The sequence below is a fragment of the Physella acuta genome, unplaced genomic scaffold (assembly GCF_028476545.2).
Source record: "Physella acuta isolate Inbredline_101_S28 unplaced genomic scaffold, ASM2847654v3 ptg000899l, whole genome shotgun sequence".
Classification (NCBI taxonomy): domain Eukaryota; kingdom Metazoa; phylum Mollusca; class Gastropoda; family Physidae; genus Physella; species Physella acuta.
Window position 1 is genome coordinate 22,732 of NW_026732416.1, and position 72,089 is coordinate 94,820.

General features: G+C 35.5%; 2 protein-coding genes across 3 annotated transcripts in view; one reads left to right on the forward strand and one right to left on the reverse strand.

Annotated features, from left to right (window-relative positions):
• Nucleotides 1-6,587: 6,587 nt before the first annotated feature.
• Nucleotides 6,588-55,957, forward strand: LOC131953008 (uncharacterized). The gene is made up of 27 exons (XM_059315981.1): nt 6,588-6,862; nt 25,549-25,718; nt 27,180-27,285; nt 28,623-28,698; nt 30,349-30,444; nt 33,730-33,878; nt 34,029-34,100; nt 34,510-34,573; nt 39,649-39,719; nt 39,894-39,970; nt 40,504-40,641; nt 40,912-41,038; nt 42,828-42,904; nt 43,235-43,385; nt 46,283-46,357; nt 46,558-46,614; nt 46,992-47,063; nt 47,461-47,529; nt 48,630-48,686; nt 48,885-48,986; nt 51,040-51,123; nt 51,888-51,971; nt 52,735-52,818; nt 53,583-53,666; nt 54,456-54,539; nt 55,331-55,414; nt 55,922-55,957. Exons 1-27 carry the CDS (start codon nt 6,830-6,832, stop codon nt 55,955-55,957), a joined length of 2,379 nt encoding a protein of 792 aa, XP_059171964.1. The 5' UTR covers nt 6,588-6,829.
• Nucleotides 55,958-67,719: 11,762 nt separating this feature from the next.
• LOC131953006 (uncharacterized) overlaps nt 67,720-72,089 on the reverse strand; it is a 17,611-nt gene continuing 13,241 nt past the window's right edge. For both annotated transcript variants that reach the window (XM_059315979.1, XM_059315978.1), the window contains 2 exons: nt 70,287-70,415; nt 67,720-68,032 (listed from right to left, as the gene is read on the reverse strand). In XM_059315979.1, the coding sequence (XP_059171962.1) occupies nt 67,974-68,032; nt 70,287-70,415 (188 nt within the window). In that variant the 3' untranslated portion in view covers nt 67,720-67,973. The remainder of the gene's footprint in view (nt 68,033-70,286; nt 70,416-72,089) is intronic.

Sequence of the window (72,089 nt, forward strand, 5' to 3'; positions counted from 1 at the left end):
TCATACGCGGGTTCGTACTTCAGCGGTCAATGTCTTTTTCGCTCAAAGTCAATGATTTCGTTTTTGTGGAATATTCTTATTTCGTAAATTTTAAATAACTACGCTGAATATTTTCTTGTTTTAGTCATTTGGTATAAAAAAAACATACAGAGAGCCTGATAAACTGTTCAAGATTATTTTGTTATGTTATCATGACAAACAACACAGGGTTTTATTTTTACACCAAGTTTTCATGAGAATATCCTGGATGTAACAGCTCAATCCGATAATACCAACATATGTTGAATAAAGTCTTGATTCACACACTTTCGATATGGTGAGTAATTTCTTTCAGTAGTTTGTAGAAGAGTATCTACTGAACTGTACCAAAGTTATACAATAAATAGAGCAGTTAATGGCTCATTACTCCATGTTTATTTATTACGACAATATACCGGCGGTGGAACTGTTTAAAGTAAAGTTAAAGTTTGAAACTGGAGCAGGTGAAGTAGATTTTCAGCACTATGCAAAACCGCCTTTAATTTTCCTATCTTGAGTCAGGTACCCATCAGACGTTCTATGGATTCTAGACTGGGACTTGACCCTAAGACTCTTGACTAATCAGTCGTACGCTTTACCATCCGGCAAAGCTCTCCCAAAATTTAGACGGGCACATTTTTACCGATTTCGACAACACCCACTCGAGTACACTACTTGTTGTACTCGACTACACTATTGGTTGTACTCGAGTACACTACTCACGTACCCTTCTCATTTTTTGCATTCACAATTAACATAGATATTTTCCATGATGTTAACTGTGACTTAAAAGTAAAAAAATAAGTAATAATTAAAAAGCAAAGCTTTAGAAGTAAGTTTATTGTGTGGCAAGGTAGGGTTATCCCACAACCACTGAAAGGCAACGTTTATTTCTTGCTGTCTACGTCTACGCCATGAAATCACAAGCAATGTTGGCCACCAAGTTCGCGTCTATAAAATTCAGCAATGTGGATAAAAAAGATAATATAATAAAAACAGGGATTTAATAAAAACGTAGACTACATCAGTAAACTACATTTTCGAACCTGATGGTCAATGGGTTTAGTGAAATAGAGTTAACATATTTCAGTAACTTTCCCATAATACGTGCCGTGTAGCCTACTTATCAGAGGTGGGTGGACCTTACAACATTCAACTGACACACAATAGGGATTCGAACTCGAGACTTTCTGGCTAGCAGTCCTGTGCCTGGAAAAACGGACTACATTGTAAAACCTTTTTCTAACATGTTCTAACATGTGTAGTTCACCCGTTTTAAAGATCCCGGCATGTAGAAATATATTTATTCGAGGATGGTTTTCATTAGTTCTAAAAATTGTTTTATATCATACGGCCTCTTCAATGACATTCATACGTGTAGGTGATGCTAACGATGACCTGGTCATGACATGTTCACATTACCTGGTCCATGACGTTCACATTACCTGGTCGATGACATGTCCACATTACCTGGTCAATGACATTACCTGGTCCATGACATTACCTGGTCCATGACATGTTCACATTACCTGGTCAATGACATTACCTGGTCCATGACATTACCTGGTCCATGACGTTCACATTACCTGGTCCATGACATGTTCACATTACCTGGTCCATGACGTTCACATTACCTGGTCCATGACGTTCACATTACCTGGTCCATGACATGTTCACATTACCTGGTCCATGACATGTTCACATTACCTGGTCCATGACATGTTCACATTACCTGGTCCATGACATGTTCACATTACCTGGTCCATGACATGTTCACATTACCTGGTCCATGACGTTCACATTACCTGGTCCATGACGTTCACATTACCTGGTCCATGACATGTTCACATTACCTGGTCGATGACATGTTCACATTACCTGGTCCATGACATGTTCACATTACCTGGTCCATGACGTTCACATTACCTGGTCGATGACATGTTCACATTACCTGGTCGATGACATGTTCACATTACCTGGTCCATGACGTTCACATTACCTGGTCGATGACATGTCCACATTACCTGGTCAATGACATTACCTGGTCCATGACATTACCTTGTCCATGACATGTTCACATTACCTGGTCAATGACATTACCTGGTCCATGACATTACCTGGTCCATGACGTTCACATTACCTGGTCCATGACATGTCCACATTACCTGGTCCATGACATGTCCACATTACCTGGTCGATGACATGTTCACATTACCTGGTCCATGACGTTCACATTACCTGGTCCATGACATGTTCACATTACCTGGTCCATGACATGTTCACATTACCTGGTCCATGACATGTCCACATTACCTGGTCCATGACATGTCCACATTACCTGGTCCATGACATGTCCACATTACCTGGTCCATGACATGTCCACATTACCTGGTCCATGACATGTCCACATTACCTGGTCCATGACATGTCCACATTACCTGGTCCATGACATGTTCACATTACCTGGTCGATGACATGTTCACATTACCTGGTCCATGACATGTTCACATCACCTGGTCCATGACATTACCTGGTCCATGACATGTCCACATTACCTGGTCCATGACATGTCCACATTACCTGGTCCATGACATTACCTGGTCCATGACATGTCCACATTACCTGGTCCATGACATGCCCACATTACCTGGTCCATGACATGTTCACATTACCTGGTCCATGACATGTCCACATTACCTGGTCCATGACATTACCTGGTCCATGACAAGTCCACATTACCTGGTCCATGACATTACCTGGTCCATGACATGTTCACATTACCTGGTCCATGACATGTCCACATTACCTGGTCCATGACATGTCCACATTACCTGGTCCATGACATGCCCACATTACCTGGTCCATGACATGTTCACATTACCTGGTCCATGACATGTCCACATTACCTGGTCCATGACATTACCTGGTCTATGACATTACATGGTCCATGACATTACCTGGTCCATGACATGCCCACACTACCTGGTCCATGACATTACCTGGTCCATGACATTACATGGTCCATGACATTACCTGGTCCATGACATTACCTGGTCCATGACATTACCTGGTCCATGACATTACCTGGTCCATGACATGTACTCATTAACTTGTACATGACATTATCTGATCCATGACATAACTTGGTCCATGACATTACCTTGCCCATGACATGTCCACATTACCTTGCCCATGACATGTCCACATTACCTGGTCCATGACATGTCCACATTACCTGGTCCATGACTTGTTCACAATAACTGGTCCATGACATGCCCACATTACCTGGTCCATGACATGTCCACATTACCTGGTCCATGACATTACCTGGTCCATGACATGTTCACATTACCTGGTCCATGACATGTTCACATTACCTGGTCCATGACATGCTCACATCACCTGGTCCATGACATGTTAACATTACCTGGTCCATGACATTACCTGGTCCATGACATGTACTCATTACCTGGTCCATGACATTACCTGGTCCATGACATGTACTCATTACCTGGTCCATGACATTACCTTGTCCATGACATGTTCACATTACATGGTCCATGAGCTTTTTAAATTTTGTGTTATGTGTCACTAGACAAATTCAATCCGCCCAAGTAGCTCTATTTTTATAAGCTTGATAAGGGACGCAACTAAATCAAGCCAGAAATTGTACCTCAAGACTCCACCGCCCTATTTTTCCTGATCAAGCACATTTATTCCTTTGTGTCCTGATTTTTTATGAAACGTAAAAAAAAAGTTTCAGATCGTGTCTTGCTATTTCCATTTTAAAGCCATTAACTTTTCAGTGCCGGGGTTGGAGTGGTGCGATCACTTAAAACGTGTATGTTAACAATTGACCTGCTATGGAAATTTAAGCTAAATATAGAAACGTATGCCTATTTAAGCAGTGAAGTGAAGAGAATTAAATAAAGAAAAAAGTGCATAAAACAATATGTCATAAAATATTTTTGCTGTGAACGACATAGGGGGGGGGGGGGGCAGAGGCGTAGCGACCCTTCCCGGGGGACAAACTTTCGATTTGCACCCCCCCTCGAACTTTTCATTTGCACCCCCCCCCCCCCGTCAAACTTTCGATTTGCACCCCCCCCCCTCGAACTTTTCATTTGCACTCCCCCCCCCCGTCAAACTTTCGATTTGCACCCCCCCTCTAACTTTTCATTTGCACCCCCCCCGTCAAACTTTCAATTTGGCACCCCCCCTAAGCCCTAAGGTCGGCGCCCGGGGACATATGTGTCCCCCCCGACCCCCCCTCGCTACGCCTCTGGGTGGGGTGCATTATTGCTAAACTATAAATTTCGAGCTTGCACTCCAGGGTTGTTTAGTCTCGTTAGTTGGGATATCAATTCATCTAGAGTATAATACTGACGCTTGCCACAACAACCTAGGCCAGGGGTCAACGTCAGCAACCTGCGGCTCGCGAGCCGCACGGGTCTCTTTTGATGTCAAGATGCGGCTCGCCAATTCCATACGCAAATATTAATTGTATTATTTCATTTTCAAAACTCATTAAAAATTGTATTGTAAAGAAAAGCAACTTATACTTTAAACAGGATAAAAACACTCATCTGAGATCATTGAGAATAGGTGAAGTAGAGCGTATACAAAAAGCTGAGAGCCGCTTGGGCACCAGGCTAGCCTCACAGCCGTGGTATAGACAGCCACGTGAAGACTGTTTCATGCTTGCCACAGCCCAAGTGCCGACTTTACTTTTTTGAATATCTTTAAATGAAGAATGTTATTTTATTCAGAAAGCATTCCTCTACCAGTCAGTATGCATTAATTTTACCTGAGTGACGTAGTATTTTAGTTATTAGCTTCCTACGGTTGAGCCGGGTACTGTACAGTGAGTAACGAGTAGGGTGGAAGATAAGCCTGGTGAGTACCGAAGTACAGAATCGACCAATACACGGTAATCAAGCCGGTCTCCAAGCCAGTTGGTCGTAGCTTGCCGTGTTGAGGGCTGTCTGGCTATGGCAGACACCTCTTGAGCAAGTAGTGTCCATAAAGAAAGAAAAAAAAAGTTATTGGCTTCTAATGTGGATTAGGATAGTGATATAGATATATTGTTTGTTTACTAATAATATTTTATCATACCAGAGCTAACAAAAGCACTTTATGTGCGAACATTTATATTTTTATATGAATCAATATTAGTTCATGTTGGTGCGCGGACCTTTTGACTACGTGTGTTTTGACCATAGGGGCTTTGCCAATAGGGGCTTTGACCATAGGGGTTTTGACCATAGGGGCTTTGACCATAACGGGGCTTTGACCATAGGGGTTTTGACCATAGGGGCTTTGACCATAAAGGGGCTTTGACCATATGGGTTTTGACCATAGGGGGATTTGACCACAGGGCCGTTGACCATAGGGGGTTTGACCATAGGGGGTTTGACCACAGGTGTTTTCTCAGTAGAGGGTCTTTGATCACAGGCGGTTTGTCAACTGCTGTTTGATCACAAGCGCTGTGTCCGGCTTTGACCACAGGTGGTTTGTCCAATGCTGGCGTTTGATAACAAGCGCTTTGTCCATATATGGTAAGGATTAATTTCAAATGTTGTGTAATTATATTTTAAATTGCGGAAGGATGTAATAATATGTTAATTCATCTGTCATTTAGTTAACCATACAGGTATTATTTATTTGACTATACTGTTGGCATGTTTTTTTTATCCTTTATATAAGCTTTGTATTTTCAAGTACATCTACATTATTTATTTGTGAAACTTGTTATATGTCGCATTATTTGTGTTTCATTTATATTTAAAATAAATCTATATGGCCTAGCACTAGCCTTTATGTGGAGACTAAAATATCGTTCTTTACTTTTTTTTAGTAAAATTCTATTAATCGACTCTAAAAAATGTATGAAATCGTATTAATTGTATCATAAGTTTAAATAAAAAACAAGTTTATACTTTCTATTTTAATATCTATATATTATTGTTAACCTCTTCTGTGGCCAAAGCCCCGCTGTGGTTAAAGCCCCGCTGTGGTCAAACCCCCTATGGTCAAAGCCCCTATGGTCAAACCCCTATAGTCAAAGTACCTAGGACCGTTCATATTTAATGTTATTTATTTTAAATTTAAAAAATCTAATTTTTAAAAATAATCCTTATAAATAAATATTGAAAAAATATGTTAGTGGCTCTTTAAAAACTGGGAAATTTTGTACATTGTAATTTTTGGTTCTTCCGTCTCAAAAGGTTGCCGACCCTTTACCTAGGCTACACACTGTCATGTTTACATAAAAAAAACGGAGCATTATTTGCGGCTACACGGTTTGTTTAACAACGCGACAAGTATCAAATCCATATAATGAACCTCCTGCTTGCCAAAGACTTAACCAGTTTACATGGGAACAATATGTGGTGCTGTCCATGTTTCTGCGACACCATGCCGGGCTAATCAACGTTTGAGGTGTATCAAATACATTTAATGAACCTCCTGCTTGCCAAAGACTTAACCATCTTACATGGGAACAATATGTTGTGCTGATAAGTTGTGCTGTCCCTGTTTCTGCGACACCATGCCGGGCTAATCAACGTTCGGGATTAATTAAATCCATTATAGGAACCTCCTGCTTGCCAAAGACTTAACCAGTGAACATGGAAACATTTTGTGTTCTCCCATTTTTTGCGGCGCCACGCCGGGCTAATAAACTTTTTGACATGCATCAAACACATATAAAAAACTATTAACTTGCCAAAGACTTAGCAGTCTACATGGGAACATCATAAAACCCTATCAGACAAGGGGCGTTGATGACACAGTCGGAACAAGCAACATCATGGGCGACCATTTTTACCAGCAAGTAGACACGGTAAGCTTTTTTTTTTAAATTAATTCACATCTATTATTTCAAACTTTTTAACGAAACATTTACAAGTTACCGTAAGTATGTGTTAGTAATTGTTAGCAGAAAATTAAAATAAAAGTTACATAATTTTGTTACATGCGCAATATTTCATGATAACCAGCAATATTTGTTGTTATTTTTTTTCTGGTTAAGGTTAAAGCAGATTTAATGTTTCAAAGATTTACTTCGAATACCAATATTAGTAAAAGTGAAAAACGTAAACTATCGTCATTGAAAATTTTGAGTGATCTCCCCTAAACTTTCTTGAACATTCCTATATAATATTATTGGGGATGGCAACTCGGGATATAGACATGATTTTTAATCATTTTTTAATTGCTGTAACTTTTTAAAATAGAATAGAATCTCGTAGAAAAAAAATTGCGCACCACTTGAACGGCAAACAATATGTGTATAATAGTACGGAGTATTATTAGTACTATATAAACTCATACACGTTTTCCGAGAAAGCTGAAATAGCGTAAAGTAGAGGCGTCGCGAGGGGGGGGGGGGATGCGGACCGCACAGGGTGTCACCATTTAGGAGGTGACACTAAGACAAAATAGCAAAATGCATGTAAAAAATAAACGATCATTCAAGTTAAATAAAATATTAATAATTGTTAAAAATCTTTTAATTAAGAGCAAAATTGACAAATCCCAACAAGGTTGGGTGGGGGATGGAGTTACACGATAAGGTAAATCTGCTAACGATACAGAAAACAATACTACATCCAGGTATATTTACAACCGCCTATAGATAAACATCGTTAGTATTAACTGTGGACGGTTTAATCTTATCACCACGGGGAGTGGGGGGGGGGGGGGGGGCGGACACCAACTTAATCTTGCAAAATGTGCCTGAGGAAAAAGGTTTTCTTGAGAAGTTCAGCCCAAAATGCGTAGCTTTAAAAAAAGATTAAATGCATACAAAAATATTTTAAAATATATATACACATGCTTATACTCACACTTACATATTATGTATGCGGCTTATATATATATATATATATATATATATATATATATATATATATATATATATATATATATATATATATATATATATATATATATGTATATGCTCTTAATTAAAAGATTTTAAACTCTAATTAATCTTTATATGCCTATATATAGATTTTTTCGGGGGGAGGGGGGGGGGGGGGTTGATACTATTAGGTGCCGCACCGGGTGACACCCGACATAGCGACGCCATTGGTCAACGGAAATTACTCAAAATTCAAAAGAAGGCAGAGCATTGGACCTTTTACTAATGTATTCGTTTATTTTCGTAAATTTCGTTTATCTATCTGAAACAGTACTCAAGTTATAGGTTTTTGAAAAACCAAAAGTAGAATAAAATACATTTCGGAAATTAGCTGAAAATTGTATACAGAACTACACATGTGATATAATATCATTTATGAAATTTCATCAATTTAGCTTTAACTGTACTCAAGAAACACAGTTTACAGACACACACACACACACACACACAGACACTTAGAGAAGAGTGCAAAATTAAAGTTTTCCGACTCAGGGAGGTCTAAAACGTCGAAATTTTAAAAAATCTTTATTTAGATTTTTTTTGCACGATTACATTTTTTTTTTTTTTTTTTTTTTTTTTTTTTTTTTAATACTTTTATTTGCAATTAAAACAAGTACATCAACATCAAATTTTGTAACGCAATTTTGAACACCAAATGAAAACGAAAGGTTTTGCAAATGTACATTATGAATATTTACATGATGTCATGTATTTGATTATAAAAAAAAATTGCAAAGGATGACAGTAAAAGGGGTGAAGGTCAAATGAAAGTGTCAGAAGTCTGGGTGGGGAAAGGAAAGGAAATTTTTCAGAGAGGGTCAATGGGACAGTGAAGCATTTTCTATGTAGGGAAACAACTTAAGTTGACTAGATGAAAGAGTGTTGTAGTGGTCGCATTGAGTTTTCAAAAGGTTGCAGTGTGAAAGATGAGGGGAAAGAGACAAGATTTAGAACTTTAAATAAGTTCTGGATATTGATGTTGCGGTGGGTGGTGGGGTCGTTAGAACAGTTAAAAAGATTGTGGGGTTATCATGTCTGGGGGTAAAGTGGATAGAGGGGGAGAGAGGAGGGGGTAGATTTTTTTTATTTTTTATTAATTCAATTGTTTTAAACATTTAAATCAGTAATAATAATATATTTGATAGATTTTACATAGCATCAAAGACATGAACAATGAACATCAATTGCATATATAATAATCAAAGGGAAAAAATAAAATGGCATAAGAACTAGATTAAAATAAGGTGTGCAAACTAGGTTTCTCTTCACTGCTTAGTTTAGTGTGCTGCGGAGTCAAAAGTTCACACTGTAGCCACCCATGGACAAAAATAGAAACGACTGAGGGAGAAGGGTCTCTGTAATCACGTACTGATCTATCATTCCAAAACTTTCCATGACATAAAATTGACCTTTGGCAATGAGGGCACGTTACCTTGAAATGTCCGCCAGTCCGGTTGAGTGGGGGGGGGGGGAAGTGTGTGTGTGTGTGTTGGCTCTTGCTTTTTAAGGCTCCTTCCTATGCACTTTTTTCATTTTTATATATCAACTGGCTTTACAAGACCAAAATGTTTTTAGCACAATTATTGTTTTTATATTTAAAATAATCCTAGATCGAGGATGTGCTGTTAAAAGCTAAAAGACACTGATCTTCCTGCGATCTTCAAATATTTACGTTTTGTATTTTTTTTCACCGCGAAAACTAAAATATACAATCCACGGTTTGTATAGTCCATTATATTCACACGACATTATACGTCCTTCTATTTTATACCAGTAAAACGCTAGCACCCATACAAATAATACTACACTTAAGATACATTTCCAGCTCTTTACGCTTTTGTGTGTTATTTGTTTTACTATTTACAACAAGCAACCTAGTTAAGTCCAAATACCCTTATGGTGCCTCCGGTATCGGACGCATTATACTATAAAGTCCGGTTGGGGAGCCGGGCGTTTTCCCGAAAGGACACTTGCCCGAATGCGATAAACGACTTCGGGCAAGACTCACTTCGGGCAAGTGTCGTTCGGGAAAACGTCCGACTCCTCAACCGGACTTTATAGTATAATGTCGCATTCGAGCAAGCTTCCATTCGGGAAATCGGCCTTCGCGGGAATTTGTCGTAGACCCGTTCGGTTGCTATTAGGGTGCTAGAATCACTATAGCAGTCAACGAACAGGGATAATACAATTTTATCGATTTCGCATTAATCTGACTAGGGGATTTTGGAGATGTTATAACTGGGTTATTTACTCATCTTTTTTTTTTTTACATTTTTTGTTTTATTGTAATACTTAACTAAGCTGGAGGAAATCCCCTTCAATAATAAAATTCAGAACAAAGATGAATAAAACCCGCCCTGATAATTCAGGTAAGAATGTATATATTTATAGTTTAGAGGTCCCACCACTTATTATAGAAAGCGGGTTAAATTACATTTGCGGGGTTGTGGGCGGGGGTTAAAGCTGAGTAATTTATTGGCGGGTCGCTTTAGCTAACTTAGGTTGAATGGATATTACCATGTATTGAGATTATGCCATTTAAAGTTTCTAAGTACATTCAACGTTTGTGTTATCACACCCCCAAGTCGACCAAGCTTATCCACTAACCGGATATAACTATTCGGCTAGCGACAGGTCTAGGGTTAGGGTTAGGGTTAGTAAAATTTTTATTTTGTTTGTGTGTTTGGGTGGTTGTTGTGGGGTGGGGGAAACCACTGTTATGGGCAGGGTAAAATCTGTTTGGCTTGAGTACAAAATTTTACGGTCATATGCAGCAGATTGTTGTACCCGAGTATGTATTTGTTTGAACAAGATTACCTCCGGTCTAACTTTTCTAATCTCTTTTGTCCTATGGTGCATGTCTAATTAAGTAATCTATTTAAATACGTGTGTATATAGTTTATCCACCACACCACTAAAGTAGTTATAGATGTGTGTTTTTTGATTGATGCCATGCAATCTAGAGATATTGGGACACTTGCCCGAATGCGACAAACGCCCGAATGGACACTTGCCCGAATGCGACAAATGCCCGAATGGACACTTGCCCGAATGCGACAAATGCCCGAATGGACACTTGCCCGAATGGGACAAATGCCCGAATGGACACTTGCCCGTATGCCGTTTGCCCGAAGGCCGATTTGCCCGAATGCGACAAATGCCCGAATGGACACTTGCCCGAATGCGACAAATGCCCGAATGGACACTTGCCCGAATGGGACAAATGCCCGAATGGACACTTGCCCGAATGCGACAAAATAATAAAGAAAGCAAAACTCATTTTAAAATCCGGAGATGAATGAAAATTGTACTTTTGTCTAATTTCATATGGAAGAGAAAGTATTTTTCTACACTTTTTAAATATCAAATACAAATTAATTGAAAATGCCTGCGTGGTAATATATAATATTATTTTTTTCACTTTCTTTTTGCGTAGATGTGTTTTGTTTACCAACATTTTAAATTTAAATTGATTACGAATGATTATTTAGTAATATATAATGTTAACATTTTTCGGGCAAACGGCCTTCGGGCAAGTGGCATTCGGGCATTTGTCGCATTCGGGCAAGTGTCCATTCGAGCATTTGTCCCATTCGGGCAAGTGTCCATTCGGGCATTTGTCTCATCCGGGCAAGTGTCCATTCGGGCATTTGTCGCATTCGGGCAAGTGTCCATTCGGGCGTTTGTCGCATTCGGGCAAGTTTCCATTCGGGAAATCGGCCTTCGGGCAAACGGCAATCGGGCAAGTGTCTTTCGGGAAAACGTCCGGCTCCCCACTTTGTTGTGGGGGTCACACCACTGTGATGTAAGGGTCACACCCACTACGATTTAGGGATCACACAACTCTCTTGTGAGGGTCACATACACTGTGTAATGAGAATCTTACACGTTTCTTAAGAAGATCACATCTCTGTGTTGTGTGTGTCACACCACTGTGTTGTGTGGGTCACACCACTGTGTTGTGTGGGTCACACCACTGTGTTGTGTGGGTCACACCACTATGTTGTGTGGGTCACACCACTGTGTTGTGTGGGTCACACCACTGTGTTGTGTGGGTCACACCACTGTGTTGTGTGTGTCACACCACTATGTTGTGTGGGTCACACCACTGTGTTGTGTGGGTTGACGCCCCACCCTTCTAGACTGTGTGTCACACCACTGTGTTGTGACGCCCCACCCTTTAAGGCTGTGAGTCACACCATTGTATCCTGACTGTAGATCACGAAATTGACACCTCTCTGGGCCTGTCTGTCTTTAAATGGCGACCATTAAGTCAAGTTTTACTGCAGGTGTAGACGGGCAATGAAATCCTTCAAGGTGTCAGGTAAAGCCAACATGACTTTTTGATCCGGCTCCAGTCAACTTGATGGCTTTCTCTGTTCTTTACGAGGTAGACCACTGTCTATATACTGTAGACATAACTAAGACTATAATTAAAGAAAACCGCGACATAACGTCTAACCAATCTAAAGTTAATGAGTTCAAAACAATTTTTGGTAATTTGAAAAAAGTGACCTCAGTAATATTTTCATGTTTAATACTTCTCCAGAATGGAGTTAAAAGTAATTAGCAATAGTCTTACCACCTCCACTGCTAATACCAAGAATACAAGTGACTCCCACCACTTCTTCATTAACTGAATCCCACCTTTCCTTCATTAACTGAATCCCACTTTTCCTTCATTAACTGAATCCCACCTTTCCTTCATTAACTGAATCCCACTTTTCCTTCATTAACTGAATCCCACCTTTCCTTCATTAACTGAATCCCACTTTTCCTTCATTAACTGATTCCCACCGTTCCTACATTAACTGATTCCCACCGTTCCTACATTAACTGACTCCCACCGTTCCTTCATTAACTGACTCCCACCATTCCTACCACCGACTCGCACATATTTCTCAACCCTTACCTCGTACCTCATATTATATAGCTAGTTCGACAACTCGTATCTCAAATAATCTCGTATGTCAGGAAATTCGTGTGTTAAGGTAACAGTATATATATATATATATATATATATATATATATATATATATATATATATATATATATATATATATATGTGTGTGTGTGTGTGTGTGTGTGTGTGTGTATGTGCGTGACTATGGGTATGTATATGTTGGTGTGGGCGAGCGTGCGAGAGGGAATATTTTCGATTAACCAATTGTTTTCCATCAGGCTGACGTAATATCATAAATTTAGCTTTGGCACACGGTTGTCGCTAGCTCGAAGATTTTCTCGGCGAGACCTACCCAACCCCCTCCCCTCATCTATATTTGGAAACAAACTGCTGGCCGTTGTGGTGAGAGAAATGTTCTAAATCAAGTTGCGATCTTTCTGGTGTGTTTTTTTTTTTTAGAATTTATCGAGGCGGTTTCAGGGGCGGAACTACCATGCCGCCAGACCCCGCAGTGGGTTTGTGTGTGTGTGTGTGTGTGTGTGTGTGTGTGTGTGTGTGTGTGTGTGGAGGGGGGGGGGGGGGGTTAGGGAGCGCACAGTCTACCATAATTAATATTTTTAAAAAGTTTAAAATGTTATTTTTGTGCCTTTTTGACTTGATGTTTGGTTAGTAAAAAATTATATTGCAGCTGCAGTACGTCTATCTTTATTTTAGAGTCACTATAACACGCTCTTCCCCAAACATTAAAATCCACTACACAAACTGTAGTATAGAATATAGGAAAAACTTTTGGTTATTCAAGAAATGTGATAGTAATCATGTCTACTTTGAGTCATCTCGCTTGAGTTAGTTTTCTAATAATAGGGGAAACCATCCCAAAATTCTGACGATACTGACGTATAAACATCGACGCTTTGTTGTCCCTTTCAAGTTTCTTTCCGAGTCGACCCCCATCCCACCCTTTTTCATAGCCTCTCATAGAAAAATGTATCGTTCGTAAACATCCTAGCCGTGCATTCACCACTTCAGCACGTGTGTCGGACACTGCAGCACTGGTCAGCAGATTTTTATTTACTTGCAGAGTATTTGATGAATCTAATTCACAAGACAAAGAAGGTCAGACAGTAGCGTAGCGAGGGGGGGGGGGGGGGGGGCGGGGGGGAAACATATGTCCCCGGGCGCCGACCTTAGGGGGCGCCAAAATGGGTTGGAAAAGTAAATTGAAAGGTTGAGGGGGGTGCAAATCGAAAGTTTGAGAGGGGGGGTGCAAATGGAAATCTCGAGGGGGGGCGGGTGCAAATCGAAAGATTTAGGGGGGGGGGGGGGTGCAAATCGAAATCTTGAGGGGGGTGCAAATCGAAAAGTTTGTCCCCGGGCGCTGGGAAGGGTCGCTACGCCTCTGAGGTCAGATTATTTTATATATTATTTAGGAAAAGGTTTATATTTAGTAAATGAATTAATTGAACATTATTTATAGTCAACTACTATTTATAAATGACGATATTTATGGGTGAGGGTCTGGCTTGTTGTAAGTCATTTAAATAGCATATATACATATATATATATATATATATATATATATATATATATATATATATATATATATATATATATATATGAGCCCAAAACATTTTTTGCGGGGGTGGGGGGGGGCTTATTTCTAGTTCTGACATCGGCGTTTGTATTCGTGAGAGAAAGCTAGAGAGAGAGAGAGAGAGAGAGAGAGAGAGAGAGAGAGAGAGAAAGCAACTTCAGAGTAGGATAGAGAAGGGGGGGAGGCAGATCTGTTTAAACTGCTGGGATTGTATAATATCCACACACCTCACCCAACCAAGCACCCCACCAACCCCACCCTCACACAGTCTAAGCAGGCCGCCTGCAGTAGGCCAACTTGATTAACAGGTCAACGTGCTTTAGCTGCTGGTTACAATGACACCAGAAACTTTCTATTCCATATCCATGTACATACGATCAGGTATGTTAAGTTGTGGCCCCGTAATTAAGACAGTTACCACTTAGACAATTTTGAAACAGAACTGCGTAAATTAACTTAACAGATATTGGATACCTTATATCCGAACAGTCTTAAAATAGACAGCCAGTTAAATGAAGCTGGATAAAAATATATAATTTTTTTCTAAAGCTTCGAAGTGAATACAAAATATTTCAATCGCCAGTTTATTTCGTATTACGTTGTTTGTGTTCTATTATCTGGTCGTGTAAAACAACAGAAGTGACTTTTAAATGTATTGTTTACCTGGCCATTCATATTTAACTAAAGTTAACTTTAGAAATAAATTAATAACAAAATAGTATATATAACGGCTTGTTCTCGATTGCCAAAAATTTACATTTTTTTTTTTGTGAATGCAATTTTTGTGAAAGTAATTTTTATGTAAACTGGAATCACTTTTCCGACGTGTCTATCTGCACATTATCAATTTGTGTGCATCCTTTTTCAATAGAACGAATTAAAATTACTGAATGCTTTAAAGTGAAAGTAAAGTTCCCTTTCCAAAACTAACGGTCCATGGGCAAGTGAAGTAGAGTTCACCTGTTTCTGTGACCTCAGCCCTCGAAGTGATAGTGTCGTCAGCATTATGCCTTTACTTTACGACAGAGCTGGGTGGACTTATGGGTCTACTGACTTGAACCCGAATTCGAAATAGAGACCACTCCGTCCCTACTAAATGAACTTAAATTTAAATGATTTCCTTCCTACAATAGCATCACAAGTTGACTGCGGTCGGCGCAGGGTGACGCCATTTAGGGGGTGGCACCAAATTTAAAAAAATAAAGTTAGGAAAAACTATTTTGTCCCGTTAAGATAATTTTAAAATGTGGGGACCAGGGATGACACAATATGTAGAAAACAAATTTGTTAGAAGGATGGGGTGACACCATGTGACTACACCGGGTGGCACACGACCTAGTTTCGCCACGCCTTTGTCTACCTACTCCACCCCTCATGTTTCTTTATATATCATCTAGCTCCATAGGTTTTATATGAATATAAGTTTTTAAACAAATGTTTTTAATGGGCAAAATATTTTTTTAGCATATGAATTCACAATTCACACTTTACCTCTTGTAAATATGAAAACTATTATCTTAAATGTGACAATACTATATGTGTAAGCCATTGGCTCTACAGCTCTAAGCAGTGCTTCTCTTAGACTTTTTTCTCCATACACACACTTTGAATGTCCTCTCTCTACAACACGCTTCCTTCTATCTCCATACACACACTTTGAATGTCCTCTCTCTACAACACGCTTCCTTCTATCTCCATACACACACTCTTAATGTCCTCTCTCTACAACACGCTTCCTTCTATCTCCATACACACACTCTTAATGTCCTCTCTCTACAACACGCTTCCTTCTATCTCCATACACACACTTTGAATGTCCTCTCTCTACAACACGCTTCCTTCTATCTCCATACACACACTCTTAATGTCCTCTCTCTACAACACGCTTCCTTCTATCTCCATACACACACTTTGAATGTCCTCTCTCTACAACACGCTTCCTTCTATCTCCATACACACACTTTGAATGTCCTCTCTATACAACACGCTTCCTTCTATCTCCATACACACACTTTGAATGTCCTCTCTCTACAACACGCTTCCTTCTATCTCCATACACACACTTTGAATGTCCTCTCTCTACAACACGCTTCATTCTATCTCCATACACACACTCTTAATGTCCTCTCTCTACAACACGCTTCCTTCTATCTCCATACACACACTTTGAATGTCCTCTCTCTACAACACGCTTCCTTCTATCTCCATACACACACTCTTAATGTCCTCTCTCTACAACACGCTTCCTTCTATCTCCATACACACACTTTGAATGTCCTCTCTCTACAACACGCTTCCTTCTATCTCCATACACACACTCTTAATGTCCTCTCTCTACAACACGCTTCCTTCTATCTCCATACACACACTTTGAATGTCCTCTCTCTACAACACGCTTCCTTCTATCTCCATACACACACTTTGAATGTCCTCTCTCTACAACACGCTTCCTTCTATCTCCATACACACACTCTTAATGTCCTCTCTCTACAACACGCTTCCTTCTATCTCCATACACACACTTTGAATGTCCTCTCTCTACAACACGCTTCCTTCTATCTCCATACACACACTCTTAATGTCCTCTCTCTACAACACGCTTCCTTCTATCTCCATACACACACTCTTAATGTCCTCTCTCTACAACACGCTTCCTTCTATCTCCATACACACACTTTGAATGTCCTCTCTCTACAACACGCTTCCTTCTATCTCCATACACACACTCTTAATGTCCTCTCTCTACAACACGCTTCCTTCTATCTCCATACACACACTCTTAATGTCCTCTCTCTACAACACGCTTCCTTCTATCTCCATACACACACTTTGAATGTCCTCTCTCTACAACACGCTTCCTTCTATCTCCATACACACACTTTGAATGTCCTCTCTATACAACACGCTTCCTTCTATCTCCATACACACACTTTGAATGTCCTCTCTCTACAACACGCTTCCTTCTATCTCCATACACACACTTTGAATGTCCTCTCTCTACAACACGCTTCCTTCTATCTCCATACACACACTCTTAATGTCCTCTCTCTACAACACGCTTCCTTCTATCTCCATACACACACTTTGAATGTCCTCTCTCTACAACACGCTTCCTTCTATCTCCATACACACACTCTTAATGTCCTCTCTCTACAACACGCTTCCTTCTATCTCCATACACACACTTTGAATGTCCTCTCTCTACAACACGCTTCCTTCTATCTCCATACACACACTTTGAATGTCCTCTCTCTACAACACGCTTCCTTCTATCTCCATACACACACTTTGAATGTCCTCTCTCTACAACACGCTTCCTTCTATCTCCATACACACACTTTGAATGTCCTCTCTCTACAACACGCTTCCTTCTATCTCCATACACACACTCTTAATGTCCTCTCTCTACAACACGCTTCCTTCTATCTCCATACACACACTTTGAATGTCCTCTCTCTACAACACGCTTCCTTCTATCTCCATACACACACTCTTAATGTCCTCTCTCTACAACACGCTTCCTTCTATCTCCATACACACACTTTGAATGTCCTCTCTCTACAACACGCTTCCTTCTATCTCCATACACACACTTTGAATGTCCTCTCTCTACAACACGCTTCCTTCTATCTCCATACACACACTTTGAATGTCCTCTCTCTACAACACGCTTCCTTCTATCTCCATACACACACTCTTAATGTCCTCTCTCTACAACACGCTTCCTTCTATCTCCATACACACACTTTGAATGTCCTCTCTCTACAACACGCTTCCTTCTATCTCCATACACACACTTTGAATGTCCTCTCTCTACAACACGCTTCCTTCTATCTCCATACACACACTCTTAATGTCCTCTCTCTACAACACGCTTCCTTCTATCTCCATACACACACTCTTAATGTCCTCTCTCTACAACACGCTTCCTTCTATCTCCATACACACACTTTGAATGTCCTCTCTCTACAACACGCTTCCTTCTATCTCCATACACACACTCTTAATGTCCTCTCTCTACAACACGCTTCCTTCTATCTCCATACACACACTCTTAATGTCCTCTCTCTACAACACGCTTCCTTCTATCTCCATACACACACTTTGAATGTCCTCTCTCTACAACACGCTTCCTTCTATCTCCATACACACACTCTTAATGTCCTCTCTCTACAACACGCTTCCTTCTATCTCCATACACACACTTTGAATGTCCTCTCTCTACAACACGCTTCCTTCTATCTCCATACACACACTTTGAATGTCCTCTCTCTACAACACGCTTCCTTCTATCTCCATACACACACTTTGAATGTCCTCTCTCTACAACACGCTTCCTTCTATCTCCATACACACACTCTTAATGTCCTCTCTCTACAACACGCTTCCTTCTATCTCCATACACACACTCTTAATGTCCTCTCTCTACAACACGCTTCCTTCTATCTCCATACACACACTTTGAATGTCCTCTCTCTACAACACGCTTCCTTCTATCTCCATACACACACTCTTAATGTCCTCTCTCTACAACACGCTTCCTTCTATCTCCATACACACACTCTTAATGTCCTCTCTCTACAACACGCTTCCTTCTATCTCCATACACACACTTTGAATGTCCTCTCTCTACAACACGCTTCCTTCTATCTCCATACACACACTCTTAATGTCCTCTCTCTACAACACGCTTCCTTCTATCTCCATACACACACTTTGAATGTCCTCTCTCTACAACACGCTTCCTTCTATCTCCATACACACACTCTTAATGTCCTCTCTCTACAACAGGCTTCCTTCTATCTCCATACACACACTTTGAATGTCCTCTCTCTACAACACGCTTCCTTCTATCTCCATACACACACTCTTAATGTCCTCTCTCTACAACACGCTTCCTTCTATCTCCATACACACACTCTTAATGTCCTCTCTCTACAACACGCTTCCTTCTATCTCCATACACACACTCTTAATGTCCTCTCTCTACAACACGCTTCCTTCTATCTCCATACACACACTTTGAATGTCCTCTCTCTACAACACGCTTCCTTCTATCTCCATACACACACTTTGAATGTCCTCTCTCTACAACACGCTTCCTTCTATCTCCATACACACACTCTTAATGTCCTCTCTCTACAACACGCTTCCTTCTATCTCCATACACACACTTTGAATGTCCTCTCTCTACAACACGCTTCCTTCTATCTCCATACACACACTCTTAATGTCCTCTCTCTACAACACGCTTCCTTCTATCTCCATACACACACTTTGAATGTCCTCTCTCTACAACACGCTTCCTTCTATCTCCATACACACACTCTTAATGTCCTCTCTCTACAACACGCTTCCTTCTATCTCCATACACACACTTTGAATGTCCTCTCTCTACAACACGCTTCCTTCTATCTCCATACACACACTCTTAATGTCCTCTCTCTACAACACGCTTCCTTCTATCTCCATACACACACTTTGAATGTCCTCTCTCTACAACGCGCTTCCTTCTATCTCCATACACACACTCTTAATGTCCTCTCTCTACAACACGCTTCCTTCTATCTCCATACACACACTCTTAATGTCCTCTCTCTACAACACGCTTCCTTCTATCTCCATACACACACTCTTAATGTCCTCTCTCTACAACACGCTTCCTTCTATTTCCATACACACACTTTGAATGTCCTCTCTCTACAACACGCTTCCTTCTATCTCCATACACACACTTTGAATGTCCTCTCTCTACAACACGCTTCCTTCTATCTCCATACACATACTTTGAATGTCCTCTCTCTACAACACGCTTCCTTCTATCTCCATACACACACTCTTAATGTCCTCTCTCTACAACACGCTTCCTTCTATCTCCATACACACACTTTGAATGTCCTCTCTCTACAACACGCTTCCTTCTATCTCCATACACACACTCTTAATGTCCTCTCTCTACAACACGCTTCCTTCTATCTCCATACACACACTTTGAATGTCCTCTCTCTACAACACGCTTCCTTCTATCTCCATACACACACTCTTAATGTCCTCTCTCTACAACACGCTTCCTTCTATCTCCATACACACACTTTGAATGTCCTCTCTCTACAACACGCTTCCTTCTATCTCCATACACACACTCTTAATGTCCTCTCTCTACAACACGCTTCCTTCTATCTCCATACACACACTTTGAATGTCCTCTCTCTACAACACGCTTCCTTCTATCTCCATACACACACTTTGAATGTCCTCTCTCTACAACACGCTTCCTTCTATCTCCATACACACACTCTTAATGTCCTCTCTCTACAACACGCTTCCTTCTATCTCCATACACACACTCTTAATGTCCTCTCTCTACAACACGCTTCCTTCTATCTCCATACACACACTTTGAATGTCCTCTCTCTACAACACGCTTCCTTCTATCTCCATACACACACTCTTAATGTCCTCTCTCTACAACACGCTTCCTTCTATCTCCATACACACACTCTTAATGTCCTCTCTCTACAACACGCTTCCTTCTATCTCCATACACACACTTTGAATGTCCTCTCTCTACAACACGCTTCCTTCTATCTCCATACACACACTCTTAATGTCCTCTCTCTACAACACGCTTCCTTCTATCTCCATACACACACTTTGAATGTCCTCTCTCTACAACACGCTTCCTTCTATCTCCATACACACACTTTGAATGTCCTCTCTATACAACACGCTTCCTTCTATCTCCATACACACACTTTGAATGTCCTCTCTATACAACACGCTTCCTTCTATCTCCATACACACACTTTGAATGTCCTCTCTCTACAACACGCTTCCTTCTATCTCCATACACACACTTTGAATGTCCTCTCTCTACAACACGCTTCCTTCTATCTCCATACACACACTTTGAATGTCCTCTCTCTACAACACGCTTCCTTCTATCTCCATACACACACTTTGAATGTCCTCTCTCTACAACACGCTTCCTTCTATCTCCATACACACACTCTTAATGTCCTCTCTCTACAACACGCTTCCTTCTATCTCCATACACACACTTTGAATGTCCTCTCTCTACAACACGCTTCCTTCTATCTCCATACACACACTCTTAATGTCCTCTCTCTACAACACGCTTCCTTCTATCTCCATACACACACTTTGAATGTCCTCTCTCTACAACACGCTTCCTTCTATCTCCATACACACACTCTTAATGTCCTCTCTCTACAACACGCTTCCTTCTATCTCCATACACACACTTTGAATGTCCTCTCTCTACAACACGCTTCCTTCTATCTCCATACACACACTTTGAATGTCCTCTCTCTACAACACGCTTCCTTCTATCTCCATACACACACTCTTAATGTCCTCTCTCTACAACACGCTTCCTTCTATCTCCATACACACACTCTTAATGTCCTCTCTCTACAACACGCTTCCTTCTATCTCCATACACACACTTTGAATGTCCTCTCTCTACAACACGCTTCCTTCTATCTCCATACACACACTTTGAATGTCCTCTCTCTACAACACGCTTCCTTCTATCTCCATACACACACTTTGAATGTCCTCTCTCTACAACACGCTTCCTTCTATCTCCATACACACACTCTTAATGTCCTCTCTCTACAACACGCTTCCTTCTATCTCCATACACACACTCTTAATGTCCTCTCTCTACAACACGCTTCCTTCTATCTCCATACACATACTTTGAATGTCCTCTCTCTACAACACGCTTCCTTCTATCTCCATACACACACTCTTAATGTCCTCTCTCTACAACACGCTTCCTTCTATCTCCATACACACACTTTGAATGTCCTCTCTCTACAACACGCTTCCTTCTATCTCCATACACACACTCTTAATGTCCTCTCTCTACAACACGCTTCCTTCTATCTCCATACACACACTTTGAATGTCCTCTCTCTACAACACGCTTCCTTCTATCTCCATACACACACTCTTAATGTCCTCTCTCTACAACACGCTTCCTTCTATCTCCATACACACACTTTGAATGTCCTCTCTCTACAACACGCTTCCTTCTATCTCCATACACACACTTTGAATGTCCTCTCTCTACAACACGCTTCCTTCTATCTCCATACACACACTCTTAATGTCCTCTCTCTACAACACGCTTCCTTCTATCTCCATACACACACTCTTAATGTCCTCTCTCTACAACACGCTTCCTTCTATCTCCATACACACACTCTTAATGTCCTCTCTCTACAACACGCTTCCTTCTATCTCCATACACACACTCTTAATGTCCTCTCTCTACAACACGCTTCCTTCTATCTCCATACACACACTTTGAATGTCCTCTCTCTACAACACGCTTCCTTCTATCTCCATACACACACTCTTAATGTCCTCTCTCTACAACACGCTTCCTTCTATCTCCATACACACACTTTGAATGTCCTCTCTCTACAACACGCTTCCTTCTATCTCCATACACACACTTTGAATGTCCTCTCTCTACAACACGCTTCCTTCTATCTCCATACACACACTTTGAATGTCCTCTCTCTACAACACGCTTCCTTCTATCTCCATACACACACTCTTAATGTCCTCTCTCTACAACACGCTTCCTTCTATCTCCATACACACACTTTGAATGTCCTCTCTCTACAACACGCTTCCTTCTATCTCCATACACACACTCTTAATGTCCTCTCTCTACAACACGCTTCCTTCTATCTCCATACACACACTTTGAATGTCCTCTCTCTACAACACGCTTCCTTCTATCTCCATACACACACTCTTAATGTCCTCTCTCTACAACACGCTTCCTTCTATCTCCATACACACACTTTGAATGTCCTCTCTCTACAACACGCTTCCTTCTATCTCCATACACACACTCTTAATGTCCTCTCTCTACAACACGCTTCCTTCTATCTCCATACACACACTTTGAATGTCCTCTCTCTACAACACGCTTCCTTCTATCTCCATACACACACTCTTAATGTCCTCTCTCTACAACACGCTTCCTTCTATCTCCATACACACACTCTTAATGTCCTCTCTCTACAACACGCTTCCTTCTATCTCCATACACACACTCTTAATGTCCTCTCTCTACAACACGCTTCCTTCTATCTCCATACACACACTTTGAATGTCCTCTCTCTACAACACGCTTCCTTCTATCTCCATACACACACTCTTAATGTCCTCTCTCTACAACACGCTTCCTTCTATCTCCATACACACACTTTGAATGTCCTCTCTCTACAACACGCTTCCTTCTATCTCCATACACACACTCTTAATGTCCTCTCTCTACAACACGCTTCCTTCTATCTCCATACACACACTCTTAATGTCCTCTCTCTACAACACGCTTCCTTCTATCTCCATACACACACTCTTAATGTCCTCTCTCTACAACACGCTTCCTTCTATCTCCATACACACACCCTGGATGTCCTCTTGAATGGCGTGGTGATGTTTCTCGTGGTTAATTTAAGTATTCGGCGAGTTCATACAAGGCGTAGCAATGGGGGGGGGGGGGGGCAGGGGGGACATATGTCTCCGGGCGCCGACCTTAGGGGCGCCAAATTGGGTTGTAAAAACAATTTAAAATGTCATTTTAGCTGCATCTTTGCAGTTTGGGGGGTGGGGGTGCAAATCGAAAAGCTGAGGAGGGGAGGGTGGTGCAAATCGAAAGTTTGCTCCCGAGGGGGGCGCCAAATTGAAAGTTTGTCCCCGGGTGCCGGGAAGGGTCGCTACGCCTCTGATACAAAGTGCCAACTTTTCACTTTATTATGAGCAAATATAGATGTGTGTTTCCATTGGTTAAAGTAGCTCACTCCGAAAATGTACTCCTCTTTAAGCTACGGTTTTAATCTTCTACAATTAATTAAATAGAATCTTCCATGAACAAAATATGCTCTAAAATGTATAACTTTAATGATGTTAATATTTTTTTTAGGTTAAATTTATAAATAAAACGTGAGTGATCTCCCCTAAACTTTCTCGAATATTCTTACATAAAACAACGGGGGATGGCAACTCGGGATATACTTATTAAACTAGGCCTATATAATAATAAATATCAACAATAAACACTCCCTTTGCTATTAGAATAATTAACTACTCCCTATTTCAAGGTACTTCCTTTTAAATATTATTGTTCTTGTTATAATGACACATTTCACTCTATTTTTGGCTTATTACCTGTCGTCACTGTTTTGAGTAAAATTTACTAGATAGATCTAAAACTAAACCTATTATAGAAGGTGAGTATTCTAAGTATAAAAAGATTGTTAGATCTAGATCTAGATTAGATCTAGATTCTATATGCCATATGCAAAATACAGCTAGTGAAACTAGAAAAAGAGGTAAAACCTTAGTTAGTATAGTAAAGTTTAGCCAGTTTAGCGACGTAAATTCGGCCTAAACTTAAAGTTTAAGTCTTAAACTTAACTACTATTTATTAGATCTAGTCCTATAGGCCTAGTTATTATTATTATAGTAATGAGGGGGAGAGTGAGGTAAATCTCCATTTTAGCGTATTTTATTCGCCCCTTCACGTTCACCTCCGGTTGAGCGTATTTTATTGTAAACACAACCGAAACACACAAGGTTAATAATTTGTAATTTTTTTTTACTATCATGATGCCATTGTTACTTACTTAAATCTAGATCTATATTTATGTGTCATTATTAAGTGACGGTTGTTGTTTTGTTTTTCTTTTACAAAATTAATCAATTATCACATATCTAATTGTAAAAATCATAACATAATCATCTGGTGGAAATAATTTTGGGGTTTTATAAAAAATTTTGTTTAACAATACACACTGATTACTTTAAAAAATCTTGTAATTATAACACGCAAATCAAAACCTTTTCTTGACCAGCAATCAGTATTGAAAATTGTCTGATTCCCTATCCCTACAGTAACCTAACCCTAACCCAAGCTTCAACCCTAACATAACCTAACCCTAACACTAGCGCAGCTATTAAGGTCACTGTGCATGTTCAGAACTATTGAGTTCGTATTTTCTGCCAAAACATATTTTTACGAGTAGACACTTCGTTGTAAATAATTCATGTTTACAGGGCATACAGGTGACTTTTGAAGAAACATTTAACAGCAGCATAGTAGCAGCAACAGCGATGATCTTTATATGCGTGGGTGTAATTATGAGCCTATTCAACAAAAGAGATCCTGTCCCGCAGCTAACTAAGAGATGGAGAGCTATAATTGGAATTGGCGTCATCGCAGTCTTGTGAGTTTTCATTTATTGAATTTATACCTCGGCTTTTAACTTACTAAACCGCATACAAACACTGATGAAATTATAGGCTAGCAGATTTATTTTAATTTTAAAAAAAAAACTTTAATTCTGCTTAAATAAGTTTGCTCTGGAGTTGAACTTTACAAATTTACTCTATAACTGGGATAGTTATTACTTATATTATTGTATTAAAAATATAAATGATATTTAAAAAACAAATTACACAGTAGTGTTGTTTATACTTTTTTTGTGTGTTTATTGGTAAAGGTAAAAAAGAAAAAGCCCGGGGAGTAGTTGTGTTTTTAACCGGTTGATAAAAATGGATTTTTATTTCATTTTATGAGCATACGTGTAAAACTAAATGTCAGCTTAAAATCGAAATATTAAGATGTCTAAGTGAGTATACATGTCAGCAGCGTAGTTCAAGTGTTTCAAGAGAAAGTTACATAAGGAAATTTAATCAAATACTTTTCAAAATACTTATCAAATACTTATCTTTACCAACCCACCTGAATTTTTTACAACGTATAGCCGTAACTTTTCTTTTAAATCAGGTCACAAACTAAAAGACTAGTTTGAAAAGGACAATAAGACACCATCATTCATGTAGATTTCTTTTCGAAGTGAAAATAATTAGCCTTGGAAGCAGTGGTGTAGCCAGGATTATCTATGTCATTGTATGTCATTGCTTCGCTATGATGTAAAATAAATTGAAAGTAGTACTCTGGAGAAAAAACACACAATGTAGGCCGCCAAAACAAAACAATTTATCATTCTAACCAAAAAACAAACAAAATATACACACAATAAACGCAACACAATCTGTTTTGTAATCCTTGTAAAAAAACAATTTGACATAATGATTCCTAGAATATTAAGACAAACAAACTAGGGGAAATAATCACTCTCTTAATATCAATTTGTATTTCTACAAATTTAATTGTAAATGTCAAAACAGGTCAATAATTACTTTAGTATGTTGCATAAAAGCTTAATTTTATTCGTTTTTACAAAAATATGTTGTCTACAATCAGAATTAAATATAATGTCATCATAAATGCTAAAATCTTACAGCATCATGTAAGTTTATAAATCAGAGTTGGTATAAAACTACTCTTTTCAATTATATGTTAAAACTAAATCTAATAGGTGGAACATTTTAAATAATTGCCCACATGTATCTAAAACATAGTCTTACAGTTTAGATCACACATTTTTTAATTAGCTACTGATTTTTGTATTCTTTAAAGTTCCTATATTTTTCTATGTGACATAAGTAAGCTGGGTTTAGATATATACCTACAAACTTTCATCCGTCTCGTATTCTCGCTGGATGCAAAAAGGCAGAAGTCAAAATCAAGTTGGTTCATTACCTAACTATCTTTTCTGCTGGAAAAGCACAAACAGTATTTATTTTGTTTTATTTCTCAAACTGTGTTCACTGTTTTTTAGTGTTTGCACCTGCATGTTGTTTTATTGCAACGAAAACATTACAAATGCAGTGCGAACATCTGCTAACCAACTTGCTCAACCTCCTTGCTCGAACTCAACATTCCATGTAAGTGTTATTAATGTACACCCTGCTTATATGAATATAATTTATTTAATTTAAACATTTAAATCTATATCTAAAAATAATACACTGGATCATAATATAGAAATTTTAATATCCACCTAAAAAGTTTCTAAATAATATTTTGAAATATTATTCACCAAACTGGTAATGCTGTTTAAAATTATAGATTATTTTGACTGTCAATAAAAAGCTTTGTCCAATATATGAATTATTACAGAAAATATAAGTTTTTCTTTCAACTTTAGTTTTAATATTTTGAAGTGCACGTACACTAGGAAACTATGTTAATTCCTTAGTCATAAGGCGTTAGAGTAACCTTCATTTTTAAACAAACTTTGGGATATGTCAGTGACATAGGTTTTTAATTACTCCCAATTCCAACTATTTGCCCTAATTGTCATTGACTGTGAGAATTTGGATGCTAAAATACTTTTGTACATAAATTCTTCAAAAGTTATCTGATTAATCTATGAATAGGATAAAGCAGGACACTAAGAGCCCTGTGGTATAAGGACCCAGTAAGCACCCCACCCCTATAAAACTACTAATATACTTCTGATGTACCAACTACTGCTGTTCTTTAATAACAGAGAAGCAGAGGATTCATCTATATATATAATTCTCTTCTGGGAGCCTTTAGAAAACAAGCTGCAAGCGCGCCTTACAGTCCCCTCTCTTCCTCTCTATCGCTACCACCCCCCACCCCAACATGGCCTGGTGAGCTGGGGTCACGCTGTTTACATTTTACAATCATAGAGACGGGTTTGGTGACGGCTATTAGGGGCAGATAATTTAGTTTGAAACGATTTTAAACTTAGAGGAGGTAACTAAGAGGAGGCTGCTTTCACCTGGCGGGGGGGGGGGGGGGGGGGGGGGGGGAGGGTTTTTTTTAGTGTTTTTAAGCAAATTTTTTCAGTTGCATCATTGGTACTGTCGAATTCACAAATTATAAATTACTGAAAAGTGGAAAAAAAAAACCAACTAAATAGCGGCGTATGATACGCAGCGGGTCGGCTCGTTTTATGTAATTTATGACCCACTTGGCCCAGCAGGGAGAAGATTAGACAGGAGTTAATCCCACTGCTCTTTCCCCAAATTTCTCATATCCATAAAACCATTTTTTAAAAACTTTTTTCCAAATTGACATAACTTAGGAAACTTCACTTTTTAATAAAACAGAGTTTTCCAAGACCATTCTTTCTTCCTGTATTAAAGCATTGGTTAGAAAAATAATTGGATCAGTAAAAATCTTTAAAAATGCACAGACTCTAAAAAGTCTGGCTCTTAGTGCCCTTCTTTACCCATATTTTAATTTCCAGATTGACATGCAGGCTAACTGTCAACAGCTAATTAATACTGAAGTTCAAGTGATACAAGGCATCAAACCAACCTCAGGTAAATGTCAAGTTTTGTTTCATCTTTTTTTTATAATTAAAATCTTTTCTCAGCCCACTCTCTTGTATAGTCTATAATTCATGTCTATCTTGTAGAATGAATCCGTGCTTACTAATGTCCTTTATTGGTAACTCATTACTAAACAGTACAAATCTCCCGTAGTTATCTTTAAAAATTTAACCAAACACTTCTATTGCATTTATAATATTGTTATATTTTTGGATAACTCTTTTTCGTTTTATTTTAACACTTAATCAATTGAACGCATTTAAAAGAATTATTTATGTAACTTGATTTAAGAGCCCAGCACTAAAAGTATACTTATAACTTTTTTGTTTTAAATACAAAGAATGATCATTTATTCAGATCGTATTTGACAATATGGATCATCCGTTTTTGATTTTAGCTACCCATCATCTAGAGTTAAGAAAAAAAAAAGAGTTTTTTGAAGTATTAATATAATTTTTCCTCATCATTACAAACCAAAAACGCATGTAAAGTATTAAACACCTTATGTATGCCAAGAATGGCTATTCTACTATTTACACTGATGTAAATTTTCCGCTTTATTCTGGAAATCTGCTTTTTGCTTATTTGAAAAATTCTTTCGCAGAAAAAAAACATTTTTAAAAAAAATCCTTAATAATCTGCCGCTGATCTATTTTTCCATCTTGTCAAAAATAAAGAGGCAGATTTGTTTGGTTAAACTAAAAGTTTTCCATGATGTTCTTAATTTCCTACTAAATAAACTTGGAGTGATCTCCCCTAAACTTTCTCAAATATTCTTATACTTATATAAAACAACAGGGGATTCCAACTCGGGATATAGACATGATTTTTAATCCATTTTTAATTACTTTAATTTTTTAAAATAGAATAGGATCTTGTAGAAAAAAGAATTGCACACCAAGTGAATGCAAAAGAAAATGTGCATAATAGTACGGGATATTATTAGTACTTTATAAATTCACATGCATTTTATGAAAAATCGGAAATAGCTTAAATTACTACTTCCGGTCAAAGGAAATTACTCAAAATTTGAAAGAAGGTAGAGAATTAGGTCTTTTACTTACATGTGAAATTTCATTTATCTATCTGAAATAGTACTCAAGTTATAGGCTTTTGAAAAATTGAAAGTAGAAAAAGTTCAACTTCCGGTTATCGGAAATCGCTGAAATGTTAAAATGGATCTACAATTTTGATATAATACTTATATATGAAATTTCATCAACCTAGCTGTAAAGGTACTCAAGTTATCGTGTTTACAGACACATACACACACACACAGACATACAGACAAGATTACAAAATTATGTTTTTCCAACACAATTACAAGACTTTCTCTATACCTTGTATATACGAGAAAGTAAAAAGACGTCTGTTTAGTTATTTTACGCCATTTTTCTTCCTAACACGAGCACAACTTTACACGGTACTAGTTCATGTCTTTCGGGAGAGGGGGGGGGGGGTTTATGTTCGTCTACAACGTGTAAATTTACTGTGGCCGTGCAAATGTGTAACGAGTGATCGGGCCTGACATTTCGACTCGATTTTACCCACTATTTTTCATAAAGCTAGTCTGACGTTGCATGAAAAAAAAACGTCTGTTTGTCCTTACAATTCCTTACTATTCCAAATATATCTCACTAGATGAGTTGACACAGTACGAGCTTCTGTTTTTAAATGAAACATGGCAGAGATCTGGGTTGGAACAGCTCAACCGCACTCTGAGTCAACTTATCACAGGTAAAACACATTATTTTACTTTATTTATATCAGTTTGTAGTGGTAATACACATTTTTTAAGCTGACAGTTTCTTGCTGATTTTACTTCTCTTTTTAATGATGTTTATGTAAAATGAACGGACTGAGAATGAAATTGAATTATAAAATAAAGAAATCAGTATATATATATATATATATATATATATATATATATATATATATATATATATATATATATATATATATATAATATATATATATATATACTAGCGTACCTGTCCCCGCGCATTGCCGTGGGAATAGAAGCAGGGTTTCATCCATACGTTACCAATCCTATATTCTTAGATGCATAACCTTGTTTTCTAAAAGTGAGTTATTTAAATGCAAACAATGCCTGCGCTTGGATCATAAATATCGGGACACGGGTTTACCTACACTACCGCATGAAAACCTTGAGTGTACATTAATCACTCACCGAAATAATGAGGTAGAACACACTTCGGTGACCACCCATGTGTCAGGGATGTATAGGAGCGCTCCCAGGAGCCCCCTCCCCCCCAATTACACTACCGCATTGGCGCGCGCACGGCCCCTTAAAACTAACAGGCGCCATCGTGCTCATAGGATACCCCAGAGTACCAAATAGCATCATGACTTCGTCATTGGCTAAAGTGACACATTTTCTTTAACACGTAAAAAAAATGATTTGACTTGTTTTAAACATCAGTGTTACTGATGCAATATGTTAGCGTTACTTATGGTCTATTATTAGATGCTCGATCTCAATTTCTGATTGGATTGTCTAAAAATAGATGCTAATTGCATCATTCCCAAAGTGACGAAATGTTTGGATTTTTTACGGACAAAAAGAAACATCCCATTTAATAATCTAACCTTGGTTAATTTTTCTGATTATTAAAATAAAACGTATTACATGGCCCTCAGCACCCCAGGTGAGCCTTTGGGGGCCGAAACTGTTTGCAGCCGAATTGCACCCTACCAGGGCGCCGGCAGACATGCCTGATTCAATTTACACTGTCTATCACACTGTTTAGACTGAACGTAGTCGCAGCCCTTGTGAAATTAAAAAAAATATTTTTTGCAGAACCCTTCAAGGTAGTGTTCTAATCAACTTCCCAAAGTCTCATGGCTATCAGATGAACGGTGTCAAACCAAAATCGGCTCTAATTTTTATATACTGTATATAGAGAAAAATTGCGCCCCCGTGGTGCTGCCCTTGTGAAATTAAAATGATTTTTTTTACAGAACCCTTCCCCAGTATGTTCTAATGAACTCACCAAAGTTTGACTTTTATTTGTATATACCGTATATAGAAAAAAATCGCATCCTCACGTGGCGCTGCTAATGCGAACTTAAAAATGATATTTTACAGTAACCTTCCCCAGAGTGTTCTAATCAACTCCCTAAAGGCTCATGGCAATCGAATGTATGGTGTTAAACCAAAATTGAATTTTATTTTTATATTCTGTATATAGAGAAAAAACCAATTGCGCCCTGCTGGGGCGCCACCCCTGCGAATTTGAAATTTTTTTCCCCGCAGAAACCTCCCCAGGAATATTCTCAACAACTTCCCAAAGTTTCACGGCAATGTAATGAGAGGGGTAGTAATGCATAAAAGACAAACACACAAACATACATTGCTTTTTATATATAGAGATATATATTTTTGTTTTTTTTATTATTTTTCCTGTTTGGTGCGAATCTGTGTGTGGATGTGCAACTGGACAGTGGCTACGGGGTTTCACTTCTGGTCGAGCTACTGTATATAAGGTCGAGTGGCCGCTGGGGTTGTTCCTTTTTATCCTGTAGACAGAATGTAGATCCTATCAGAGCGGATCAGTCGCGGTGGGCGCTTGGCACACCACATTCGTAGAGGTTGCATTTGCAGCTTGGTTGGGTGTTTGGTTAATGTTTGATTAGATGTTTGTTTAGTATGTTTTGCTTGTTTGACCAGTGTGTTTGCCGTGTTTATGTTATTGTTAGTATTTTATATTGTCTTTCAGTATGATCCTCTCTGATGTTTTCATGACGTTTGTTATCGGTGATTTAGGTACTCTTTGTTGAGGCGTAGTGTTAAATTTGTGTTTACGTCAGTTTTGTGCGCATGTTTAAAAAATTCTCGATTGCCATGGCGGATGAGAATGGTTATCTGCAGTGTTTTTTTCAGACTTTTTCTCCAGAGGGGCACAATTTTCAGTTTGGGACGACTAAAATTTGGGGGGGGGGGGGGGGGGGCGGACACTGTTAAAAGTATATATTCTCATATATAACTTCCATTTCATTCAGGGGGAGGGGCGGTAGACTTTCTTCAGGGGGGGGGGGGCTCTGACCCTCCAGAAAAGATGCCTGGATGAAACTCTGGTCGTTCGTTCATAAACCTAGACAATTCGAGTCTAAAATATTCCATTGAAAGTTGTGTGTTTTAATTTTATGTTCTTGAGTTCTGTCAGATAGTTTGGTTAGATGTTATGTAGTATGTTTGGTTATTTTTAGTCTGTTTTGTTTTGCCACTTTTAGTTTTTTAAAATTTAAATAAATTTTATAAACTGTTAAGCATTTTTTTTTTGTTTTATTTTAGTTTATTAATAGTTTATTTATATAAGTCTAGAAATGTAGAATAGTAACCCATGTAAGGGCTTACATATATATATATATATATATATATATATATATATATATATATATATATATATATATATATATATATATATATATAAAAGTATGTTTGTTTGCGGGTTTGTCCTTAATGCATTACTACGCCTTACATCCCACCTCAATGAAATTTTGGGGAGGTTATGAGAATAGGTAACGATATATTTCTGCAAAAAAAAATTAAATGTATCCTATGAGCACTAATGGCGCCTTCTTATTTTTAAAGAGCTTCCTACATTTATCGATGATTAAACAGGTGTAAGCGGTAATGTAACCTTGTGTTCTCAAGAGCATCCGTCTACCAGCCTGACACATTGGCGGTCGCCCAAGAGCGTTCTACCGCCATGGGGCGTGCTGGACTGTAGTGTTAGCTAACAAATGCACCATCATATACGATCCAAGAAATAAAGCTCAGACATTGATTATATTTAAATATCTCATGGTATGAAAAAAAAAGGTCACACTTCTTCATAAATAGGATTGGTAACATAATCGCGAAACCCTCTTAAAATACTATGTAAGACTATCTTTTGAGACTGCTGAGACGCGTGGGGACAGGCATGCTAGTTCTTGTATATTGGCCCACCTTAATAGTTTATTAGCAAACTTGTTAAGCATGAACATATTTGACAGATGGAACAATTGTTTTTGTGAATCTGCATAAACAAGCCGATCAACTAAGAAAGGATAATCTAAACTTTCTAAGTAGTATCAGAACATTCGATGAAGTTTTAGACAGATTTAACTTCTCTTGTTTTGGAGAAAGCCCAATTTCTACAGATGTGAGTGTATTTTAGAAAAATAAAAACATTTCAAAGTGATTTTAATTGCTTTTTTATACTTAATTAGTTTCTTGTTAAATAAGTGTGTTAAGAAAAGGATGGAAATTAAATGTTCTCCTTTTGTATAAATAACCAACATTTTTATTTTAGCTAATAGATAACACAGATGACATCCAACTGATCGTAACTAAATTTGGAATCGGTTTACAGGACTTAAAATCGGTATGAAATCTTACAATTTATTAGAAGCTTTATCTACATCTTTTATGTGATGCATTTGTAGGCCTATATCATTATCAAACACTACGTTTAATGTTTCTGAAATCAGATCCACTAATCGAATGCTGTTATTCATGTGGTTATTGTATTTTACATTTTTAAATAAATCAACTGAAGTTTATTATGTAATTTTCTTTTTACATTTAATTTTAATACATATTTTTATCACAAATTCACTTTTGTTTTCTGTATTGAAATACCACTTTCCTTTTTAAATTTTTCAATATTTTATTTTTTACTTTTAAATATTTTGGTTGTATTGCTACTTGTGTTGAAGTTTGTTTGAAGTTAAATTTAATTGAGATTCTATTAAATTTTGAGAATTAACCCTCAACTCTACCTTAATTTTCAGATACAAATTAATTTAGAAGTTATCTATAAAATGATCAAGATGCAATCTCATGATATCCTCCAAGGTATGCATTCCAAATATATATTTTAACTTCTTCATAATTCACATTCACTTTAGATCATTGTTGCTACAAGACATGAAATAAAAAAGTTGATGCATTAGGAGGCATCTCTCAGCGTGTAGGTCTCAGATCAACAAAGAAAACACAGAAGCAATGAGAATCAACAATAACGAGGAGGCTCCAGTGACAATAGATGGAAGACATGTAAATGATGTGGAAGATTTTGTCTACCTTGGCAGCAAGATCAGCAAATCGGGAGGCACAGAGGAGAGCTAGAATTAATTTAGCCCACTGCACTTTCATAGTTCTGTGACCATATGGAAAAATTCTGCCATCTCAAACACAACAAAAATTAGGATACTCAACTCAAATGTCAAGGCAGTTTTGCTATATGGAGCAGAGACATGGAGAGTCTCCAGGCATGCGCAGCCAAGATACACACCTACATAAACAGATGCCTTAGACCATGGGTTCCCAAACTGGGGGTCGCCAACTTGTAGACTTAACTCTAGCAGTGATTAAAAAAAATATTTAGAAGAATATCTTAAATTTGGCTTTACTAACATCACTGGAAATGGAATAGAGAAGCTACAATACCTACTATGCAAATTCGTTTTCAGTCGTGAGTCTATGAAACCTTCAAAACTAAAACGTCATTTTGAGACAAGTCATTCAGAATACACCAAAAAAGATAGGAGTTCTTTCGTCGGCATGAAGCTAGTTGTAAACGTCAGAGACTTGATCGAACAGGACGTTTTCACAGAGGAAACACAGCATTAGTGCAAGCATCATATGAAATTCGCATTAGAAATTGACAAGCAATAAAACCTCTCACACAATATGAGAAAATCTCATCAAACCCTGCATGTTGAAGATGTTGAAATTAATTCTTGGGGATTCCAGTGCAGTAAAGATGCAACAAATATCTGTGTAATAGTACTATTCTGCAGCTTATAGCAGACATGTCTGTAGATGTTAAAAAAAACAAATTTTGAATAAAATCAAGCTTTCACCATTGTTTGCTTTTCAAGTTGATAAATCAACAGACGCGAGTTCATATTCGTAGTTACTTGTCTTTGTGAAATATATACATTTAGTTGATAGCAAAGAAGAGTTGCTATTTTGTGAAGATATAATGGCGAAAATAAATACGTTTCTTGAAAATGGATGATTAAAAAATGGGAAAACGGCTGTGGGTCAAAATCCGACTTTTAGAAAAAAGTAAAAAAATTAGCTTCCTAATTAAGGAGAATCCACTGCATTATTCATCAGTATGACCTCCCCAGCAAGACTCTTCCGACTCCATTGCTAATAAAAGTCGTAAATTAAATTAAACCTGAAGCGCTAAACATCCGTATGTTTAAAGAGCTGGCTGTCAAAAGGAAATGTTGTGAATCGTGTTTTTGATTTGAAAGATGAAATCATGTTGTTCTTGGAAATGCATGGGGAACAAGACCTTTTGATATACTTTAGCGACAAAGATTGGTTGGAGAGAGTATCTTCCCTAGCAGGTATGTTCAAACATCAACATATGAACGAATATTATCTCTTTTCATGATAATTTAGGGGCATTTTCATCAAAGCTTCAAAATTGCAGAAGAAAAATAAATCTTAGAAATATTGCCATGTTTGAGAAACTCTGCTGTGTGGTAGATGACTCAGATTGTGAGATAAATACAATTTTGAAAGAGGATTCTGGACATCTTGAATCTCTTGAAAACAAACTGCGACCTTATTTCCCTTAGCTGAAAAAAGAATAATCACATTACCCATTCTCTGCTTCCCTTGATGTTGCCAGCATTCACTGTGAATTACAACATAAATTCTTGGATTTGCGGAATGATTCCGAAAACCTACCGTGTTTAATAAAAACCAGCTCACATAATTTTGGTGTATGCAGCATTCATATCCAAACGTGAAATTGATTGCCTTTCGAGTTTTAGTTCCTTTTGTGTCTACATATCTTTGCAAAAATAGAGTTTCAACACTTCTCCGATTGAAATCAAAACAAAGAAATAAATTAAATGTTGAGAATGACATGACGTTGGCTTTAACAAAAACTCAACTATTGAGGCTCGTTAATAGCATGTAATTTCACTCATCGTATTAAAACAGTTATCAAGAATAATTCATGTTGAAAGTCTACTAGAAAATTTTATTTTAGTGCTTATTATTTTCCTTACTAATTTCGACTTTATTTCTATGGGGTCCCGAGTCACTTACTATTTATAAAAGGGGGTCGCCACTCGAAAAAGTTTGGGAACCACTGCCTTAGACAGATTTTGAAATTGAGGTGGCAGGACAAAGTGCCGAACATAGAATTGTGGAGAAAAGTAAGACAGGAGCCTATGACAGTGCAAATAAGAAAAAGGAAGTGGCGCTAGGTGGGACACACGCTGCGACAGGCTCACCAAAATGTTACACGCGAAGCGCTTGAGTGGAAACCCCAGGGAAAACGGACGAGAGGGCTCTCAAGACAGACCTGCCTGAAGTCTTCTCGAAGAACTAAAGCCAACAGGGATGTCTTGGGAGATGACAAAATAAATAGCCAGGGATAGGATTAAATGGAAGGAAATGGTGGAGGCCCTATCTTCCATAAGGAGAAAAAAGGACTAAATCGTGTCAAGTAGATTGTTGTAATTCACTCATTATTATTTTTATATCTCTGCACTAGGCACACTATTTGGTCTAGCACAGGGGTCTCCAAATTACGGCCCGCGGGCCGGATGCGGCCCGCAAGGTCCTCTCAACCGGCCCGCTGAGATCTTTTTGTCCACGGAAAAAATGTCTGTTAGAGGTGGCTTTGCCCAGAAAATTCAAAACAATTTGAAAATGTAGCTTTGGGTGCATACCTTTGCCAACCACGTTGCAGACATAGGTGAAAACATCGTGACCAAATAGCGAAAAATGCAAGCACGTTTCACTATTTTTAATTGCAATGGATGAGTTGCTGGACAGCTGTTTCACCTCTCAACTGCTTGTGTTCATTAGGGGTGTGGATGAAGACATGAACATAACACAAGAGCTGGCTTCCCTACATAATATGTATGGCACTGTTGCCGGAGAGGATATATTCTTAAAGAAAACATTTGCTGATTATAACTTGGACTGGACTAACCTCAGTTACCTGACTGTTGATGGAGAAAAGTAATTAGTGGCATAAAGAAAGGCTTGGTTGGACAAGCGAATGAGAACATATTCTACAACCAATGCTCTTGCACTCTATTATTCATCAGCAAGCTTTGAGCGCTAAATATATGGACATTAGCAGTGTACTGAATCCTGTGGTGAAGATGGCGAATTTAATAAGGTCACATGGGCTCAACCATAGATATAGAATACGTGAAGAATAATTTGATAGCAAACTTGGATCTCGAGTGCGTTGTCGGTCCCCGACAGTGTTTCTTTCAGATTTTTTTCTCAGGAGGGGGGGGGGGGGGCGGCACTTGAAAATTGTATATGTTTCTATATAAATTATATTTTATTGGGGGAAAGGCGGGGCGGTGGACGTTTTTCGGGGGGGGGGGGGGGGGGGGGGCTCCATAAGATATGCCTTGAAGAAACTCTGGCCCCCGAACTGATATTTGATAGTTAAAGCGGCCCTTGGTCTGAAAAGTTTGGAGACCCCTGGTCTAGCATATTGGCATATGAGGGCACTAAAAAGGCATTTCTATGTGTAAAGGGCATTAAAATGACTACCCCTGTAATTGCGCTGTGGGTAGATAAAACCCAATAAAAAAATAAAGAAGTAATAATAAAACTTAAACAAGTACATGCAATTTTAAAATTCTACGTCTGAAAGCTAAAATAATCGGGAAATCTACTGCCATTTTTCTGATAATTTTGGACTAATATAAGTTGATCAGTTATTGTAGTTTTTAAGTGACATTTAAGGACATTGACCATTTGAAATTTTTTATTACCAAGTACTCCTAATTTGATGAACGGAAACAGGAACACAAAAACAATAAAACTTTAAGTGGTCCAATTATGGAACAAGAAAATTTTCTTAGATGACACTTTATTTTTAGAAGTAGCTACACCATTTGCAAGTGACATAACAATTTTTATGAAAGGTGTTTTGTTATATGAAATCAAACCAGATAGGCAAGGCATCAAGATCTTCATGGCCATGTTATACCATTGCAAAAGAGCCAGCTGAAAACAATGTGTCCAATGATAAAGTTAAATAGCATTTGAATTATTGGCGGTTTTGCCTTCAATAAGAGTACTTATGGCCGAAGCACAAACAAAAAAGCAGGCTGATCCATGAATTTTAGTTTCCATCGACTCTAGTCACAAATTAGAGCTGTGTTGCTCAAGGACGTTTTACTGATCCGAGCACAGAAACTGATTAAAGGAACAAAAGGGGTATGGCTATCCCCAGAGTCCACCTAGGTCTGATGGGTATCAAGCTCATAGAAGGGAAAGTAAAAGTGGCCGGCATAGAGCTGATCACACGCCATACACTGAGGTTACAGAAACAGGTGAACTCATAGAAACCATACAAACACGCACACAGGCTGTGAACATTTGGCCTGACCCAGTTGCCCATATACCCCACCACAGCCAGAGGCATAGCGACCCATTCCGACGCACGGGGCGAACGATCAACTTTGAGCCCCCCTTTATATACTTATTCACATTGGCTAAAAGCCCCCCCCCCCCCTCTAAATCATTGTTCCTTAACGGTTTTTATGTTGGTGTCAAACAACTGACGTAGAAAACAGTGAAGTCCGTACCGTAAAGCTAAATAACAGTCTATTTATGTTTTCCCTACCCCTTAAGGTCGGCGTCTGGGGCGGCCGCCCCACCCATCCTCCCCTAGCTACGCCTCTGACCACATAACACTAATATAGTTTTACAGCTCTATTCTAGTAAATTTATACCAAAGTGGTGTTAAGTCGTTTGCATATCCAAGTACATGCCGATATCAAACATAATCTGAATTCTACTTTGTCTTCCAATAATAAAATAACAGACATTACATCCAACATCATGTTATTTTATACTGTGTAAAATGTATTTTACATGCTCAAATGATCAAATGTGATAGGTTTAATTGTGTTTTCTTCTAGACATTCATGCCACTGCATTCAACCAATCATATGATTTACTGGTTCAAAAGATTATAAAGTTTCAAGAGGAAGTAAGCTCAAATTGTTTTAAATTTACATGTTTGTGTGTGTTTCACTGATTTATAAAATGTGGACAGTCTCAATGATAATAACAATAGTTACTTTTCTAAAATATTGGTTTAAAAAAATACATAAATTTTAGATATAATTATAAAAATTGTCTAAATAATTATCATTACCCCCAGTTATGTACCTTGACTTTCCAAAATGTTAAAGAGAATTACCTGAGACTAAAAAAGGTTGGCGAAAGTGATTTTAACAGGTGAGTAAGCATATCTTATTTAGCATAAATATTAATTTTTTTAGTGAAAATGTATATTAAAATATTACAAAATGCTAGTTGAAGGTATTTTAAAAATATAACTGTGCTTGTTTTATCTTTATAAGTCTCTACTTGGATGTGTCCATGTGCTGCCTACTAATTAAACAGAAGCATCAATTTGAAATGCTAGCGTGTAGGATATCCCAGAGTCCACCCAGCTCAAATGAGTACCTGAATCATCTTTGGAAATTTAAGGCAACTGGGCATAAAACTGACTAGATTATTTCTTCTTATACATAGGTTGTGGAAACAGGTCAAATCTACTTTACTTGCTTATTAACCATCAGATCTAACACTATATATCTTTTTTAATCTATTTGAAATTGTATGTCTATGTTTTTTTTATTTATCTCCCAATACCTATATGCTTAATTCATGGTTTTCTCCTTCACTAGGGTGCCAAATATTATATCTTAGACATTATTTTATCTCATTTAACACATGTATTAATGATATTAAAAAAAATGTTTTAGATGGAAGACGTCAATTTGGTTGGCAAGTAGCCTGCTAATTTTTTGCTTCGTAATGGCTGTACACCTGTTATTAGAGTTTGAAACATGTAGGAAAAGATTAGATTGTTCAACTGTCACGATTTTCCAGTTTGTGAAATAGTAAGTGCAGTGCATGTACTTTCAATACAGAATAAAACAATAAATTGATAGTAAATATAGCCATATATCTAACTTTTACAATATTCTTAGCTAAACATACATTAGTTTTAGACACATAAATTATATCAAATACAACTCCTAGAGTTTGATTTTCTTTTGTTTTCAAAATTGTTATTTTTAATTGATTAAAAAAACACCAGTTTTAAAAAGTTATGTTATTTTTGTTCATTTAACAGATTTAACAAAAAAATTATATAAATTTATTTTTAGCATTCACTTTATAACCAAGATAATTGGATGTATTTTGCTGATCACTGCCATTGTTTTGAAGACAGTCTCATCATTGAAAATGGACTGTATAAGCAATGCTACTACAACCTTAAATGTTAATAATCAGGTAAATGCAATTTGGTTAAACTACAGACGTCAAAAATTTATTTTTCAATGGGCAATGATTTATTTTCAAATTGTAGCAGTTACAAATATATCATCCTTAGTTGTCACTTCAAATTATTGTAGAGCAAAATTTTACTAAACTTTATCAAAGTCAATTATCTTTTGAAGACGAACAATGCCAATAGCTACCTTAGACCAGCCTGGAAATCTTCACACATCTCTCAGAAAATTAAAAGTTTAAGTCTTTAACTTTAACCTGAATGCAATTCTACTTGAAGGAAGCATAAACAGCAACAAAATCAATCCAGATTTTTTAACAGGCACCTAAATAATATATTTGAAATACATTGTAATCGCAAAGTAGAAAACACAAGTGTTGGAAATGTGTGGACAGAGAAAAAGCAATCTAATTCAAGGAAGATTTTGGAAACATTTTGAGAACTGATTCGTATAAAATAGGGAAGCTACCCATGAAAACATAATGTAGCAGAGATGGATAAGCTTGAAAAGACAAGACCGAAATGAGAAAAATATGATGAAGATTAAGAATCATATATTGCACTTTTAGTAAAAGTAACTAAATGTTTTTATTTGATCAATTTGTACTATTAGTAATAATAAGTTAATAGTGTACAACATAATATAAAATCTTTTGCTCAAGCAACACAAAAATAAATTTACTAATTAAGCATCATTAGATTATATTACCAATTTATGGAGAGATAGATAATTCTGTTCTACATGAATACATATATATATATATATATCTATATATATATATATATATATGTATATATATATATATATGTATATATATATGTATATATGTATATATATATATATATATATATATATATATATATATATATATATATATATATATATATATATATATATATATATATATATATATATATATATATTGCCTATTTCTACTATCAGCTATTTAATCTCCAAAAATATGCTGTTTATTTTAACCATACTTTAAAGTATGTGTGTTGTGTTAAAGAAAATATACACACCAATATAAATCCATATTTCTTCTTTTAAAAGCCTAAATTGTTTAAAATTATTGACAAACTATTTCTTTATGGTTTAGAATGTTTCCGACACTTAACCACTAGACAAACCACATAAAATGACTATCTTAATAGAATCTGTACTTCATTTGCTGATAACACGGTTTACAAGGGCCATGCTGTACATTTGGATGGAAGTGGAAGTATGCTCTTCTTCAAGTACCTGTGTGCCATCATATCTGATGAGGAAACATAACTAGAAGCGTGACAAAAATTCTTCTCCTGGTACAAAAGTTAAACTCATGCAGTCATGAATCCAGGCCATGGAAGTGAGATGTTTAAGCAGACTTTTTATTATCCTATACATAAATCACATAACAATATGAGAGGTCACTGAAAGGATTGCTTAGGTCTTTGGTTTCAATGAGGACCTATTAAGAAATTGAGATGGTGGGGCATGTCCGACGAGCCAACAACCTATCAAAAACAAGAAACGCAGGGCACTGAGCCAGGAAGGAGAAGGCAAAGACAACATTGGATGGAAGACATCAATGAATGTGCTGGGCTCCCTGTTGGAGATCTACTTAGAGCAGCAGACTTGGAGAAAGTTGGCAGAAAATTATGAGAAAATCAACTGTGGTATCCAAAAGACCTTATGGTTTTAGGGATGACTGATTCATTGAACTTGGTTTACTTTAAATGTTGTTTAAATCGTAACCATTGTATGAACTAATGCCATGTTTTAAAACCAAATTGCTCAACTCATTTCAGGTCATTAACATTGATGTAATATCACCAGCATCAAAAATAGATAGCAGAGTGTTCGAGGATATTCCTTTTATCATATTGTAAGTAGAGATTGTAATGTGAAGTACAATTATTCAGGTCATACGTAAAATGATATTTAGTTAGGTTTTTGTTAAGTTCCTGCCTGTGGAGGAACTCGTCTTAATTTTATATTTTTAAATGAACCGCTTTTATAACTCTTGTCAATATCATTTTATTCAGTTTTTTACTTTTTTTTAGCATTCTTTTTTAATTTTCTTTATATTAAAAAATAAAAAAAAAGCATTTTTCCTACAGGGTTTTTAATAATAGCACATAGGCCTATATTTACATTTGATAAAAACATTAAGAAATAAACAAAAAAAAATATTTCTGCTAATTCTTTTTTTCAGACAATGTAGACTGAAAAAGATTTTTCCAGAGTTTCAAAATATGAAAATGGCATTTGACAAAAGCAAAAATAAAACAATGGAAACAATTTCTGATCAGTGTTTGGGAAAAATACACACCTTCATTAGAAGTAATCCAGCAAACTCATTAATCGTAAGTACAGAGAATTTCTAATAGATGTATTTGATCGTAATATTTTTATTACACCTAATTTTCTATATTACTACATAAAAGACATGACTCCCCTGGACATAAACCCCCACCCCCCAACATAAACCCCATGGATAATAAGATTTATATAAGGAAATAATAACGATGATGAGAACCAAAAAATAATTATTTAAATGAAATTAATGTAATTTTAAATGACTAACAAAAGAGTTTCTTCTTAAAAGCATGCTATTAGAAAGTCAAGGAGTGACCTTGGTTGTATTAAATCAAAGATAGGTCACCAACAACACCTTAGATATAGGTCATCCACATGTGGGAGCAGTGCGGATTTAAGTAACACATATTTAACAATGTAAAAGATGTGAGAGATTCACCGGCGGAAGCTTTGTTCATATCGACCTTGGCAGACAGAAGAATGGTATAAATATAACATCAAATTTATTTCTCCACAAATCTTATACATCTTGGAATGGAGTTTGTTTAATCTAATAAAGGCAATTTAAAAGTGATTTTTGAAGTCTAGGTTTACGTCAAGCAAAAAGATTTGGCAAACTGCGTTGTGTCATTTGAGTGTGCCAAAAAACGCAACAAGGCTGAATGCAAAGCAAAAATAAAGATTCATGGTGAACAGCTTGTTGGACGTTGTAATGAACATTCGCATGGACCAGATCCATCTCAACTTGAAGTGTGTAAAGTAGTGCAGCAGATGAAACAACTGGCAGAAGAAACTGAAACAACACCCCAGCAGATCATCACTCAGTCCATTACTACGTTTAGGGAGATGCAAAGGCCAAGCTGCCCTCGGTTCCACACATACGACGTAACATCAGGCGTCAAACATTAAAACACCCACTGTCTGGTCCAAGGAATGTTGCTGATATAATTATCCCTGATCAATATAAAATAACACAAGATGGACAACAATTTCTTCTGATCATTCTGGTGCCTAATCAAAAGATACGATGTTTTTGTTAGGAACGAAAGACAACCTTAGGTTATTGGAGGTTAATCAGCACTGGTTTATGGATGGTATATTCAAAACAACTCCTGCATTGTTTTCACAACTGTACACAGTCCATGCATTGGTCAATGGACGGACTTTACTTCAAAACAAAACACAGGAAACATAAACAGCACTCTTACAGCAACTAACGGTCTTGATACAAACCTGCAACCAATTTCTATTATGATTGACTTTGAAATGGCTATGATAAAAAGTGTTGAAAGGGTATTTCCAGAGTTTGAGGTAAAAGGATGCTTTTTCCATTTTAGCCAAAATATATACAGAAAAATACAGGACTCTGACCTTCAACAACGTTACCAAGTTGATAGTGAATTTGCTCTCAAGCTTAGAATGCTACCTGCGTTGGCTTTTGTGCCCACTGAACACATTAGTAATGCCTTTGATAAATTATCGGAAATTTTCCCCCAAGAAGCAAGGCCCATTGCACACTGTTTCGATGACTACTATATTGGCAGACCACAATGTCGAGGTCGGAGACAACCTATGTTTCCAATTGATATGTGGAACATGTACGCACATGCAGAAGACCATATGCCAAAAACAAACAACTCACTTTAAAGGCTGGCACAGAAGCTTCCATTCAAATATGGGATTTTGCCACCCAAATATTTGGAAATTCTTTGACTTTATTAAAAAGAAACAATCTTTCCAAGAGGTTTATTGTACACAGATAAATTCAGGTCACTGTTTACCAAAACAAAAAAAAATATATTAATAGCAGCGTTAGAATTTTCATTGTTGTTAAAATATTTTAAGAAGCTAACCATTATAGAGTATTTGCGAGGCATTGCTCACAATCTATCCTTTTAAAGTTATAATAAAACACTGGTATTTCTAATGTTTCTGTAACACTGCCTCAATAGGAATGCTTATTACACACTGAGGCGTTGTGTTTAAAAAGGCTGACCCTGCGAGATAGGCCTATAGCACACAATGGAACGACGCTTTTGTTGTCAAATACTGGATTTATTGACAATAACATCCAAGCCATAAACAGCGATATAGGACAGTAGAACAGTAGAGACGTAGAAAAAACTACAAAAACACTGTAGAAACCACATTAGAAAACAGCTGTAGCCCTAAAAACAAATGTAAACAATAGATTACATGACTGAAAATACTACCACGTGTAGGCTACACAAACTACACAAATACACTGGTGTAATAAAATAGGTTATGGCCAGTACACAATACTGCCAATAAGTACCAACAAGTATTGCAATGATAAATACTTAAATAAATACTTAACCTAACTAATGTGCAACATGCAGCACTAGCAGAAATACACAAATAAGTACTCTAAGATACTTCATACCTAGTCTGCAACATGCAGCACTAGTAGAAATAGTACAGTAATAAACATAATTTTCATTACTACATTACCTTCATTAGGTCTACATGATCTACTTATCATAGGCAACGGGACCCTCCGTGTCCACAGCAGCCTTGGGTCTGATTGACACGGCCACAGGCACGAACTACACATAATCCCATGTCACATGACACGGAATAGAAGTAAAAATCGCTCACAAAAAAGCATGAAAAAAACTATATCAACAGGTGCGGTCCCACAGGGGCCACAACCCAATAAATTATAACTTATAATTTATCTCTCTTGGCTGGTAACTAGGGAATGTGTTACATTTTTTTTTTTATTATTAATTTTGGTTCTCATCATCTTTGGTTTTTCCTTGTATAAACCTCAATGGGGGGGGGTATTGTCCAGGGGGGTTTATATCTCAGGTGGGGGGGGGGGGGGTTTGTCCAGGGTTTTTTGACAAGAAACCAAAAGACATTGTTTTAAGATTTGTAATCAAATTCATATTTAAAACAATTAGTTCTCATTTCTTATTAGCCAAACCTTACATTAATTTCTGGAGAGCTGGAAATTATGTTACTGGAAAGAAGAATAACTTCTAAAAATTTATTTGTAAGTATCTGTTAATAACCTAAAGAGTTATTTACTTTAAATGAACTATTGAAACCAGATTAAAGAAAAAAGTAACTGAAGCATTGTTTTACTCTTTTTATATACAGCAACATATTTCGGTAGTATGGGAATTGAGATCCAGAAAATATGAATATGTATATTTTTAATACGTATTACTCATTTTAATCGTTTTATTGTAGGTAAATTTCCAGAAATCTTTAACAGAAAGCAAATTATTCTTTTATACTTTGAATAAAGTAAGCATTCTTTTCTACATAAAATTGCTAAATTACGTTGAATTATTACATTTTATCATTTGTATCGATTTTTGTTTATTAAATGCAAAACATAATTTCTTGTTGTCTTACAAAACAGTATTTTTAATCTAATCATTTGGGTGAACATTGTTTTGTTTTTATAAGAAACGATAATTGTTAAGAACATATTTCATCAGTCGAGGTTTTATTCCATTATTAGTTGCATGCTTAACCAATCATCATCATATTTTCGTGCACTATTCCTAGATGCCTTTGTTTCACTAATGTGAGTCAAATACTTATCATTAAAGTTAACATTTTCTGAAACGTTCATGTTTTAGTTTGGATCCTAAAACTAAATTATGTCTTCTTTTAAGGCTGAAGAAGAATGTGTTTTTAGTAGAAATGTAAACACATGGGCAAATAATGTTAAAGCCACAGTAAGCACAGTAAGCTCAAAAGCAATATTTTATCAATTTAATTAGTTACAGTTTGTCAAGTACTTATAAATGGAATAACAAACAAAATTTCCTCTTGCATTTTCATGTTTTTTAATTTAGTTTTAGTTAAATCTGACATGTAAGATTAAAAACTGAGCTATTGATGTACTGATTTTAAAATATAAAAATTCTTTTATTTTGAACTTTTTTAGAAAAAAAAAGTAATATGTATGATACATTATTAAATAGTTAGATATATGTTAGATAGTGTAAATAATTTTCAACTATTAGATATTTTATGTATAAATTTAAGACTGTTGCCTTTTACTTGCTATATTTTACTAGTTATTTATATTAGTCTTCTAAGAGTAAGCAATGCCAATTTATTTAAATTTTTAATATTTAGATGATAAAAGAACTTCAGTTGATGACTAATACTAAAGCAACCATTCTGAATGGGGAGTTTGAAGATAAAGTAAGTTTTTAATGCATAGGCCTATATGTAATGCTCGTTGCAGTTTAAACACATACAAAAAATAAGTGTAATTTAAACATATTTGAACCGACTTTTTTTGACAATCGTTCACTTTGCAAAAAAAAAAAAATTACTATGTTGTGAGTAAAACAAATATTGTCATATATCACGTAAATCATTTGAAAAGTTGACCCTATAAGCATATATATGTGAACATAATAATAATTAACTGTAATATACTGTGATATGTCCCGTGACAAGTATATATTTTATAAGTGATACAGCACATATATTTTAGCAGCAGCTTCAGATTTATTTATGCCTCTACGGTCTTATTGGATGACGGACAAAAAATCCTTTAATATTGTGCTGTAATTTTGTTGTTACAGACTTGTCAGTACTTCAAAAAACTTTAATGTAAGAATAACAATAAGTGCTAAATAACCATGATGATTAAAGTAATAAAAACTTAAAGATTAATGATAATAAGATGAACAATATGAGCTCATGAGATCTTTTAAATATTTTAACGACAAAAACTTTTAAGAAAGAAAGAAAATAAAGTTCACTTTCTTTTTTCAGTATGTTTAAAACGTTTGTTATTATAGAGATTTTTTAAATTTAATTTTTTTCTCTATTTTTTTTTAATAATTTATGATTTATGAAGCCAACACATCAGACGCTAGCAATCTCTAAAAGAGGATTTTCTACTCATTAAAGCAGCCGCCGTGACCACAAATTACATAGCAAGCTGATTAAGCGGCCGCTACCTTAATTTAGCTACCTCCCCTTAGCTTAAAATGGTTTAAAAACTCAATTTCCTGCTCCTTATAACCCTTACTTATTTGACTCTACGATTGTAAACATTTGGCGTGAACCACAGCTCAGCAAACAAATCACTAGCATTTAATCATGTTATCTTCCCTTAGTTTTGAAACCTTATAATTATTTTTAATTGCTAATTAACACCTAAATAAATTTAAAAAATACATATCCTTGTATTGTGATTGAAGGGGAAGTGTCTCTTTTGTTTTATAATAGTTGCATAAATCCAAACTAAAAGAAAACGTTTTTAATAGTTAACTATATTTTATTTATAGGTTGCATATGGCACCTGCTCCACATCATTGTCATGTGGTGAAATTCTCCAGAACCTTGTATGAATTTCTTTCACAATTTAGTTTTACATTTTAGTTTTTCATTTCTTTTTCTTATAAAACTCTAAAATGCATTGATACTGTGGTGTTCGATATATTTTGACTAATATTTCAATTGAGCCAAGCATTATAAACATTATAAAATGCGTTTTTCATGTTTAATGCTGCATTTTCCATGGTTAAAACATTTTATTTCAGAAAAAGTGGGTGATTATTGGTAGCATCACGGAGGTTATGATAGTTTTGATTTGCGTGGTTCTCTTGAAGTACATGTACTTCATGAAAGGCAATAATATAAAGGTTTGTAATAAACATCCAATGTATTTTCATAATTAACAGTCTTCAATAAAAGTCATTCCATCCATTGGCTGAACTAGAAAAGAAGGGCCACCCCGCAAAGAAATTTTCTGGGCCCCATACATATATATATATATATACATATAAATATATATATATATATATATATATATATATATAAACAAAATACTATAATACGAACATAGAATAGGCCTACTCACTTCGGGCTTAATCGAGTTTCGAAAATTAAAAAATTAGAAATCCTGAGTTTTTTTTATTAAAACAAGTTACAACAGCACATCATTTGTGTGAGTGCTATAGGTCTGTTTTGAACATCTCTGTTTCAATATTATGGCTGCCATAATGCTTCCTATAAGCAAGTCGGTCAAAAGAATATGAAGCATGAAAGCTCTGTTAATGTAATGAATTTTTGCGTTATGTTAATTTTTATGTTTTTGTTTTGTATTTATGTTATTAGTTTTAAATACATTTCCTTAGTAGTTGGGGCATGAGTTTGTACACACTACCACAAACACGCCTCGTTTTTGGCTGATGGTGAAAGAAACACCCCTCGGTGACGGCCTTTGTGTCAGAGGCCTCACGGGGCTCTTGGGACATGGCCACCGTCTGAGGCCACTTATGCCCCTGTGCTTAGATAGCCACTGGGGATCTTGGGGTGCTCAGCTACACATTTTAAGCAAATGTTAGGTCTATGATTACTCAAAAACTACCCAAATTTTACGGAAGTTGGGATGGTCTCAACTTCTCTTCCTAAAGCTTATTGTGAAATACTCAAGGGAGAGAATTGTAAAACAAATAGAACTAAACGTACATAAAACCGAAATAGTAAAAATAGTAGTTCTACCAATACAACGAACAAACATTTAACATTATATATAATATAACAATGGATAATGGGCCCACAATCCAAGCTATAAAGAAGCAAAAGTCGTCTTAATATCTAACGGCCTGTCACGCGATTGACTTTGATTTATTTTCAAAAGAATTTTGCCTACAACAGTGTGTAATTGATAGTAGGAGAAAGAGGACGGGATGATGTCTATAGAATAAAGATAATCCAACCTCAGCTAGATTATTTTTTTTTACAAAACAACCATCAAATCTAAAATGCAAAATAGTTATTACTTTTAACTATACAAAAAATTGATTATGGTCGCCTGTGAACCCCTACAAGGCAGCAGTTGTTTGATTTTGGAGTTGTCTCTCCTAGAAGAAAGCTGTCCCCAACTAACAAGCCTCATCTGCCTGAGGGTTCGAACTCGAGACTTTTTCGGTTTTTTAGCAACCATAAGCTTTACCGACTCGATCACGCCGACCCCTTCTTATTAGAATAATTGTAACGTTTCTTAGATGTTCAAACAAACTGCCGACCCCTTGCCAACACAATTAAGTATGCATGTCAGCTGGTTATGCGCCATTGAGGCTATTGACTCCGATTTCAGCCCGCCTTTCTTTTTTTTATTTGCTTCTATTGCCCTTGTCCAATTAAGAACAAACTACAAGGCAGCAGTTGTTTGATTTTGGAGTTGTCTCTCCTAGAAGAAAGCTGTCCCCAACTAACAAGCCTCATCTGCCCGAGGGTTCGAACTCGAGACTTTTGCGGTTTTTAAGCAACTATGAGCTTTACCGACTCGATCACGCCGGTCTTATTAGAATAATTGTAACGTTTCTTAGGTGTTCAAACAAACTGCATTATTATTTCTTTTTTTTAAAAGCGTTCAATTGTAATAAAAAGAATAAATAGACAGATGAAATTAGTTTGAAATTTGAAAATCTAAATTTACTCAACTTTTACAATATTTCACTTTCTTAATTCATTTATTATGATCATTATGCTTAAAAGAGTATAATTAATGCGGTTTACGAAAACAAAAGTCTGTAGTAACGAGTCTATATTCACTTTTAAAAGCCCTACACAATCAAATCATGTCATAAAAGAAAACTATTGTAAAATTACATTATATGCTAACATGCTATACTTTTACAAATAATAATACTCTTAATAATTGTAAATTCCGTTACACTTGTCTCTTAGGATTTAGGAATTGATACTGTTGATGTCATTGAGGATCTTCCAGGTGTTCCCAAGGTGTCGGAGAGCACTGATTCAATCACTAAAGTTTGTATTATCTCATTAGAATTCTTCCTCTTCTTTGTTCTTAATTTTTACTGTTGGAAGGGATCAAACTCGAGACTTTTCGGTTTAGCAACCATGAGCTTTTACCGACACGACCACGCCGACCCCTTGCCAACACAATTAAGTATACATGTCAGCTGGTTATGCGCCATTGAGGCTATTGACTCCGATTTCAGCCCGCCTTTCTTTTTTTTATTTGCTTCTATTGCCCTTGTCCAATTAAGAACAAACTACAAGGCAGCAGTTGTTTGATTTTGGAGTTGTCTCTTCTAGAAGAAAGCTGTCCCCAACTAACAAGCCTCATCTGCCCGAGGGTTCGAACTCGAGACTTTTTCGGTTTTTTAGCAACCATAAGCTTTACCGACTCGATCACGCCGATCTTATTAGAATAATTGTAACGTTTCTTAGGTGTTCAAACAAACTGCATAATTATTTCTTTTTTTTAAAAGCGTTCAATTGTAATAAAAAGAATAAATAGACAAATGAAATTTGTTGGAAATTTGAAAATCTAAATTTACTCAACTTTTACAATATTTCACTTTCTTAATTCATTAATTATGTTCATTATGCGGTTTAAAAAAAAAAGTCTGTAGTAACGAGTCTATATTCACTTTTAAAAGCCCTACACAATCAAATCATGTCATAAAAGAAAACTATTGTAAAATTACATTATATGCTAACATGCTATACTTTTACAAATAATAATACTCTTAATAATTGTAAATTCCGTTACACTTGTCTCTTAGGATTTAGGAATTGATACTGTTGATGTCATTGAGGATCTTCCAGGTGTTCCCAAGGTGTCGGAGAGCACTGATTCAATCACTAAAGTTTGTATTATCTCATTAGAATTCTTCCTCTTCTTTGTTCTTAATTTTTACTGTTGGAAGGGATCAAACTCGAGACTTTTCGGTTTAGCAACCATGAGCTTTTACCGACACGACCACGCCGACCCCTTGCCAACACAATTAAGTATACATGTCAGCTGGTTATGCGCCATTGAGGCTATTGACTCCGATTTCAGCCCGCCTTTCTTTTTTTTATTTGCTTCTATTGCCCTTGTCCAATTAAGAACAAACTACAAGGCAGCAGTTGTTTGATTTTGGAGTTGTCTCTTCTAGAAGAAAGCTGTCCCCAACTAACAAGCCTCATCTGCCCGAGGGTTCGAACTCGAGACTTTTTCGGTTTTTTAGCAACCATAAGCTTTACCGACTCGATCACGCCGATCTTATTAGAATAATTGTAACGTTTCTTAGGTGTTCAAACAAACTGCATAATTATTTCTTTTTTTTAAAAGCGTTCAATTGTAATAAAAAGAATAAATAGACAAATGAAATTTGTTGGAAATTTGAAAATCTAAATTTACTCAACTTTTACAATATTTCACTTTCTTAATTCATTAATTATGTTCATTATGCGGTTTAAAAAAAAAGTCTGTAGTAACGAGTCTATATTCACTTTTAAAAGCCCTACACAATCAAATCATGTCATAAAAGAAAACTATTGTAAAATTACATTATATGCTAACATGCTATACTTTTACAAATAATAATACTCTTAATAATTGTAAATTCCGTTACACTTGTCTCTTAGGATTTAGGAATTGATACTGTTGATGTCATTGAGGATCTTCCAGGTGTTCCCAAGGTGTCGGAGAGCACTGATTCAATCACTAAAGTTTGTATTATCTCATTAGAATTCTTCCTCTTCTTTGTTCTTAATTTTTACTGTTGGAAGGGATCAAACTCGAGACTTTTCGGTTTAGCAACCATGAGCTTTTACCGACACGACCACGCCGACCCCTTGCCAACACAATTAAGTATACATGTCAGCTGGTTATGCCCCATTGAGGCTATTGACTCCGATTTCAGCCCGCCTTTCTTTTTTTTATTTGCTTCTATTGCCCTTGTCCAATTAAGAACAAACTACAAGGCAGCAGTTGTTTGATTTTGGAGTTGTCTCTTCTAGAAGAAAGCTGTCCCCAACTAACAAGCCTCATCTGCCCGAGGGTTCGAACTCGAGACTTTTTCGGTTTTTTAGCAACCATAAGCTTTACCGACTCGATCACGCCGATCTTATTAGAGTAATTGTAACGTTTCTTAGGTGTTCAAACAAACTGCATAATTATTTCTTTTTTTTAAAAGCGTTCAATTGTAATAAAAAGAATAAATAGACAAATGAAATTTGTTGGAAATTTGAAAATCTAAATTTACTCAACTTTTACAATATTTCACTTTCTTAATTCATTAATTATGTTCATTATGCGGTTTAAAAAAAAAAGGCTGTAGTAACGAGTCTATATTCACTTTTAAAAGCCCTACACAATCAAATCATGTCATAAAAGAAAACTATTGTAAAATTACATTATATGCTAACATGCTATACTTTTACAAATAATAATACTCTTAATAATTGTAAATTCCGTTACACTTGTCTCTTAGGATTTAGGAATTGATACTGTTGATGTCATTGAGGATCTTCCAGGTGTTCCCAAGGTGTCGGAGAGCACTGATTCAATCACTAAAGTTTGTATTATCTCATTAGAATTCTTCCTCTTCTTTGTTCTTAATTTTTACTGTTGGAAGGGATCAAACTCGAGACTTTTCGGTTTAGCAACCATGAGCTTTTACCGACACGACCACGCCGACCCCTTGCCAACACAATTAAGTATACATGTCAGCTGGTTATGCCCCATTGAGGCTATTGACTCCGATTTCAGCCCGCCTTTCTTTTTTTTATTTGCTTCTATTGCCCTTGTCCAATTAAGAACAAACTACAAGGCAGCAGTTGTTTGATTTTGGAGTTGTCTCTCCTAGAAGAAAGCTGTCCCCAACTAACAAGCCTCATCTGCCCGAGGGTTCGAACTCTAGACTTTTTCGGTTTTTAAGAAACCATGAGCTTTACCGACTCGATCACGCCGATCTTATTAGAATAATTGTAACGTTTTTTAGGTGTTCAAACAAACTGCATAATTATTTCTTTTTTTTTTGAAAGCGTTCAATTGTAATAAAAAGAATAAATAGACAAATGAAATTTGTTTGAAATTTGAAAATCTAAATTTACTCAACTTTTACAATATTTCACTTTCTTAATTCATTAATTATGATCATTATGCTTAAAAGAGTATAATTAATGCGGTTTACGAAAACAAAAGTCTGTAGTAACGAGTCTATATTCACTTTTAAAAGCCCTACACAATCAAATCATGTCAAAAAAGAAAACTATTGTAAAATTGCATTATATGCTAACATGCTATACTTTTACAAATAATAATACTCTTAATAATTGTAAATTCCATTACACTTGTCTCTTAGGATTTAGGAATTGATACTGTTGATGTCATTGAGGATCTTCCAGGTGTTCCCAAGGTGTCGGAGAGCACTGATTCAATCACTAAAGTTTGTATTATCTCATTAGAATTCTTCCTCTTCTTTGTTCTTAATTTTTACTGTTGGAAGGGATCGAACTCGAGACTTTTCGGTTTAGCAACCATGAGCTTTTACCGACACGACCACGCCGACCCCTTGCCAACACAATTAAGTATACGTGTCAGCTGGTTATGCGCCATTGAGGCTATTGACTCCGATTTCAGCCCGCCTTTCTTTTTTTTATTTGCTTCTATTGCCCTTGTCCAATTAAGAACAAACTACAAGGCAGCAGTTGTTTGATTTTGGCGTTGTCTCTCCTAGAAGAAAGCTGTCCCCAGCTAACAAGCCTCATCTGCCCGAGGGTTCGAACACGAGACTTTTTTGGTTTTTTAGCAACCATGAGCTTTACCGACTCGATCACGCCGACCCCTTCTTATTAGAATAATTGTAACGTTTCTTAGATGTTCAAACAAACTGCATAATTATTTTTTTTTTTTAAAAGCATTCAATTGTAATAAAAAGAATAAATAGACAAATGAAATTTGTTTGAAATTTGAAAATCTAAATTTACTCAACTTTTACAATATTTCACTTTCTTAATTCATTTATTATGATCATTATGCTTAAAAGAGTATAATTAATGCGGTTTACGAAAAAAAAGTCTGTAATAACGAGTCTATATTCACTTTTAAAAGCCCTACACAATCAAATCATGTCATAAAAGAAAACTATTGTAAAATTACATTATATGCTAACATGCTATACTTTTACAAATAATAATACTCTTAATAATTGTAAATTCCGTTACACTTATCTCTTAGGATTTAGGAATTGATACTGTTGATGTCATTGAGGATCTTCCAGGTGTTCCCAAGGTGTCGGAGAGCACTGATTCAAACCCTAAAGTTTGTATTTTGTTAAAACGATAATTATTTCTTTTTATAAGCGTTGACATTTATAAATGACAAAAATAGAAAATTGAAATAAGTTTGAAACTGTTTTATCTAAATTCAGTCATGTTTTACTATAGTCTTTTTTTTTTAATTTATTAACTATGGTCTTCATGCTTTAAAGATTTTAGAATTTTTGTTGTCTTCAATAAATGCACTTGTCATAAAGCGTTCATGTGTAATTATCAGCAGAAAATGACGAATGAAATATTTTTACAAAAAATTTCTACTTTAAAATTGCTACTCTACAGTTTTTTTTACCATGCTGGAATGATACTCAGCTAAAAACTGCGCTAGAAAATTTCGCAACTGGCATTTTGTTTCCTCAAATCCATCATTTATTCCACGATTAAAATGTCTCAGCATAGTTAGTTTGTATTTGCTCATTGCGCATTTTTCTCTGAACCCTTTTAATATTAATCTAATTTTTGTAGGAGTCCTCTTTTTCTTTCTCTTTTGTAGCAGTTACGAAAGTTGTTGGAAAGTGACCTGCTATAAGTCATGACAAGACTAGGTCACATGCAATCAAAGCTTTTGTTGCTTCTTGAGAGTATCCTAATACTCATCGAGGACTTTTTGTCGAGACTGTCATTCTATCGTGACTTGCTTAAACCTAGAACTTAGAATGTTTACCCTCTTTTTTCTGTGCGACCTGCGCTGATGTGTTATTTTCGTGTATGGTTCTTACATTCCAACTAATGTGGTTTTAGTCTTAGGCTTTAGGAGATTTGTAAACAGGTTAAATTCCTTGAGGCGTTTGCTGGTATTCATCATGGGCTATTATAAAGTGGGGCCCCTTAGACCAAGCTGGGTTGGTGTATTTGCAGTTTCTGTAGTTCTACCCTCCTCATTTCTCAACTGGGCTTGGGATCGACTTAGGTAGAATTCTTTGCCTTTTGTGTTGACGGCATATATCATTAGGTCAAAGTCCATTTCACTTTTATTTAGGTGAGCTAATAAGGCTTTTATTAGTGTTAACCATAATTATTATAATGTGTACACTTTGATTCGATGAAAGAAAACTTTATTTGTTAATCTCCAGTCACCAAAACAACCCAAGATACCGAAGAAAAATGGGTCTACTAAGGCCTGGAATCCATCCATTATCATCAGCTACAATGATGAATCATTGTATAAAGTAAATAATTTCTTCGCAACCTAGTTCTTCGCATAGATGTTTTTTTTTAAACTTACAATATCATAAAGCAAGTCTTTTACTATATAAAACAGTTTATATTGTATTAGGTTTACATCATATATATATATATATATATATATATATATATATATGTTTGAAATGACTGAGGTGAAGTGCTCATAAATACAGGCATGCGGCTTAAACAATTCATTAGTAACAAGAATAACTGTATCAGTACGGTATTAACAAATTCCGATATAGAAATAAAAATATGGTTAGTTTGGGTTTTTAATAGAAAGTAAACGCACAATAAAACATCCAAAATCGGATTTTCGACTTAAGCTATTTCAAGACAATGTTATTTGTCAGAGCAAAATATAGGCATTTAAAACAAAAAAATTTCGACAAAAATAATAATTTTATAACAGTCACACGAAAATTGAAAGAGAAGGGTAGAAATATGTTATAGCAGCAAAGAATCTATTTCCTCAAAAGCTTAATTACTTAGTGAATTAAATATATGTTATAGCTTTCTTATGTAAAATTTGAAAAGAAAATACTTTTTTTTTTCAACAGTCGGTACAGAAATGAAAAAAAGTGAACTTAAAAGACCACGAAATTTATCACCAAGATAATTGTTTCGACATGAATTTGACACAGACCCCATTCAACTCTCAGGCCAATTTGGGCAAATATCTCTGTTGCCGCCACAGTAGAATCGCATATAAGTAATATGAGAAATGTAACACACAGAATGTGAAACTGATCAAAGTTATGGTTGGTCAGATCTGCTGGAGGTTTTTTGTTTCTTTCTTCATTTATAGCTTTTATTTTTTTCATTAGCACATCTCAAAATTAAATACCATTTTTTATTTTATTAATATGATTTATTAAATGATTTAAAATTAAAAAAAAAATAGTTAACAGGCATCGAAGTTATTGCATTTTTGTTCAAATATGACAGTATACAGTTTTTTTTGGTTCTAAATGTGTAATATTTTTTAACTCTTCAAGTTTAATCAAAACATTTTTGTTAGTTTAAAAATTTTGCAAAAAATCGTAAGGATGGTCAAATTATACTTTAGAATCACAATGAATGTTTATACATCATTGTATAATCATGATTTGTCTTCCTGAATAGTAATTGTTGATTAACTCTTTCTATACCAGAGGGGTCTCTACCTATTGAACTTAATATTTTAATGACCCAATTTGTTTTACACAGCCCTCACTTAATTAAACAATAAAGCTCCTTTGTTTTTGCAACTATATGCATGAATTATACATCCAAAGGAACACAAATACATTTTCTACAAGATTATATGAAGATAATTGCAAGTTATATTAAAGAAAGTAGGTTTTTTACATGTTAAAATGATTTGTTAGTGTAACAACAGATAAAAAAAGAAATGTCAACCTTACATAACCACAGTTCATCAACCACTTTTACTAAATATCCATATATATACAACACATCCAAATATGAAAGAAAACACTTGTAAAATAAAAAAGTTATGCACACTAAACTAAAAAGATTGAAAAGTTGAAAACAGGACATATTTTTTACAACTTTTAGCATACTAAGATTTATAGTTACTCTTAGAAAGCCAAATTCTAAAACAGGGCTCCTTACATAAAAAAGATTGACCAGGACAATCTGCATATATATATATATATATATATATATATATATATATATATATATATATATATATATATATACATATATATATATATATATATATATATATATTTACGGTTCTTTTGCGAGCACCTAGTTTACTACAGACTTGACAATTATGGTCTTTATTGAACGACTTAGGGAAATGTATTTTAGCGGCTATCCAAATGGTTGGATTGTCTGTTAATGTATTTTAGTGGCTAGCTGAATGGTTGGATTGTCTGTTAATGTATTTTAGTGGCTAGCTAAATGGTTGGATTGTCTGTTAATGTATTTTAGTGGCTAGCTGAATGGTTGGATTGTCTGTTAATGTATTTTAGTGGCTAGCTGAATGATTGGATTGTCTGTTAATGTATTTTAGTGGCTAGCCGAATGGTTGGATTGTTTGTTAATGTATTTTAGCTGCTAGCCGAATGGTTGGATTGTCTGTTAATGTATTTTAGTGGCTAGCTGAATGGTTGGATTGTCTGTTAATGTATTTTAGTGGCTAGCTGAATGGTTGGATTGTCTGTTAATGTATTTGAGCTGCTAGCCGAATGGTTGGATTGTCTGTTAATGTATTTTAGCTGCTAGCTGAATGGTTGGATTGTCTGTTAATATATTTTAGTGGCTAGCTGAATGGTTGGATTGTCTGTTAATGTATTTTAGTGGCTAGCCGAATGGTTGGATTGTCTGTTAATGTATTTTAGCGGCTAGCCGAATGGTTGGATTGTCCGTTAATGTATTTTAGCTGCTAGCCAAATGTTTGGATTGTCTGTTAATGTATTTTAGCGGCTAGCCGAATGGTTGGATTGTCCGTTAATGTATTTTAGCTGCTAGCCAAATGTTTGGATTGTCTGTTAATGTATTTTAGTGGCTAGCTGAATGGTTGGATTGTCTGTTAATGTATTTTAGTGGCTAGCTGAATGGTTGGATTGTCTGTTAATGTATTTTAGGGGCTAGCCGAATGGTTGGATTGCCTGTTAATGTATTTTAGCTGCTAGCCGAATGGTTGGATTGCCTGTTAATGTATTTTAGCTGCTAGCCGAATGGTTGGATTGTCTGTTTATGTATTTTAGTGGCTAGCTGAATGGTTGGATTGTCTGTTAATGTATTTTAGCTGCTCACCGAATGGTTGGATTGTCTGTTAATGTATTTTAGGGGCTAGCCGAATGGTTGGATTGCCTGTTAATGTATTTTAGCTGCTAGCCGAATGGTTGGATTGCCTGTTAATGTATTTTAGCTGCTAGCCGAATGGTTGGATTGTCTGTTTATGTATTTTAGTGGCTAGCTGAATGGTTGGATTGTCTGTTAATGTATTTTAGCTGCTCGCCGAATGGTTGGATTGTCTGTTAATGTATTTTAGCTGCTAGCCGAATGGTTGGATTGTCTGTTAATGTATTTTAGTGGCTAGCTGAATGGTTGGATTGTCTGTTAATGTATTTTAGCTGCTAGCCGAATGGTTGGATTGTCTGTTAATGTATTGTAGTGGCTAGCCGAATGGTTGGATTGTCTGTTAATGTATTTTAGTGGCTAGCCGAATGGTTGGATTGTCTGTTAATGTATTTTAGTGGCTAGCTGAATGGTTGGATTGTCTGTTAATGTATTTTAGTGGCTAGCCGAATGGTTGGATGGTCTGTTAATGTATTTTAGTGGATAGCCCAATGATTGGATTGTCTGTTAATGTATTTTAGCTGCTAGCCGAATGGTTGGATTGTCTGTTAATGTATTTTAGTGGCTAGCTGAATGGTTGGATTGTCTGTTAATGTATTTTAGCTGCTCGCCGAATGGTTGGATTGTCTGTTAATGTTTTTTAGTGGCTAGCTGAATGGTTGGATTGTCTGTTAATGTATTTTAGCTGCTAGCCGAATAGTTGGATTGTCTGTTAATGTATTTTAGTGGCTAGCTGAATGGTTGGGATTGTCTGTTAATGTATTTTAGCTGCTCACCGAATGGTTGGATTGTCTGTTAATGTATTTTAGGGGCTAGCCGAATGGTTGGATTGCCTGTTAATGTATTTTAGCTGCTAGCCGAATGGTTGGATTGCCTGTTAATGTATTTTAGCTGCTAGCCGAATGGTTGGATTGTCTGTTTATGTATTTTAGTGGCTAGCTGAATGGTTGGATTGTCTGTTAATGTATTTTAGCTGCTCGCCGAATGGTTGGATTATCTGTTAATGTATTTTAGCTGCTAGCCGAATGGTTGGATTGTCTGTTAATGTATTTTAGTGGCTAGCTGAATGGTTGGATTGTCTGTTAATGTATTTTAGCTGCTAGCCGAATGGTTGGATTGTCTGTTAATGTATTGTAGTGGCTAGCCGAATGGTTGGATTGTCTGTTAATGTATTTTAGTGGCTAGCCGAATGGTTGGATTGTCTGTTAATGTATTTTAGTGGCTAGCTGAATGGTTGGATTGTCTGTTAATGTATTTTAGTGGCTAGCCGAATGGTTGGATGGTCTGTTAATGTATTTTAGTGGATAGCCCAATGATTGGATTGTCTGTTAATGTATTTTAGCTGCTAGCCGAATGGTTGGATTGTCTGTTAATGTATTTTAGTGGCTTGCCGAATGGTTGGATTGTCTGTTAATGTATTTTAGCGGCTAGCCGAATGGTTGGATTGTCCGTTAATGTATTTTAGCTGCTCACCGAATGGTTGGATTGTCTGTTAATGTATTTTAGGGGCTAGCCGAATGGTTGGATTGCCTGTTAATGTATTTTAGCTGCTAGCCGAATGGTTGGATTGCCTGTTAATGTATTTTAGCTGCTAGCCGAATGGTTGGATTGTCTGTTTATGTATTTTAGTGGCTAGCTGAATGGTTGGATTGTCTGTTAATGTATTTTAGCTGCTCGCCGAATGGTTGGATTGTCTGTTAATGTATTTTAGCTGCTAGCCGAATGGTTGGATTGTCTGTTAATGTATTTTAGTGGCTAGCTGAATGGTTGGATTGTCTGTTAATGTATTTTAGCTGCTAGCCGAATGGTTGGATTGTCTGTTAATGTATTGTAGTGGCTAGCCGAATGGTTGGATTGTCTGTTAATGTATTTTAGTGGCTAGCCGAATGGTTGGATTGTCTGTTAATGTATTTTAATGACTAGCTGAATGGTTGGATTGTCTGTTAATGTATTTTAGTGGCTAGCCGAATGGTTGGATGGTCTGTTAATGTATTTTAGTGGATAGCCCAATGATTGGATTGTCTGTTAATGTATTTTAGTGGCTAGCTGAATGGTTGGATTGTCTGTTAATGTATTTTAGTGGCTAGCTGAATGGTTGGATTGTCTGTTAATGTATTTTAGGGGCTAGCCGAATGGTTGGATTGCCTGTTAATGTATTTTAGCTGCTAGCCGAATGGTTGGATTGCCTGTTAATGTATTTTAGCTGCTAGCCGAATGGTTGGATTGTCTGTTTATGTATTTTAGTGGCTAGCTGAATGGTTGGATTGTCTGTTAATGTATTTTAGCTGCTCACCGAATGGTTGGATTGTCTGTTAATGTATTTTAGGGGCTAGCCGAATGGTTGGATTGCCTGTTAATGTATTTTAGCTGCTAGCCGAATGGTTGGATTGCCTGTTAATGTATTTTAGCTGCTAGCCGAATGGTTGGATTGTCTGTTTATGTATTTTAGTGGCTAGCTGAATGGTTGGATTGTCTGTTAATGTATTTTAGCTGCTCGCCGAATGGTTGGATTGTCTGTTAATGTATTTTAGCTGCTAGCCGAATGGTTGGATTGTCTGTTAATGTATTTTAGTGGCTAGCTGAATGGTTGGATTGTCTGTTAATGTATTTTAGTGGCTAGCTGAATGGTTGGATTGTCTGTTAATGTATTTTAGTGGCTAGCCGAATGGTTGGATGGTCTGTTAATGTATTTTAGTGGATAGCCCAATGATTGGATTGTCTGTTAATGTATTTTAGCTGCTAGCCGAATGGTTGGATTGTCTGTTAATGTATTTTAGTGGCTAGCTGAATGGTTGGATTGTCTGTTAATGTATTTTAGCTGCTCGCCGAATGGTTGGATTGTCTGTTAATGTTTTTTAGTGGCTAGCTGAATGGTTGGATTGTCTGTTAATGTATTTTAGCTGCTAGCCGAATAGTTGGATTGTCTGTTAATGTATTTTAGTGGCTAGCTGAATGGTTGGGATTGTCTGTTAATGTATTTTAGCTGCTCGCCGAATGGTTGGATTGTCTGTTAATGTATTGTAGTGGCTAGCCGAATGGTTGGATTGTCTGTTAATGTATTTTAGTGGCTAGCCGAATGGTTGGATTGTCTTTTAATGTATTTTAGTGGCTAGCCGAATGGTTGGATTGTCTGTTAATGTATTTTAGTGGCTAGCTGAATTGTTTGATTGTCAGTAGCCAAATTCACACTTGGCTGTGGTTGCTGGGCTAAGACAATATCCACAGTTTTCTCATCAAGTGATCTACCAGCTTCAGCTATAAGTTGAACAATCAAGTTGGACTTGAACTGAGCTAGACTGATCTTCGCTTGCTCGGGGTGAGACTCACGAAATAACATGGCAGCTTTGACATGGCAGATTCCCAACAGCCAGTGAAATATTTTTTCCACCACTTGTGGCTTTTTCTTTTGTGGCAGCTATAGTAGCCAACTAGCTGATCTGCTCTATCACAACCAATCATATTTTGATTATATAAATCTATGGCTGACGTATTTTCAGCGGCACCATGTTTGGTTTTGATTTGTGTTTTGCTAACACTTCCTTGACTGGTATCAACTAACACAAACCCCTGTTAGCCTTTTTATCCCTAAATGCCACTGTAAGGTACTTGTCTTCATGCATGTACCACTTCACCTCCATATGTCTCAAGACATGAGACTTAAGTGTAGGAGGAAAAATTGTCCATCTTGTATCGCCCGTGCTAGTGTAATCACGACTGAGAAACTCAAGCAGATGTACAGAGGTATAAAACATATCTTAAAAAATACGATGACCTTTTGTTGGTGGTGCAACACATTTTTTAAAAACCTTTTCAGCCATGGTGCTATTGCTGTCTAGGTCTGGATGATAAGCAGTTGCAGAACCGTAGTACATAAATAAATTTACAAAATGCCCCGTCTTACTGTCGCACAAGCCAAATTTTTTTTATATGATACTTAGAAGGCTTTGTGGCATTGAACTGCCCATCTTACTGTCGCACTAGCCAAATGTTTGTATATGATACTTAGAAGGCTGTGTGGCATTGAACTGTTTTAATATGATACTTAGAAGGCATTGAATCAATGAAAAAATCAATGAAAAAATATTTCAAACAAACTAAATTTAGGATCCATGTTGTGATCTAAAATTTTAAATTCTTAAATGAATTTTCTTTGAATGGTGTTTTACGTTTAATTATTTTTGAAAGTAGCTACTTTCTTTTCACTCTTAAAAAGGAACATTGTTTTGTCATAAAATCATAATCAAAAGTATTATGATGAATTTTGGTTCAAATAAATCGGAATAAGATTTTCTTATTTAAGATACAAATGTTCTAAAAAGTATTTTAACTAAAGTATTATAATTTTTCCTAATTTATTATGAATTTAATTTCATATAAATTTATGTGAGGTTTGTGTCGAAACACAATAAATTTTTTCAGCGTTTAAAAACAAAGAAAAAATGTTAAAAAAACGAAATTTAGAACCCAAATTGTGATCTAAAGTTTTTAAATTCTGAAATGTATTTTCTTTGAATGGTTTTATTTACGTCTAATTATTTTTGGAAGTAGCTACATTCTTTTAACTGTACAAAGAAATAGACTGTTACTTTTTCATGTATAGCTTTGTTTTTAAATTAATACATCTCGTAGTCTTCCTTATGTCATAATCAAATACCATTTTTAATGTTATTAATATGATTAATTAAATTATTTAAAATGAAAAATTTAGTTAAAAGACATTAAAATTGTTGCATTTTCATAAAAAATCTGAGAGTATACAGTTTTTTTAGTACTAAAGTTTGTACTTTTTTTTAACTTTAAAAGTTTATTCAAAAGATTTGTAACTTTAAGAAATTTGCACAAACTTAAATCGGTGGTCCATTTACACCCGAGCATCACAATGCATTCTCATACATCATTGTATAATTGAGTTTTGACTTCACTTGTTATAGTTATTGTTTAATAGTTATTCTACTTTTTTATCTCTTGGACATCTCTGTGATATAACCGGCAATTGAATTTAATTTCATATGAGCTTATTTGAGGCTTGTTTTTTCCACACAATAATTTAGTCAGCGTTTAAAATCAGTGAAAACATATTTTAAACAAACTAAATTTAGGTCCCATGTTGTGTCCTAAAATTATTAAATTCTTAAATGAATTTTCTGTGAATGGTGTTTTACGTTTAATGATTTCTGAAATTAGATACTTTCTTTTCACTCTACAAAAAGAGCATTGTTTTGTTAAAAAATAAATATCAAAAGCATTATTAAACAAAAAATAAAAAATAATTATGTCTACATCTTGATGAATTTCAGTTCAATTAAATGGGTATAAGATTTTCTTAATTAAGATACATACAATTGTTCTAAAAAGTATTTCAACTACAGTATCATATTTTTTTCCTAATTTATAAGAATTAATTTCATATAAATTTATGTGAGGTTTGGGTCAAAACACAAAAAATTTATTCCGCGTTTAAAAAACAATAAAAAATGTTTTATAAAAAAAGGAAATTTAGAACCCAAATTGCGATCTAAAGTTTTTAAATTCTGAAATGTATTTTCTTTAAATGGTTTTATTTACGTCTAATTATTTTTGGAAGTAGCTACATTCTTTTAACTGTCCAAAGAAATAAACATAGTTTTTTCATACAATTCATATAAAAAGTATTATTACATAAAGAAATTTTTTAAAATATGTTTGCATCTGAATGATTTCTGATTCAAGTGAATGTGTTTCCTTTTTTGTTTTGTTTTCAAATACAATAAAAATACAATTGTTCTGTTAACAAATGCCTTAAATTTAACTATTACTTTTTTATGTATAGCTTTGTTTTTAAATTAATACATTTCGTAGTCTTCCTTATGTCGTAATCAAATACCATTTTTAATGTTATTAATATGATTAATCAAATTATTTAAAATGAAAAATTAAGTTAACAGACATTAAAATTGTTGTTGCATTTTTTTTGTAAAAATCTGAGAGTATACAGTTTTTTTAGTACTAAAATGTGTACTTTTTAAAAGTTTATTCAAAAGATTTATTACTTTAAGAAATTTGCACAAAATGGAAACGGTCGTCCATTTATACCAGAGCATCACAATGAATTTTCATACATTATTGTATAATTATGTTTTAAAATCAATGAACAAATTTTTCAAACAAATTAAATTTAGGACCCATGTTGTGATCTAAAAATTTTAAATTATTAAATGAATTTTCTTTGAATTGTGTTTTACGTTAAATTATTTTTAAATTCGTTACTTTTTTTTTCATTCTACAAAGAACATTGTTTTGTGATAAAATTAACATCAAAAGCATTATTAAATAAAAAATAATTATGCCTGCATTCCGATTATTTTTTTTCTACCACGAAAACAAACTAAAAAAGGGAAATAAAAAAACAGAAGTAATCGGCAATAAATAAAACAAAGTGAAGTAATGTGTATTTTTTTAAAACTTTCGTGAAGGATCAAACATTTTCTTTGACTTTGTTTATTCCAAATGATTTTAATTAAAATCATACGTTTATAGAATGAACCTTTTTTTTTTCAAATTTTCCTTATAAGTTTTTCAAAATTTTTATTTAAGTAATAAACGTTGCGGATCAATTCCAGTTTTTTTACTATGTTCCTCTATTGCCTGTCCGCTGTCACATACAGAATTGAGCTTTGTTAAGCTTTATATATTAGATATATACAGGTGTATATATATATATAAATATATATATATATATATATATATATATATATATATATATATATATATATACATATATACATATATATATATATAGATAGATTGATTGATTGACAGATAGATAGATAGATAGATAGATAGATAGATAGATAGATAGATAGATAGATAGATAGATAGATAGATAGATAGATAGATTTATATGTATATAAATATACATACATATATATGTATGTATATTTGTAAAGTGAAATTAAGTCATTTAAATGTTTAGAGATACTGATATTATATATTTCCATGAATTTAGATCTATTGTAAGAGTCAAATTTTTTTTTTTTTATTTTGAAACAAGGGCGCATTTTAACAGATTGAGAATCTATGCACTATTCTGACCAAAATCGTGTTTCAAACGTACATGTGACAGGCAAACAAGTTGCAAAAATTCAGAAACGTTTTGGCGAGTTTTAAATATGTGCACTCTTTGTGTTTCTTTACTTCCACTTTTTAAATTTAATAAAAAAATAAGAAAAGTTAAATTAAATAAAATTAATTTAATTGACATTGTTATTTTTTCCTGTTTGAAAAAAATTGAGTCTATTCTTCTTGTAAGTTTGTTTGTGTTGAGGACAACTAATTTAGTTTGTGTCATATATTTTTACTGATATAACGTTCCCCCTCCCATCCCACCAAAACATTGCACTTTTTAGGGTGTTGAATCAAATTACAAATCAAACCTTAAAAACTTTTTCACTAATTGAGATATATCAGCACATTTGGTATCCACTCTCTTAGAATCTTAAGTTCTTTACATAGCAACTTTCAAAACTGCTTTTGACATATCACCAAAATGTACACCACTGGCATCTCAAGAATTTCAGGTTATACACATTTGGATTTTAATTATTTTCTGTTTTTAAAAATATTTTTTATAAAGAAATGTAAAAAAATACAGACTTATTAAAAACATATGTTTAAAAAGTCTGTATTTTACTAACATCTCTTTATTAATCACTAAGTGAATTTCTATTGGTGTTTAATATTTTTTTTACATGAATCCTAGGTGGATAAAGAACACAACTGTGTATAGTATTCGAAAAACTGAAAAATGGACAGTCTGGTTCTAGAAAAGCGATACATACATACATACATATGAATATTTATCAATCTATATTTATCTATATATCTACACATGCATATATATATATATATATATATATATATATATATATATATATATATATATATATATATATATATATATATATATATATATATATATACATTTATATGGTGACAGGACAAATGATCTCAGGACAAATGATCTCAAGTACAAATGATCTCATGGACAAAATAGATCATTTGTCATGGAACCATATATATATATATATATATATATATATATATATATATATATATATATATATATATATATGTATATATATATATATATACACACACACATATATATATATATACACGCATATATATTTATATATATGTATATATATATATATATATATATGCATATATATATATATATATATATATATGCGTGCACGTGTGTCAAAGCATGCAGTCAGTGTATATGGAAACAACTCAAAACATGCAAGGGAATAGTTTTATTTGAAAGTTACTTGATATAATAAAAACATATACTATTTTTAGTCACATTAAAAGTATATTCTTTTTCTGAATTCCTTGGATATTCGTCTGCTTTGTTAATGATCTTTTGAATAAAAATGTTATTATTCATTTTGAATTAACTTCCTTTGCTACTAGTAAATTTTGATGAATTGTTATATTTTTTCCTTGCGTTTTTTTATTGCTGGTGACGAAACAGATTTCACCGATGATGGCATGAGATCTCACACACTGACAAGAATAAGGATGATCCCTATCGCCAGCATAACAAACCAAGAGTTTCCTGTCGAAATAAATAATTTAAAAAATATTTTTAGTGCAATGAATTTATATTTTTTAAAAATACAAAAATAAACAAAAAAAAAACAACGTATTATCAGTTATGTTCAGATTGTATTATTTGAATAAAACAGTAAATAATGGTCTTGTTTTATCAATAACTTTACATTGAAAGGTTGGAAATGAATTGTCACAATAACGTTGATTCGGGTTCCCTATATCACCTCTGCAGGCGGGAGCTTAGTGCTCATGGCGTGTTTATCGGTGCCCAACAGGACTAGTGTAGAAGGGGCCAGACAAAAATGTGGCTGGTCCTCCATGTTGTGTGATGGGCTAACTACTCGTTGACGCTAATTATTAGTTAGAGGAAAACCAACACAAAACTAACGCATACTCATAGAAGAGATGCAACAATAGCATACTAAAGTTCTTTGTCCGTGTGAAACTAATTTCTACAGCGTTGAAATGTAATAATACTGCTCTATTCAGAAATATGAAACGTCTGCAATCTTGGTATTGATAGTGAAGTCTTAAAACACCTAATTTTCAACCATCATATGCTACTGTAGTGAACACACGGACAATCCTTTAAGGGTGATCCAGTTCGTCACTCAACATATAAGACAAAAAAAACAACACAAACGGGTTACTAACAAGACTGAATGTAACAAAGGCTCGTGAAAACTAAAATAATGTAATAATATCTACACTATCAACAACTAACACAGTCTACTCTAAACAAAACATACACACGCTAATACAAAAACTAAGACACAGTTGCTAACTAATAGTACAGACCCAACCTACATAAACCTTGGATGAGATCTGGACGTAACTCAGGAAATCACACACGTTTTTACACACCTTATATATACTTGCAGAAAAAAAAATGTAGCCTACAAACCGGACTATCACAACTGATACACGAAGACTGAACAGGGACGATCGAAACAGGGTAGGCCTACCAAGTACAAGCAAAATTCACCCCCCATTCATCACACTACACTCATTCACTGCAGTTAAACACTGACAAACAATGCAAAGGAGAAAGAACGTGTTTTTACGGGGCGCTGCAATCTGTTGTTAAGTTATCTAAACACGACATTCTGATCCTCATGGTAGGCTAAAACACAGGCTTAGAAAATGTGATAGTATATAAACAAACAGCCAAGGGAAATGAACGAGAATAAAGAAACCTACATAGATATTTGTTATAATTCTATTTTAATATCATAAAGCAAAATAGACTGATCATTGCTGGAGAATCTCACTTTAGGATGTACGATAAAAGTGGGCAGCTGATAAAGCTTCTGATAAGTTCATGGTTGACAGAGTTTCTAGCATACTACATCGTATCAGTTAAAGAACACAATGAGCTATGCTTAGATAACTAATGCATAATTTTTTATAGGTTTGATTGGGAATTATTTAAAACAGATGAGTCTCTACAGCTGGGGACAGTGACTCTTTTAAGAGAGACAACTCTAAAATCGAACAATTTCTGCCTTGTAGTTTGTTCTTCGTTGGACAAAAGCTACGGAAGCAAATCCAAAAAAGAAAAGCAGGTTGAAAAAGCAGAATAAGAAAGATGAAATAAAAACAAAGTCGGTGCTACTGGCGCTCAAGTTTATCCACACTACCTGACAAACAGTATACCGTAATAGGGCTGGAAAGTAGGTCACCAATCAGTTCTATGGCTCATGCAGGTTTTATTGAGCCGTAGAACTAGTTTGTGACCTACTTACCAGCCCTATTAGCTCTAAAAGTCGAGAATAGTGCTTATACGAGAGTCTGGGGCGCTAAGGGTCACATAAATGGCCAGGTACTATAGTTCGAAGGTAGCCGAAAGGGAACTCTGGCGGTCAAAATGAACACTATTGTCTTGGTCCGATATTCATGATTTGAGGCTGGGTCGAGGGGGGGGGGGAGGAATGCCGATGTGGGGAAATGGGAAGGGACGATAATTTTTCTAAAACTATATATATATATATATATATATATATATATATATATATATATATATATATATATATATATATATATATATATATATATATATATATATACAGAAACATTTAAACACATATACACTCTTTAAAAAAAATTGTTAACGCGCTATTTAGATTTTCCTTTAATAAAACCTTAAAAAAATGTTACTGCTTAGATCTGTAATTATTGTCACCAGCCGTTAATACGCTTAATAAAATGTTACCCGCATAATTTATTAAAGTGTATCTTCATTAATTAAAATACTCTACCTTTAATAACTGATGCTTTCTGCGTGTTGGTTGAAAATGCAAAGCCGTTGATTGATTTTAAATCGAAGCATCTGAGGTCGTCTGTGTACTTTAGATTGATTGAAACAAAATTGGTTTCGAGGTCATAGCCTGTATCGTTACACAAAAGTGAAAAGTTCTTGTTTATTTGGACATTTACTTTAAAAACAAATAAACCAGGAGTGACCTTCCCTAAACTTTCTAGAATATTCTTATATAAAACAACAGGGGATGGCTACTCGGGATATAGACATGATTTTCAATTACTTAAACTTTGTAAAATACAATAAAATCTCGTAGAAAAAAGAATTGCACATCAAGTGAACGCCAAACTAATTATGCATAATAGTGCGGAATATTGTTAGTACTTTATAAATTAAAATAGTTTTTTAGAAATTCGAAATAGCGTAGTTACTACAACCGAATATACTAAAAATTTGACAGAAGGTAGAGAATTAGATCGTTTACTTACATGTAAAATTTCATTTATCTATCTGAAATAGTACTCAAGACATCAGCTTTTGAAAAAGTAAAAGAAGTTCCGTTTCCGGTTATCGGAAATCGCTCAAAAGTTGATACGGATCTACAAATTTGATATCATACTTATATATTACGTTTCATTAACCTAGCTGTTACGGTACTGAAGTTATTGTGTTTACAGACAGACAGACACACACACACACATACATACACACAGATACGAATTTGGTCAAGTTTGAGCTTTGGTGCAAGGTTTAGGTGAATGACTACAACTGTATTTAATTATGTAGTTGATACGTGTAGATCACAGTTAAATCAAGTTTAAAGGCCGTTTCTGGATAAAAATCCCTATTCTATGACACTTTTCGTTTCCAGTTAAATTGAAAGTAAGTTAGGAATTTTGGTTTTAATTTCAATTTAGAGAAAAAGACAGCACTTTCAACCTAACGCCCGTTGTATTTCTCTCTCAACGAGCCATTAATCTAGTAATAGAATACTATTGCTATAATAGAACATTTAATGATTGCACATTGGAAATCTAAAAGACTTGACCCTAAGTTGAGAAGAACAAAATGTTGCCGATATAACATCTCATTTCCACAAAGTTGATGGGACAGGACGCAGGGGCGTAGGGGGTGCGGGGTGCGGACCGAACCGGGTGACACCATTTAGGGGGGTGACACCAAGGCAAAAAATAGCAAAATATATAGAGAAAAACTTGAGGGGGGGGGGTGCAAATCGAAAGTTTGAGGGGGGGGGGGGGTGCAAATTGAAAACTCGAAAGTTTGTCCCCGGGAAGGGTCGCTACGCCTCTGGGGGGTGACACCATTAAGTGCCGCACCGGGTGACACCCGACCTTGCTATGCCACTGACAGGACGTAACCCGTACAGTTGTGTCGCAGGACATGACCGAAAGGACACCAGAGCTGCTAATCCTTTCGCCTTCATTATTTACCAGCCATTGCTTACCGTTACTCGTGAATTTTAGACCTAAATATTTTTAAAAAAATGTTATACTTGATTTAGAAATATATTTTATAAAATAGTTATTGATCAAAACGCAATGTGCTTTACTATACGATAACAGATGTTAGTGACACAGAAACAAATTAAACAAATAGCTAAAAAGAAAGAATAGTTTATGAGTTATATTGTACAATTTTCTTTCGGCTATAGCTTTAATTATGAATATATTCGTATGTTATTCTTAATAGGTTCCAAGATGTTATCAGTTTACAATTATGTAAACCAAAACTCGTAATTTGAGAATATACTGTTAACAAATTTAAACTAGAAAGTAGAATT

Excerpts from the sequence above, each read along its gene's own strand:
- LOC131953008 (XM_059315981.1), top strand. The coding sequence starts at position 6,830 with ATGGGCGACCATTTTTACCAGCAAGTAGACACG. Across the intron at positions 46,358-46,557 it reads TAACTTCTAAAAATTTATTT|GTAAATTTCCAGAAATCTTT; the intron begins GTAAGTATCTGT and ends GTTTTATTGTAG. Across the intron at positions 51,972-52,734 it reads GCACTGATTCAATCACTAAA|GATTTAGGAATTGATACTGT; the intron begins GTTTGTATTATC and ends CTTGTCTCTTAG.